This window comes from Vigna radiata, chromosome 8, assembly GCF_000741045.1.
Source record: "Vigna radiata var. radiata cultivar VC1973A chromosome 8, Vradiata_ver6, whole genome shotgun sequence".
In the NCBI taxonomy this organism is placed as follows: domain Eukaryota; kingdom Viridiplantae; phylum Streptophyta; class Magnoliopsida; order Fabales; family Fabaceae; genus Vigna; species Vigna radiata.
This window is the reverse complement of record NC_028358.1, coordinates 20,964,094-21,036,182: the sequence shown is the minus strand read 5'-3', so window position 1 is coordinate 21,036,182 and position 72,089 is coordinate 20,964,094. Positions and strand designations below refer to the sequence as shown.

At 33.2% G+C, this 72,089-nt stretch overlaps 3 protein-coding genes and 1 long non-coding RNA gene across 5 annotated transcripts; 3 read left to right on the top strand and 1 right to left on the bottom strand.

Annotated features, from left to right (window-relative positions):
- The first annotated feature begins 13,429 nt into the window (after positions 1-13,429).
- LOC106769846 (pentatricopeptide repeat-containing protein At2g37310-like) lies at positions 13,430-16,170 on the top strand. The gene is given in 2 exon segments (XM_014655624.2): positions 13,430-15,501; positions 15,504-16,170. Coding segments are annotated over 2 exon segments (2,010 nt in total). The 5' UTR covers positions 13,430-13,586; the 3' UTR covers positions 15,599-16,170.
- Positions 16,171-17,487: 1,317 nt separating this feature from the next.
- Positions 17,488-18,999, top strand: LOC106771068 (E3 ubiquitin-protein ligase SGR9, amyloplastic). Its single transcript, XM_014656963.2, has one exon. It carries the CDS (start codon positions 17,769-17,771, stop codon positions 18,576-18,578), a length of 810 nt encoding a protein of 269 aa, XP_014512449.1. The 5' UTR covers positions 17,488-17,768; the 3' UTR covers positions 18,579-18,999.
- Positions 19,000-26,085: 7,086 nt separating this feature from the next.
- Positions 26,086-27,739, top strand: LOC106769801. Its single transcript, XR_001376372.2, has 2 exons — positions 26,086-26,869; positions 26,982-27,739. It is a non-coding gene; the product is annotated as an uncharacterized LOC106769801 (long non-coding RNA).
- Positions 27,740-55,233: 27,494 nt separating this feature from the next.
- LOC106770802 (probable protein phosphatase 2C 38) lies at positions 55,234-57,463 on the bottom strand. 2 transcript variants are annotated; one of them, XM_014656609.2, is made up of 5 exons: positions 57,077-57,463; positions 56,573-56,993; positions 56,026-56,393; positions 55,580-55,816; positions 55,234-55,477 (listed from the first exon to the last, which is right to left on the bottom strand). In XM_014656609.2, exons 2-5 carry the CDS (start codon positions 56,862-56,864, stop codon positions 55,262-55,264), a joined length of 1,113 nt encoding a protein of 370 aa, XP_014512095.1. In that variant the 5' UTR covers positions 56,865-56,993; positions 57,077-57,463; the 3' UTR covers positions 55,234-55,261. The 2 variants fall into 2 exon arrangements, with proteins under 2 accessions (XP_014512095.1, XP_014512096.1); XM_014656610.2 differs by having other exon boundaries at positions 57,146-57,463.
- Positions 57,464-72,089: the final 14,626 nt, after the last annotated feature.

The following is a 72,089-nucleotide window of genomic DNA, read 5'->3' as shown; positions in this document are numbered from 1 at the left end:
TCTAGCAACCTTAGCTTCTTCATCTACCACTAACCCTGCAAAGATTACATAAACAAACCATAGTAACAACAATACACTCCTATGGATCCTCACCTAAGTTGAGCTTTTTGTTCTTTCTCCTCTTCCAACGCGAGCTTTTAATTCTTTCTCCTCTTCCGCACTCAACGCATGCACACAACACAATGTTCTCCTTCTTCTAGCTCAATGAACACAACAACCGAATACCAAGCACATATTAATGCTTGTTCTACGGTCAAAAAGCTTGATGGCTATGTCTCACTGTATTGTCAATGGTGCAGGAATCTTTTCTGTGTGCATTGCTATCTGTGAAGGAACGAATCTTCACTGTTCAATGGCTGTAAGAAGCAATGTTCAGAAGCTCAGATGAATCTCTGCTTTATCACAAAGGTCGTAGCTCCTCACAGTGATACTCGTGAATGCACAATGAACGTTCTATGTTAATATGCAGTGCAAATGGCTTATATTTTATGTTTTATCAGTTGGGAATTATTTATAACAACAGGAGCATTTCAGACAAAGCATCATTCATCCCTCCAAATCTCTGCACATTAGCAAATCTCTGCACATTAGCCTCTACATCAATCCTGCATTTCCCTTCAATTCATTCCTCACAATTCAGCACAAGTGAACACGTAAATTTTTAAATTCATCGCTCGCTAACTATCGTGAATAGGAAATTCATCGCAAGTGAACACAGTATGAGAGATGCAGAGCCTCAAAGTTCTGCAATTATACAGTAATAAGGGAATTTTAACATAAAGCTTTGTGGAAAGCAGGCTAGTCGATAGCTCCCTAAAGAACAGGATGTAGAGGCTAAGACTATTGTATCACATCATTACATACAGATGTTATAATGAGTTTTCCAACCCTTTAAAATATTATGTGAATCTTCCCATTTTAGGAAGCTGAAATTATTTGAGTTCTGTTTCAAATTTATCTGTGACCTACTCTCCAGCTTATTTCCATCTAAGCGTGGCGTCCTGCACAAGTATTACTAATGTGCGCATCCAATGAGGGTCTGTTTACATTCTCTGTTACATAAAAAAGTCTCTATTCAATATTGGTTTCTGTAGCATTTTACATACTAATGTTATGTGTTCTGTTTGACATACTTGCAAATTGTATTACCTGATTACTGAATATCTTTAAATCTAACATAACCTCAATACTAATTTATAAGATGAAGTTCACATTTATTTATATATTATAATTTGGTCATATTCTTATTGGTGTATAATCTCTCACACACCCCCTCCCATGGGCATCTCAAGCCATAATACAAAACATCCAAATAGGATATTTCCAATTGAACTCCAGGTTGAAATCAAGGAGACCCACCTGTGACAAAGTTACAACATATCCTACTCAAGCTCAAAAAATGGTATGATAATACCTGCTGTGCAACCTAAGTTTCAAAATTTTGTTTATGCTGCCAAATAAGTCATACCATGGCATGAAAATAATGGAAAAGATATGGTGCATTATTCAAGTTTATAAATTCATAATAGATAATACATTAAATACTTTGCAATTGTCTGGATTAGAAAACCTAGAAGGTTAAACTAATGTCATAATTTGTTTGAAAGAATATATTATGTATGTTTATCAGTAGGAGTTTGAAAAATAACACTGAATGAAGATAGCATACATCTTCAATTTATCAAGCATACATCTTCAATTTATTGAACAAAACACAACAAAATTAATTACTTTTGAAGCACCACATTGAGAAAAAAAAAATCAAAAAGATTGATAGGACTGAGGATATAACACAATTAAAAGTCCAACCATTTCTGATAATATTGACAATTTGTTGGGGATATAATACCATTGGGTGTACAAAATTTAATCCTAGGACAAACCCCACAAGGAATAGAAGCCATGGCACCAACTTTAACATTGGTACCTACCTTTTTCGCCAACCTAAAACAAACTTCACAAGCAGGAACAGATGAAAAATCCCCAAAGCCAGTGTTGTTCACCTCTTGTAACTTATTTTCCATAACCAAAACTTTCAAAATTTATTCCACCTGTCCTGGACTGACTCCCCCAGGAAAAACCTCACTTCCTAAGGTTCTAGTCCACTCGAGGATTGCACCAGGGGTAGCGATCTTTTCTGGGAAATAAGCTTCAAGCATACATCGGACAGAGCATCAATGAGTTGTGTGCCAGCCTGCCTTCGGTATACCACTCTCCACCAGTGATCTCCTTAGAGGGCTTGAATTCCATGGCCATCAACACCTTCTTGGACTTGTTTTGGATGTTCACAACTTCCTTGATAAGATTCTTGGAGATTAGCAACTTGATGGATTTCTTCAAAATGTTGTCAGGGATGTTGATTTCTCTTTTGATGTCCCCTTGCCATATCCCCATCTCCTTCTTCCCGTGAATGATATTGTAAATCATCCGCTCCTCATTCGTTATCGACACATAGAGTGCAGAAGCCAGGTCTTGGCGCTTGCGTTTCCCTTGCAAGATGTTCATCGTTCTTGATGACACTAAGGCCTTGTTTACTTTAATGAATTTAGGAGAGAGTGATTGAGAGGATTTGAAAGTAATTCTTTTTTTGTTGTTTATTTGAATAGATTTGGAGGTAAATGAGAGTAGATTTGAAAGTAAAATTTGTGAGCATTAGTGTAGAATTTTATTTATGTGACAGATTAAAAAAATTTACTTCCAAATTCACTTTCACTTACCTTCAAATCTATTCAAATAAACAATAAAAAAAATTATCATCAAATCCTCTCAATTACTCTCCTCCAAATCCACTCAAGTGAACAAAACATAAGTTGTATACAAAACATTCAAATATACCATTGTAACTATGGAATGATTGTCTTTTGAGTAAAAAATCTCAAAGATCAAGGAATATAACCTAAACATGATAGCACTAAAAAAAATATAAGAAACTAAATTTCCGGAATTTGTTTCATCTACAATAATTCAAAACATAAGTTGTATACAAAACATTCAAATATACCATTGTAATTATGGAATGATTGTGTTTTGAGTAAAAAATCTCAAAGATCAAGGAATATAACCTAAACATGTTAGCACTAAAAAAAAATAAGAAACTAAATTTCCGGAATTTGTTTCATTTACAATAATTCAACACATGTTACACAGAGTTTAAACAAATAAAAAATTTAAACAAATAAAGATTTAACGAAATAAAGAAGAAAACATAAACTAACAAACTAAAAAAAAAACTGGATCAAGATGAATCCTTTGACGAGAGAGCGTTCTTAGAGAGACAGTGATCAGAACGAGAGAATGAATGCTGAGAGAGATTTCATTGAGCTAAAGAAAGAAGTAAGTGACACAACCATTGAGATCCACAAATCAAAGCACAAAACAAAAAATGGGAAAGCTAATTTCAAGAAAAAGTCACCGGCTCACACTAAGATTAAAAGGATTTATACAGAAATCGAAAACCTAGGGTTTGGGAGGTACCGAATATATATACGTTATTAGGATTAGAGTGTGAAAAGCGGATCCCAAGCAGTAAGTGAGCCTGAGCCTCACCAGAGTGAGGGTTTAGGATGAGCAATCAATAGTTTGGCTTTCTGGAGAGCTTCAACTATGCTTAAGTATGAAAGGATCGAACGAGGGGCGACGCGTGGTGAGGTATTAGTGCGGTGATGCGCATGAATCTAGGTGTGGCACCCGCGTTGAGCTCAAGGTAGGGCCGGACAAGGTCCAGATGAGTGGGGATGAGGTTTGTGGTGGCGACGGTAAGGTGCAATGGTGGTGAGGGGTTATGCATTGGCTGCGGTGAGGTATGAGGAGTGAGTGTGGTGGTATTATTGGGAGAAAATTTGGGTTTAAAGAATGAGAGGAGGGAGAAAGCGAGAAACGAGGGAAATAAAAATAAAATATTTTTTAAATCATATGTTTTTTTAATTTTTCGTTTATAAAAAAAAGTTCAAAAATTAATATGTGATCATTTTAGTGATGTAGATACTGAAAATTCAGTCATAAGATCACTAAAAAAATAAAAAAAATGATCACTAATTAAATCCTTATTAAAAACTACTAAAATGGATCATTAAATTGAATTACTATTTATTATTTGGGTTAAATATGTTTTTAGTCCCTATATTTTGGAGTGATTTTGGTTTTAGTCTCTCTTTCAAACTAAGGTACAATTTAGTCCTTCAACTTTAGAAAACTCTGGTTTTAGTCCTTTTTACCAAATTATTTTAACTTTATTTGTTATTTCAAACGCGTTTCTCAGTTAACATTGAAGCAAAAATGTGTCAAACAGTGTAAACAATCCAAATCCTATAATGAAACGTGCTTGAAACAACAAATAAAGTTAAAAAAATTTGGTAAAAAGGACTAAAACCAGAGTTTTCTAAAGTTGGAGGACTAAATTGTACCTTAGTTTGAAAGAGAGACTAAAGCCAAAATCGCCCCAAAGTATAGGGACTAAAAATATATTTAACCCTTATTATTTCTCTAATAGAAATTAGGAATTACTTTTTATTATACATTAAAAAAAAGTATGTTAATTAAGGTAATTTGATAATAGATCCGCTATTAATTTTTTCTCAATTTAAATAGTAGTTGTGCATCTAAAATAATTGAATAATTGGCACCAGTTGATTTAAATTTAAAAACAAAAAAAAAATATAATTTTGTTCTTTGAGTTTATGTAGCTGACAGAACCTTGCAGCAACAAAAAAAAACCGACAGCTTCTTCCTACACCACCATACTATCAACCGACACCTCGATAAACTTTTAAATCCCAAATTTACCCTTTAGTTTGTGATTTTCATTTTTAGCTTCAGATTGATGAATCTGGAAACTTTTCCGAATTAATATTTCTAAACACAAAATTTGCATTTAGGAATGAAAAAAAAATGCATTATCGATAATCCATAATATATTTTTCGATAAACGTAATGAAGATGAAGAACGAGCGCGAGAGGTGAAGAACTAGTGTGAAGAAGAAGATGAATAGATGGAAAGTGTACAGTATGATATAAGGACCGAGTGGTTACAATATATCTTATTAAAGATATAAAATAATCAAGAATATTTTATTAAAGATATTGACAAGTAGAAGATAAAATAATCAAGGGATAATCAAGAATATCTATTTAAAGATATTTTGCAACTAGCCAGATTTTCAAGTAAGTCTGTTTATATTATATTTTGTTTATATTCTGTTGGACTTATATCAGTTTCGGCTCCATGAGACAAATTATAAATGAAGAGCTAGGGCCACAAGCCAGGTACTTCCAATGACCTTAGAATCATCTTCCAATCACACTTCATTCACATTATACTCACACTCAACTACTACGTTTGATCCAACTCAAATATACCATTGTGATACACAATTCCCAAAACCGCTCCTAACTTGAGCGTCAGAGTGCCTTTTGTAGGTACCTCCCCCTCTTAGTAAAGAAGTCTACCGAGCGACTCAGATTCAAGGCAACCGAGCGGTCAAAGTTGAAGGAAGGTGAGCGACTCAAACTACCCAAGCGTTCGCAAGCAAGGAAGACACGTCAGAAAAGGTTAGTGTCTCGATCCCATAAAATATCTACCGAAACATTTTGGCGCCCACCGTGGGGCCGGGGGGCATCCCATCGAAAACCGGAAGGAACCAAGACAAGCGCTAAGTCTCGAAATTACTACTTCAAATCAAGAAACAGGAATATTCATCAAAACAAAAGTTATACTACATGAGTCATCATATCTACGTGAAACGTGATCAACAAGATAAGTATTTTTTTAAATATGAATATTTCATAAAATATCTAATTGATAATAGATATTACCACAACTATTTTATATAGATATCATAAATATATATGGTATAATATATAACTTTCGGTTCCATTATGGTTATAACCATAATATTTATTCATCATATATATTACATTACATGATTATAACCGAAAGTGCACGAAGACTAACTTCAACCACTCTCGTCCTAAACCGAGCGGTGTGGTTCTACACGGACCCACTCTCGTCCTAAACCGAGCGGTGAGGTTCTATACGGATCCACTCTCGTCCTAAACCGAGCGGTGAGGTTCTATATGGACTCACTCTCGTCCTAAGCCGAGCGGTGAGGTTCTATACGGACTCACTCTCGTCCTAAACGGAGCGCTGAGGTTCTATACGGACTCACTCTCGTCCTAAACCGAGTGGTGAGGTTCTACATAGACTCACTCTCGTCCAATTGATAAGCAAAAGATAAAATAATCAAGGGTAATCAAGAATATATATTTAAAGATATTTAGCAACTAACCAGATTTTCAGGTAAGTCTGTTTGTATTATATTTTGTTTATATTCTGTTGGACTTATATCAGTTTAAGATCCATGAAACAAATTATAAATAGAGAGTCAGGGCCACAAGCCAGGTACTTCCAATGACCTTCGAATCATCTTCCAATCACACTTCATTCACATTCTACTCACACTCAACTATTACGTTTGATCCAACTCAAACATACAATTGTGGTACATAATTCCCAAAACCGCTCCTAACTTGAGCGTTAGAGTGCCTTTTGCAGGTACCTCCCCTCTCTTGGTCAAGAAGTCTATCGAGCGACTCAGATTAAAGGCAACCAAGCGGTCAAAGTTGAAAGAAGGTGAGCGACTCAGACTACCCAGGCGTTCGCAAGCAAGGAGGACACGTCAGAAAAGGTTAGTATCTCGTTCCCATAAAATATTTGTAGAAACAGAAAGAGATATAACATTGATGTTGGAAGAGGATGATGAATAGGGGAGAGGACAGTGAGACTGTTGCAAGAAGAAGATAAGTGTGGGAGAGAAGGGTGCGAGTGGAGGAAGAAGAAAAAGAAGACCAAGCAAAGAAGATAAGAACAAATATATCATTTTCCAACTTCATGGGGCTGCATGGTGAAATGTATTGAGGTGTTGCTCCCTCTACCTCCCTGTTTTCTCCTCCCACCTCCCCAATTTTTTTCAATTTTCTTTTATTACAAAAATAACTTTTTTCTTTATCTTTTTTACCCTTTTTAATACTTTGCATCTCCCCTCCCCCAACCGCACCTCCTCACTTTACTTTTACTTTCTTCTTCCACCTCCCCCTCCCCCTCCTTCAACTCCACCTCCCCAAACTTTTGAATATAGATACATAAGCTTAGTAGATTATTTATCTTCTCCTCACACTGTAGAGTGGGACACTCCTCCGCCACGCTTTTTGAAATCTACTGTCTCCATTATTTAAGAAAATCATGAGGACAAGGGTAGTTGCAATGAGATTAATTGTCTCCTTGCGTTTTGATAAGGAATTCAAGAAGAAACTGTATGTTACATTTCAAGTCCTTGTTTTTGTTCTTATTTAAGAATTTTTGTTCAAACTGTCATCATTATTAATTTGACTCACGAAGATGAAAAGATGTTTTAAGTTAAAAATACTTTAAGTAAGGAATTCCTCTATCATGTCCATTTTGCATTTAATTGCATTTAACTGTCATTGTAACACCACAACTTATGAAATTAACTCTTGTTTGTCAGCAGTTTAATTAGAAATGAGAGAAAGAACTACCTCCTGCTGTCTTTTCTATTTAAGTATCGATGGAATTCCTAAAAATTGGTTTGTGTTATTCCAACAGCTGTAAATTCATGCCAAAACAATTTGCATATATATTTTATAATGTAAAAGACGGTGTGAAAAAATGTACTAGAATCACCTTCCTAGAAATTTCACTTTTTTCACCGTATGTACAGAACACTAAATTCACGGGGGTGGTGCTGGAATATAGAGATACTCTGCTACAGGTTATGGGGTCCAACTCACTCGGGTGTCTTGCAGTAACAATTAGATTCCTTTCACTTCCATTTGCCAATTATATGTAAAGAAATTTGTTTTTCATATATTTCTTTTTTGAAACTTGACAGAGAGCAGGCAAGCAGTCCCATATAACTCACTTTTATTATATTTTCTTCAATTTGGTTTAGTTCACTTCATCTTTATCAACTGCACAAAGCAGAAGAATTATCTTTTCTCACTTTCTCTCTATAACTCAACCCAATTCCTCCTTGCGTTTCTTTTCTCAGTACCCTCATTTAATCATTTTCCGTCCTCTCACTTACAACCTTACAACCTGTTTGTCTGCCACACTCTAACACACATCCTAGCTACTCCCCAAACTTCTTCCACCGTTACTCCAACCCCCAAAAGCACCAAACTGATCAAAAGATTTGGTGAACAAAACAAACAAGTTGTAGTTGGTAACACTATCCTTTCACTGTTTGTCTCTGCCCTTCTTTCCTACCTCGTTTTCTACTCTCCATGAACTTGTAGTTCCCAATATGTTACATCACACAAGGGAATCATGAGCCCTAATTCTCAAAATCTCCATTTGTTGTGGAGGATCTAATCCTTTCTTCTTCTACTTCTTCAATCCGCTACATCTCAGTTAGTTACATCTCTTAACTCTGATACCAGAGTCTTTGGCTTTGCTCAACGAGAAGATAGAGTTCCTATCAGGAAATGTTGATCTCTGTGGTAAGGCTTTGAAGATTATGTGCACAATTCCCTCTACTGAGTCCACTGCTCCGCCCAACGTCACCACCTCTTCACCAACCATTGCTGCCATACCGAAAATTGACTCAAACCCTTCAACAAACACAACAGAACCCTCACCAATTCTCAGAATATATCACCAAGTGGCCTAAAACCTGCCACGATAGCAGCAATTGTGGTGGGAGACTTGGCTGGCATGGCCCTTTTGGACCTCGTCATTCTCTTGGTCTACCAACAGAGAAAGAAAAGATATTCGGATCCAAATCCAAATTGAAAACGAGACTTTTCGGGCTTGCATATGCCGCTAGATTGTCCATACGACACTGTAGAAACGACAGCTTGCATGGAAACCTTCCTCGGATAGGAAGATCTGCGGATGGATGTTAACATCCGTTTTAACCTTAGACGAATGTTGACGAATTCTCATATTTGTTTAAGAAAGATACCTTATTCACACACTTATGTATTTTTTTTGTTAAAGTTTCTATACACCAACAATGACAGAAAGAGAAGAGAAAAAAATTCCCATCATAGACGAATGACTAAAATTGAAAGAATGAACTAAGAATGAAAGGATAAGATAGAAATAGAAAAATAGAGGGAAGGGTAAAAGAGGAAGGGGGAGGTGGAGGGAGCAAATGGGACGGTGGAGGGAACAACACCCATTCATTTTTAAGGGCCTTTAACTTCCACAATACATTGGGGGCGTTAATGCCTCCACCTCCCTAAACCCATCCTCCACCCCCCCCCCTTTTTTAACTTTTCGTTAATTACAAAACTAACCTTTTTTTTTTATTTTTCTTTTTTACTTTTTTAACCCTCCTAATAAAGTAACCCTAATTCTACTTTACTTTCTTCAGTTTTACTTTCTTCAGCTTTCACTTTCACAGACTCGAAGCAGCCCACCTCCCCTTCCCTTTGCATTCTCAACCCCACGCTCCACCTTTTCTGAAAGTTTTCAACTTTTGCAGTCAACTCTTCTTCTGCGGTGGTGTGGCACGGTGGTGCGGCGCGGTGGTGCGGCACTGTGGTGCGGCACGGTTGCTTCGTTTCATTTCTGCCGTCTACGAGGTTGGTTTTCGTTGCGCATCTTTGTTGATTTCTTGCTTTGTAAATGTATGTGATTTAGTGTTTAAGATTGCATTGATTTATGCTCTGGTTGTGCGCCATTGTTAGTTTTGTTTGGTTTCATTTTGGTGCTGTGATGTTTCTGGTAGAGGTGTGTATGTAGGAGGAAGAAGACAGACTTTAACAGATGTCGGACATCCGTCGACGGATGTCGACATCCGTTTAGGGCCCAATTTTTTATTTTTATGTATTTAGTTTATTTTATAAGTAATTAATTTTTAACTTTTTATTTTCTTACGTAATTATTTTGTTTTAATTTTTTTTTGTTTTATTAGTTTATTGTATTTTTAATTAATTTATACAGTATTTAAATTTANTATTATTTTATAATATGTTATTTAATTATATGTAAATTAAAATTATTTTAGTTAATAAAATAATTATTATTAAAATCATTTTAGTTAATAAAATAATTATTATTAAATTATTGAAAAAATATAAGAAATAATTATTAATTTAATTAAAAATATTTTTTTTTTCAGAAATGGTAAGAACACGAGGTGCATCTTTTAGTTCTCGTGGGGAGAGTTATCGAGGAGAGAGTTCTCAAAGAGAGAGTTCTCGAGGAGAGAGTTATGCACAAGGTTTAGCTAGGAGATGACCTACAGCTTCGGCACGGAGAGGGTGGGCAGCTCTTATTCAGGATGACTCTATCGCTGAGGATCGAGCATTTGAGGAGGAGGCATATCAGGCCTACGAGGGTCCTGTTCAGGAGGAGGCATTTGAGGCCTCTGATGATGATTATGAAGAGGAGGAACATGATGTTCCTAACTTACAGGAGGAGGATGTCGGTGGATTTCCTGGAGGTCCACGTGATGCTTCTTTGCTGACGCACTATGTTCAGCATGTTGCTTATGGTATTTCACAGGGCCGGGTGAGTGCATAACTTAAATCTTAATTAATAATTTTTTTAAGGCAATTTATATTAAATATTGTTGTGTAGGATCGAGGAGAGATGTTGAAATTGATCTCCCATGGTATAAAAGTTAATAAATTAGGACCGTGCGCCGAGGGAATTCAACACATTGTGTTGAATTCCTCTTTGATGCCTCTCACACAGATCTGCTACGATTACATTGATAAGGGCTTGTTGCTTGGATTCATAGAGAGGTGGCACTTTGAGACGAGTAGTTTCCATCTCCCTGTAGGGGAGATGACGATCACGCTTGACGATGCATCCACTTTACTTCATCTCTCGGTGCTAGGACAATTATGTGATTTGGAGGAGTTGGAGTTTGAGGAGGCTCGTACAGCCCTCGTAGACCTGCTCGGCGTTGATGGTGGCACAGCTGGTGCTGAGATGGAGGATGCACGTGGTACTAAAGTCAGACTCAGCTGGCTGAGAGACATATATGTTCAGAGGTGTCGGTCACAGGATTGGGACTATGCTGCCAGAGCATATCTGTTGCATCTAGTAGGATGCACCATTTTTGCAAATAAAAGTGCCAGTTTTATACGCGTGTCTTACCTACTATTATTTAGAGACGTACACGCGTGTGGCAGATATGCTTGGGGCGTTGCTGCACTCGCCCATTTGTACGAGCAGCTTGGGGATGCCAGTCTGGCTTCAACGAAGCAGATGGCTGGATATTTGACTCTTTTTCAGGTACAAACATACATCTTGCACATTTATTTGATATACATATCTCCATGTTCAAAGAGAAAATATTTAATTGAATAATTGCCTTATTAAAGTTGGATATACGAGCATTTCCCTAGAATGGGAAGGAGGCGGTTGGTGTCTTCTTATGATGACACCACACCACGTGCGACTAGGTGGNAGAGCCCTCGGCAGAGTTCGACTCTTGCAGAGATTCGGGAGTAGTTGGATGGCCTGACATACAGTGGAGTTGTATGGCATCCATATGAGGCACATCGGGGCATTTGTCCATTATTCGGAGTTTGTATGTATTCTGGATGGATTCGGATTGGTGACACCCTTTCCCGACATTTGCATGAGCGTGTGATGAGGCAGTTTGGGTTTTACCAGGAGATTCCACGACCACCCACTGTCGTTGCAGATGTAGATGTAGTCGCTGTTGATTTTGCGTGGTTGCACTTCACAGACCACGTTATTAGGAATGTGAGACAAGCATCATACCCTTCTGAATGTGTCGATGGATACATACAGTGGTTTACGAGGGTTTCACATCCCTATATTATTGCTGCTCCAACCGACGCGAGACCGCCTCTTACACCTACACAATGTCCTGATGTTCCACAGGAGGCACGACCTCATCGTAGATCCTCTCCGCCTTCACCATCTGGCGCCTTGGTATGTTATTTTTCATTGCTTATGTTATTAAATTTTGATTAACCATGTCTATTTATTTGTTTGATATAATTATTATGCAGGCTAGAATGGCTAGAAAGTTACAGTCGTTGATATCATGTCGTCATGTGACCGAGGGTACTGTTGCACATCAGGTGGCGGTGGAACTGCTTCAGGATGCTAATGATGGAATCGACGAATATTCTCCAACTAGGAGAGGACAGAGGCATGTTCGTGGTAGACGCTTGACGTCTAATTGATAGTACTTTGTAGTAATGATTATACTTTGGTCTGTTTTGACATGAGTCATAGTAGAATCTTTTCTTGCTGTTTATAATTATTTTAGTTTCCAGGCATATATAAACAAATCTTTTGTCTGCTCTGTATATTTCTTTTCTTGCGAGATTCTTTTATGTTTTCAGCACTGGTTCTTACCATTTTACATCATGAGATTGCATTTTGCTTTACATGTTCATGGCCGATGTGTTCTTTTTGTATTCTTGATTTGTCCCTGCTGTTTGATTAGACGAGGATTAGGATTCTTTTACTTTTGATGCATGCCCTGGTACGTATTAATCTGGTAGTTCAGTCACTGTGTATTGAGCATTTTAGTTGTTTTAAAGTAGGTATAATACAGACTTGAGAACTTGAATCTGTTTCTGAATCTGAAGGAGAACATGCACCTTTTCGTGTATGAATTACATTGCTACAGTTCTCCAAAGTGAGTGTGGAGTTGAAGTTTGGCAGTGTACTGGTGATCAATATTTTTGGTAGCTTGGTAAAAGTATAAAACTTGTTTTATTGGTTTACGAAGAACATTTATTTGGTGCAGGAAACAATTCCAGTAACCAGTATTGTCTGGGTGATTCTTTCCCATAGTAAAATGAAGAAAATTGAAGTATTATTGTAGGACCCGCCTTTGGCACCGAAAAACAATTTTAAACTAATCTAGAACTTTAATCAAGTTTATAGATGACATTAATATATATATATATATATATATATATATATATATATATATATACACACACACACGTAAACATAATATATAATATAAATATAATATATATATTATACGTAAACGGATGTTGACATCCGACGACAGATAACCAGATTCGTTTAAGGGTTTAGGCTATTTTTAACAGTGAATTACATAGTGCTCACGTATCTCTTCCCACTGTTACGTCTTCAACCACCACGCTACAAACACGATTACGAAGAAGAGAAGAAGAATTCTGTACAGTTGCAACTTTCCTTCCACCATGTCAAAGATTCTCACACCAACAATTCTTAGAGTGAAAGAAAAGAGAGCACAAAAAGAATTCGAAAAACCAACAATCAAACAGAAACTAGAGAGAACAGAATGCGAGAAAAAAATTAGGTTTTTTTACTATAGGAGATTAGAATTAAAATTATTTTATAAATTAAATTTTACATAAGAGTATAATAGGAATATAAATAAAAAATAAAAATATAAATTAAAAAAACAAGGGATAAAAATGGGATGGGGAGGTGGAGATTCAAGAAGGTGGAGGTGGAGGGATCAACGCCCAAAATGAATTGGGCCTAAGACACAGCCCATGCTTTATTGTTGTTAAATACGGAGCAACGGGTGAAAAATTCGAATTTTGCAAGTGCCTCGATGAATCAATGAATGGGGATCCGTAGCCTGTTGGCTCCGACCCTTCAATTTCAAATCGGCAACCTCAGACAACGGCTCTCCTGCCCCGGCGTCGACTTCTCCGCCTATGGCTCCGCCATTCAGTACTGCTCTGACCACCGCCTCATCCGCCAGGGGAGGCAGCTCCACGCTCGCCTCATCCTTTTCTCCGTCAAACCCGATAACTTCCTCGCCTCGAAACTCATCCTCTTATACTCCAAGTCCGACCGCGCGCGCGAAGCGCGCAAGGTGTTCGACGCGACTCCCCGCAGAAACACCTTCACATGGAACGCCATGCTCCTTGGCTACTCCTTCAACGCAATGTTCCGCGACGCGCTTAATCTATTTGTGTCGTTCACCTCCTCCTCAAACGCCAACGCCTCCCCCGATAACTTCACCATATCCTGCATTTTGAAGACTATTCCGTCGTCGTTTTGTAGCCCCAATTTGGCGAAAGAGGTTCACTGTTTCGTTCTTCGTCGCAGGTTTGACTCGGATATTTTTATTCTCAACGCGTTGATAACGTGTTACTGCAGGTGCGACGAGGTTTGGCTTGCGCGGAAGGTGTTCGACGGAATGTCCAACAGAGACACCGTGACGTGGAACGCGATGATTGGTGGGTATTCTCAGAGGAGGTATTACGACGAGTGTAAGAGGTTGTACATGGAGATGTTGACTGCTTCCGGGGTCGCACCCAATGTGGTTACAGCGATGAGCATGATGCAGGCATGTGGACAGTCCATGGACCTTGCGTTTGGAATTGAGGTACACCGTTTCGTGAAGGAGAATGGAATTGAGATGGATATTTCGCTTTCAAATGCTGTGGTCGCTATGTATGCCAAGTGTGGTCGTTTGGAGTATGCGCGGCAGTTGTTTGAAGAAATGCGGGAGAAGGATGAGGTTACTTATGGGGCAATTATTTCAGGGTACATGGATTACGGGTTTGTGGAAGAAGCCATGAATATTTTTCGAGGGGTGGAGAACCCTGGATTGAATATGTCGAATGCTGTGATTTCTGGTATGGTTCAGAATGAAGAGTTTGAAGGGTTATTTGATTTGTTACGGGATTTACAGGGTTCTGGTTTGTGTCCCAATGCTGTTACACTTGCTAGTGTTCTTCCTTCATTTTCGTATTTCTCAAACCTGCGAGGAGGAAAAGAGGTTCATGGTTATGCTATAAGGAGAGGTTATGAGCAAAATGTATATGTGGCAACCTCCATTATTGATGCTTATGCGAAGCTCGGGTATATTCATGGGGCAAAAAGGGTTTTTGATCTTTCACCGAATAAGAGTTTGGTTATTTGGACATCCATTATATCCGCTTACGCTGCTCATGGTGATGCTGGTTTGGCACTTGGTCTGTATACTCAAATGCTAGATAAAGGAATTCAACCTGATCCGGTGACTTTAACTTCTGTATTGACAGCTTGTGCTCATTCCGGATTGGTCGATGAAGCATGGGATATCTTTAATTCGATGCCTTCACAGTGTGGCTTTCAACCCTTGGTAGAGCACTATGCTTGCATGGTGGGTGTTCTTAGTCGAGCTGGAAAACTCTCAGAAGCTACACTATTCATTTCTGAAATGCCAATTAAACCAAGTGCTAAAGTTTGGGGTGCTCTGCTGCACGGGGCTTCGGTTTATGGTGACGTTGAAGTGGGAAAGTTTGCTTGTGATCATTTGTTTGAGATCGAGCCTGAAAATACTGGGAATTACATGATTATGGCCAATTTATTATCAAATGCTGGGAAATGGGAACAAGCTAGGGAGGTTAGGGAAAGAATGAAAGAAATTGGGTTACAGAAGGTCCGTGGAAGTAGCTGGATTGAAACGAGTGGAGGGTTACCGAGTTTCATTGCCAAGGATGTGTCTAATGGTAGATCTGATGAAATTTAGGCGTTGCTGGAAGGTTGCTTGGTTTGATGAGGGGAGAAGGATATGTTTTACAGGAAGAGTTAGACTACGGGAATGTTCAGTTAATAACTGCATTTGGTAGCGTGTACTGAAATATGGTCATTCACCTCTAGTATAGCCAGAAGCGGTCACTCAACTTCTGAGATGCTGAAACTAAATAACACATTTATCAAAATACTCAGCCAAAATATCAAGCTTTATTGGGTGCACTAGGTTTGGAATCAACTCCCCTTTTTATCAAGCCTTACTGAATACTAAATTTATCCTTGCTGATTAATAATTTTTCACCCAAGATAGTGCTTGAACACTTTTCTTTTAGGAACTGAGATTCTACCCTTGCTTGCTTCGTGGGTTCAGTTAAAACTGCTTTGTTTGATAAAGCTACTCTGATTTGTCCGGATAGGTTGTGACTTATGACACAATTCTGTGATTAAGCAAAAAAGTTAGTCTGGCTGGCAGCAATAACTTTTGTCCTAGTTCCAGAGATTATTTTTTGGGCAAAGGAGCTTCCTTGCCGTTAAATACTTTGTTTAGGCTAAAGGAAACATTACTGAAATGGGTCTTGGGGAGCTTACCAGTTTCCCTTGTATCAGTAGTTTGATTTATTGTAAAAGAAACCCACATTGTGGTCATGTTATGCGAGTTAGGATCCCAAATTTCAGGACGAATACTTTTTATTCTCTTTAAAATTTATGATATTTAAGTAGACACGGAGATGGGGACCTAATATTTTTTGTAAAGCTACAACAAAGGGACACTTTCTGTTGAAAATGGCTTGAAAATTTTTGGGAGATCGCCAAATTGGTGAGATGAGAATTGGGGGAATTCATTCAACATTGATTTTGACGCTGCCAGTTGGAATTTAACACAGGAAGCATAATTGTTTAATTTGTATAGTCTTATTTTGTGGGGCTTGTCTTGCATCCACCTGTTCCTTTTCACATCTTTACCCCATTTGTGTCTCTTTTCTTGCTATTAAAGCATCCAAGATCTGTTAAATATCCTTTCCTTTAATCATAGCCTGAGTTGCCAACATTGTGCCCTCTTTCTCAATAATAGGCAATGGGCTAATGGCTACGAGGCATTATATTTTAATATTTTCTCCAGAATGCCCACAATCCCAGTAAATAATACTTTATCGCTTCCACATTCGCGCCACGGAAGCAATTTGCAAGGTTTCCACGATATTAGGTAGATACACTGGAGCTTTGAGAAATTAGATGTGTGCATGTAAACAAAGGATGAGATAATGAAGATGCCTAATTCTTCTACAGCGGAAATGCATTATTGTATTCCTTTTGTAAATTGGGTTTAGTGACAAGAGGAACGAGCCATGAGCATGGGCCATGAAGGAACTTCCTCTTCTGCTTGTTTTGTTGACCCTAGCAAAATCGGTCGGGAGAAAACATCTGAAAGAGAAAATGAAAAGCACTAGAGTAAGAAACGTGCTTGCTCTGGACATTTAACGTGTGGACAAACGTTGCCACCTTTAGGTCACCATAACCCATCTTTATTTCTTCCACATTCAACATAATTGTCGTGGATTTTCTACTGCCTTCAATAACTAAATAAAATCCACCTGTTACTGCCTGCATTCAGGACTGATCGATTTGAAGTTTAGAAATTTTTTTTTTTGAACTATTGAACATATTTTAATGTGTTTAAATTGTTTTTAATTGCATATTTTACATTAATCTAGAATTTAGAGGTCAGGATTGTTAATATTTTTCTCTCCGTTCACTACGTATTTGATTATGATTGCGATATGCAACAGATTATTAATGTTCAGACTAAGTCAATGAGTATTAGATGGTATGTATTGTTACTAATGAAAATCTCATTCTACTGATCCGTGTATTTATTACTTTAATTTAATATACAACCTGACAATAATACAATTAAACTATTTAGAACTAGAATCATTATTACCTCCTGTGAAGTTAGAGAAATGGTTGTCAGAATTATACATACGGAATAATGAAGTAAAATGTCAGGTAGTGACGTTTTCAATCATATCTTCCTAAAAATATAACGGACAACCGACCTAGAAGATAATAGTCTTATGACGGTAGAAGTTAGAAAAGGAAACAGAAACGGAGGACACATTGGTCAATACAATCAAAGAGAGCAAGACCTAGTTGTCTATTTATTTTAGTAATAATCGGTAATTCCCCAACACACTCACCCACGTACATAAAAAGCCACATTCTTCTTCCTCCTCCATGGTCTGAAAAGCAAAGTCCAAAAGCACATGATCCCACAATGGAAGAAACATCAACATCTGTCATCATGGCTGCACTCTCCACCCTCACCCCTTCCCAATTCTCAGATCTCACCCACTCCATTCTATCCACTACCCTTCATCACCATCGCCGTCTCGCCTTTCTCCTTTCTTCCCCGACGCTCTTCTCTCTAACCCTCCACCACCTCCACAACCTCTCTCTCCCCCAGAAGACGCTTCTCATCGCCCGCCACCTCCTCTCCTTTCTCCACCTCCTCACTGCCACCTCCCCGCCGCTGTCCACTGCCACGAGGCAGCGCGACCTCGACGCTGCACTTCTCCTCCTCCTCCTTTGCGAAACGCACAACCACAATTCACATGCCCTCGAGGCACCCTTTTCCCAATGGAGGGTCAACCTTAGCACCATCTTCTCCGATTCATTGTTGGCTCTTTCCTTTGCACCCTTTGGGTCATGCACGGGCTCGACGGTGCTGATTCCCTTCGTTGAGACCGTGACGCGGTGCTGGAGACTCGTCGGTGCACTGGAATGCGGCGGAGTAAAGGAATCGGGGGAGGTGGCTGCGTCGGCTACGGCGGTGGTGGCGCTGCCATCGGTGGAGGTGAGGGCGGGTGGGATAGAGTGTGCGATATGCAGAGAGGAGATGACAATAGGGAGGGACGTGTGCGAGTTGCCATGTCAGCACTTGTTTCATTGGGTGTGTATCTTACCGTGGCTTGGGAAGAGGAACACGTGTCCTTGCTGCAGGTTTCGGTTACCGTCCGATGATGTCGTAGGAGAGATCGAACGGCTGTGGGAAATCTTGGTTAAAACGGCTGCAAAAGATTCGTAGCTACTAATTCCTTAAGCGGTCATTTCTACAAGAAAAACACCAAATGGTTACAGAATCTGGACAAAGAGGGGTTGAAGGGGATAGAAACATCTTACTTAACGTTGATTAATGTTGCATTGTTATTTTTTAGTTTCTTACCTAAGGGGAGGTGGGTCCACAGTTTGGGATTGTTATTTGGGGATTTTATTGTTAGGACTGGTTGGGTTTGTTTTGATTCTGATGTTTTTGAATGTAGAGAGGGACTCTTGTGGTGGAGGCGAAGGGTCTGATTGTGTGGCCAAATGAATAGATGCATAGATAGATAAAACGTACAAGTGTGAGGTTCTGAATGTTGTAACATCGTCAATGTATAGAACTCGGATAGATCTATGTCTATAGAATTAGTAATAGATGATAAACAGACACCATATTTTTATGTCTACATCTATTTAATACTTCTAAAAGAATATTTTTATTTTAAAATATTAAACATTTGTAGGTTAATCAAGTAAGAGAATTACAATATTAATATGTTCCTCTTTGTTTATTACAGGTGCAACTTGATTTGCATTAATTGCTACAAGCCTCATAATTCTCACTCATTTTGAAGTGGCAAACATTCTATCTATAGCCACATTAATAGAATGTAGAATCACTGGTATTTATTCCATTTAATGCATGATTATTATTTTATAATAGAACTCAATATATAATAATAAAAATAAATTTTATATATACAAAATTATTAATCTTATATATTATATTTTAATTAAAATAAATAAAAAATATTTATTAAAAAATTACATATATAGTAATCTAAATTATTATTAATTTTTTAAAATGACTTGAAACAGTTTAGAAGTGATTGAAAAACAAATGATTTATGTAAACAAAATTATAATATATTAGTTGCAATAAGTAATTGAATTTTTTTTCATAATAAATCATTTAACTTTTCGTAAGATTCTGAAAAAGTATAATAATTAGAAAATATATATTTAAAGTGATTTATTATTCTTTTATTTAAAAAATTATGGTTTACTAATTATTTAAAAGATTTATTTTATTTAAAGGATTTATAAAGTGATTATTGTAATGTAAGTTTATGAAAAGATATATATACTACTTATTATAATATAAGGTTATTTCTTAAAAAAATCATTAAAAAATATAAAATTTATTATGTATGTGATTTTTCTTATATGTAAGAAATTTTCTAAATATATTATAGTTATTAGAAAGATCATAAAATCTTTTAAGAGTATCTAAGATTTTAAGAGTAAGAGTGAAATTCATAAATAAATAAATATATATATATATATATATATATATATATATATATATATATATACTAAAAGAGTGATTTAATTTTACACTTGAATTAAAAAAAATGCGACTAAGTATATTTGAAGGAAAAATAAGAATAAATTCAAATTAGGAAGAAGGATAAATGTGAGTTTTGATGAGGAAGAAGGAATAAGTGAACATAGGAGTTTACCAACTTGTTTTCTTGTATGTATGTGTTGTGAATTTAAGAATAATGATGTTTCAAAGTTTGATAAGTATTTTTAATTTATTGTTTAAAGTAGAGCTGTCAAAATGGATTACAACCTGTGAGCCAAATCCAGTCCATCATAGGTTCAGGTTGGGTTGAATTTGAAAAAGTTGTATTTTTTTTATGCGGGTCAGGTTTCAATCCGGCTCATTCGGGTTGAACCCGTGGTGGGCTGGGTTGGTCTACCAATCCACCTACCGTATTTTATTTTATTAAAATTTAATTTTAATTTTATAAAAAAATATTTATTATTTTGTTTTGCTTGAAAAAATTATTTAAGTTCTCTATTTTCAAACTAATTAAACATCCCATGTTGGGAGCTGAAATTTGTGTAGATTTGAATTATAGAAAGTTTGTAATTTTTTTATTTAAAAAAATTGTAATTAAGTGAGCTAGTGAGCCAACCCGTTTACCCATCAACCTGTGATGGATCGAACCGAGTTCAAATTTTTTTAGCTTGTTAATAAATGAGTTGAGTTAGGTTGAGTTTGTTCACTAAGTGATCAACTCATGGTGGGCAGGACTAGGTCGGGCAAGGTGGCCTGTTTTGAAAACTTTAGTTTAAAGTTATGAAAATAAGACTTTATGAAATTGCATGAGTATTTTGGTGCATGGGTTCAAGGGATGGGATTTGTGAATGTGAGTATGTTTTTGTTATTTGTGAATGTATGTGACGACGATGTGTTCTTCTTTTGGATAGGGAGGATACCAAGTGAGGACGATGTGTTCCATTTTTGGTCAAGAAGGGTGGTGTGTTCCACTTTTGATTAAGGAGATTGTTGTGTGAGGGTGATGTGTTCCACTTTTGGCTCGAGAGGTTGTCGTGTGAGGGTGATGTGTTCCACTTTTGGTAGGGAATGTTGTCGTGTGAAGGTGACATGTTTCTTTTCTAATTGAAAAGGTTGTCTGTTGGACGATTGTTTCACTTTTAGTTAGGAAGGTTACTCAAGGGCATTGTGTGAAAACAATTTATTTATTTTATATTTGTTTTATTGGCTTATTAAAGAAAAAGATTAAAGAAAATGTTTTGTTTTATGTTTATTTATCTGATTTATTTGGTCGTTTTCTAGTATACTTGCTTTTATATGGAAGAAGATAATAGTATATGTGTTGAAGAAGATACACAACATTATGAAAGGTCAATATCAAGAAAGTTTCAGATAATGTTTTAATTTTATATTTTACTTTTTCAATATTGAAATAGAGATTTTCAATAAAATAGAAATAATTTTTTATTCTAAATTATGTAATTTTTTATTAATTATAGATTTTAGCAAGAAAAAAAAAACTGGAGTGTTACACTTTCCAATAAAATTTCATAGTTAGAAATAATATACAAAATCATATATAAAATTTATTGTAAAGAGTGATGAGTTTTAAATATTTGATTTAAAGTTACTGTTTGAGACTGAAAACAATTATAAATAACTTGTAAGAATTCTTAAAGTTCATCCAACTGCATTTTATTTAATAATCAATTATGAACTTATGTTTGAGAAAAGATATCTAATAAATAAATATATTATAAACAGACAAACAATTATACATAATATGTATTATCAAATGTTATAAGTTTTTGTTCTATTGTTTTTTAATATTTCATCGTATACTATGTTTTTAATTGTATTAGTTATATTTTTATCATCATTCAAGATAAGTATTTTTAATCCTTTCTGTGTGTTTTACTCTATAAGCAATAGTTAATCATGTTTAAAAAACTAGACATGAAAGATACAATCCAACTTTTGAGAACGATTCACCATGACTCTTACTGATTTTCATGACAAAATAATATTGAAAATTAACTTTTTTAATTTGAAGAACAGTACTAAATAAAAAGGAATCAAATATAATGGGATAAATATCTTGTAATTAATATTTGTATAATTTTTACATAAAACATAATAGTTTATTGTTGACTTCACAGCATCAATCCTTTTCTTACAATAGGTAAAATTTGTCTAAAATCACCACCCAAAACAATAATTTTACCATGAAATATTTTTAACTATTTTTGTCATTTTTATTTTTTAAATATCTCTCTCAAATGCTTCAAAACATGAACTATTCTTCATTGATATTTGATCTCATAATTAATTTTGTTTCAATTAAAAGTTTGACACAAATTGAACTATGTTGCAAGTTGATTCCTTAATTATTAAAAATGGTATGCAAATTATAGAATTTGTTGTCTTTCCTTGACGAAGTAACAAAGAAACAATTGTACTTGAAATTACATTCAAAAGAATCATTCCCTTAAATTGAATAACAACTTACAATGTTCTACATAAATGTCTTTTATATACCACTAAAATCATATAAAAATTAAATAAAACTTTGTTATATTTTATTTTTTCTAGCAAACATACCTCTTTTATTTATATATATATATATATATATATATATATATGTTTGTTTTTTTAATTTATATAAAAATGATTATTTGTTCTTATAATATCCTATTTTAATAGCATAATACTATTAAAATAAAAAACATTTCATTATGAATATTAGAAAAAATAGATAATCCAATGTATACACTCTTATAAGATAGGACTAAATAATATCTCATTTTCAAACTACTTTACTATAATTTTATTACAAGACTATGTCTGACATGATTTAATATCACGCATGACATTGACAATTGGCTCCTCATTCACAAGAGGTGTCTCTACAACTGTATCTTCTATTTGCTCATGCTAATAAGGTAATTATTGCAAAGAGAAGAAAATAACACAACAATCACAAAACACAAAACAAAGTAATCTAACTAAAAAAGAGATAACATAAATCTAAAGAGTCATTCAATTTCCATATAGAAGCAAACATACAACCTAACTTTTCTAGACTCAATCATCCGAATACAAACAATGACATAGAATCTCGAGAGATTTTGCATTAATAGTGGCATCTACTACATTGTAGAGGATATGTCACTTTACTCTTCACAAGGTTAATCCTTTGTCATAAGAACTAAATTTTTCTTTATACTAGAACTTCCTATAACTTTCACCACATACCTCATTTTAATATACTTGAGTTTGAATAGTTATTGGAGTGTCAAGATAACCTCCAACCCTGGATTCCCACATCAATGTGTATACTAAAGAAACATCTTCAACGAGATTTCCTCCCTGGTTATACCCTATAAGACAACCACTCATACCTTTGTTTTACTTTACAAACCAAATACAATATTAATATCATAAATGTTATCATAAACATTAGAGAACACAATCGTTCAAACATGTAGAACAAATGGTGCACAACGGTTATCAACAAGAAAACTTAGTGCATAACAACAAAATCCACTAGAACACCTCTAATGAGTTATCAAAAATGACATCCAACAACACAAGGTGGCTGCTAGCGACACAAAGCCAGTGAGCTCACTTACTTTGGTTTCGCCTAACAAAGCATAAACTCGCTCAATGAGAACCAAGCTAGGGAGCCACTATCAAAGTGATGCTCGACAACACTATCATGCATCTAGAGTAAAAATGCTTTAGACCTTGAAATTTTAACCAGTGCCTAACACCTTCTTCTATCATCCAACGCCATGATAGAAAACAAAAACTAAATGTAGAATTCTCTCACTAATTGATATTTAATGTATAATTCTCTTGTTAATGTAGAATGGTAGCTCTACCCTTTTCTTTAGGCATGTAAATCAATCTTTAATTGATACCAATAGAGCCAATTGTTCAATTTAGAATTCTCTCATTCAATTATGGTATCAAACAACAATTTACAATAGGGGGTTTAACTTGTTCAATTACTCAATTTGGTACTGAAGGTGATCTGGTTTTGATCAAAAGAAGATTTTACAATCTTTGATTTGTTGTTTCCCTCGACGTATGCGTCAGGAAGAAGAATGAGGAGCTTTTGACTTTAAGAGGGAATTCTCAAAGGGTTTCTACAACAAGATTGTAGGGTGCTATATGTATGTAGGTGTATTCTGTTTCTATATTTGATTGAGAGTTTAGGAGGTGTTTATATTTGAGTGTGCTTTGTAAAGCCTTGGATATAATATTCTGATCATTATAGTGAACTACTCTTCAATCTAAGGTTAATTGGGATTGTAACTGGATGTAGGCATTGAGGTCAAACTAGTATAAAAACTGTGTTTGATTTTCTATTCTTATCTCTTTACATTTTGATTGCCTACATTCTTTGCTTACTGTGCAAGAAAAATATTAAGATCATTCAATTTCTTCAAAAAGATTTTAAAAGTGCATGTTTTTATTAAACACCAATTCAACCCCCTCTTGGTGTGGAGAAACAAGTTTTACTATTTCTATCAATGATTCAATTCACCTACTTTATGCAACAAATTGTTTGATATGGATTTGTAATGTACTTTGAAATGTAAAAGAAAATCATATTTATTGGTAATACGCTTATAAAAACTTACTAAATTAGATTTCATGTGATTTTAAATATCAAGGATGATCTAGTTCATGAACAAAATAAGGATCATATTCAAGTCAAAATGTATCACATCAAGCAACAACAACCATGGAGTTTTATGTGTCTTGGTTGTTTCAAATCAAATTCGAAATAAATTTTTATAATGTTAGTATGTCGTAATTGAATATTCCATAATTGAGAATTTTTTTTGGGAAATGAGAGATTGATTGAGGAAAAAAAACAAAATAATGATAAATAGTGGAAGATATATAACATTAAAATTCTAAAACTCTGTTGAACCAACTAAATTTCATTAACATTAGTTGGTTGCGAACAATTCCTATTATCAAGTTTGTTGAACCACCTTGCATTCAATCATTTCCATATTCTTCAAAGCAATTACTTTCATTATAGTCTCTGAAAGTTTTCCTTGGGATTTAAGCTCTGGATCATTGTTAGAAAACAAAAAGGTGTTGTTTATGTTATTTGATTGTAAACATATTTGAGCAGTAACATTGAAATTGACATTCCCAATTTATTTTCTTCAAAGGTAGGGTTTATAAGAGGTTATTTGTTGGAAAGAAATGGGATAAATACCTACTTACGTACAAGAAAGAATCTCATAGTGGCAAATTGATTATAATATGTTTGTTGTATTGGGGTTTTAGGGTTTGAACGTGGAGGTTTGATGTGTCACTGTGGTTTATTGGTGGCGATGGAAGATTTCGTGTTCGTAGTTTTGTGATTCACAGTGGCTGTGATTTGGGGTTTCGAGGAAGATGAAGACACGATGAAAATGGTCTGGCCATGGATTGGTTTTCACGATACACATGAACTCGAGTTTATGGTGGTGAACTATTATGCCTTGCGGTAGTGGTGCAATAAAAGAGAAGGTCATGGCCAAGATGAAGATAATGAGGTGGACAACCACGTCAGATAAAATGGGTCACGTCATTCACTGATTGCTGACTTTGACACTGTGTCGTTAAGTATTTAAACATCGTCAGGAAAAATGACCAAATTGAATAAAAATTACAAAAGTTAGGACCACTTTGAATGTCGAAAAAAAATTGATGGTCACTTTGAATAAAATTGACAAAAATAAGGATCAAAATAGGTATTAAGCATTTTTTTTTCATATTTTTTTTTAAAAATTCTTTTAATTAGTAATTTCTTAGAATGAGATTAAATTTTATTTTGTTTTTTTTTTTATAAAAAAATAGAGTTTTGCAAATTTGGTTGTCACAATCTTGTTTTTACATAATAATTGTGCCTAGAAATAAAATGTCTCCTCTTTCCTTAAAAAGTTTAAATAAAAAATATGGAGTTAACTTGTTTTTTCTTAAGTGGGCTTTTTGGAAAATTTGATCTTCAATCCTTGTGCAAACTTTTGAGTATTGCAGAATTGCTCCTAGTAAAAAAAGGCTGACTTGGCATAATCAAGGGAGATGCTCCCTCTACCACCCCAAGTACTATCTATACCTCTACACGATTTTTTTATTCCAAAAATAACCTATCATAATTTAATTTTATTTATCTTTTTTAAAATTGTAAATCTCTCTACACCCCTCACCTACTACGTCAACTTTTCCTTCTACGCAGAAATCATAATTCCATCACCACCAACCTTGCTGCCGCTGCCACCAACCTTGCTCTCGCCAAACCCTATCTCCATCACCATTAACCTCGCCGTCAACCTCGAGCCTCCATGGCCACCACCATCAGAATCGCAAATCATCCATTGACGCTGCCAAACCCTAGCGTTGCCACCATCCAATCCACTAGTCCTTAGCGAGCCGCCTCCTCCATTAACACACCAGCTCCTCTCCATGAGCTACTCGCACCAGGTTGTACCACGAGAACCACTTTGCCTCGTTGTCGCACCATCTACAGCGACGAGATCATCTTCTTCACCAAAAACCTCCATTGTGAAACCTTCACCAACCCTACACTCAGAAAAACCAGCCCAAGAATCCCAAATCAAACCCATAACAGAACCCTAAAAACCCAATGTCGTTGCTGTGACTCGCGAGACCTATAAGAAGAAACCAGAGCAAACCCAAAACCTAATCGCTCCCATGACTGTCAGGATTGACTAGAGGAAGGCCGAGGTCGGGACGTCGTTTTTGCCGTTGAGGAATGTCCCTGACGCGGGAAAGTCGCCGAAATTAAGAGGGTCGCAAGAGAAAGAGGAGTGACCATTGAAGTTTTCTTTGACGCTGATGAAGAAAGAGATTGAGGAGGATTTCATGAATTTGAGGAGGAGACCCTTTTCCCTTGTTAGTGGTTGTCAGAGGTTAGTGCTGATTGCTACAAGGTTCCTGATGAAGTTGAGACTGGCAAGGTATGCACAATTCTTTTACAAAGTTTTCTGTTTTCTGTTTGCTTTAATAACTTTGCTCGTTCCATTGATTAGATTGTGATTTGTATTTTGTGTGTGGGGTTTGATTTGGCAGCGGTAGCATTGAAGTTGACGAAAGGCATTTGGATCGGCTACGGAGGATGCATATGAGGCTGATGAGGGATTTTGGATCGAATTGGTGGTATTTCTAGGAGTTAGAGTTGGTGGAGTATCTTTAATTTTCCTGCTGCACCCTCCATTCATAAACGGATGTTGAGATCCATTTTTCCTTCAACGGATGTTGATATACATGGGAGGTGCGGAAACCGTGTGTGGTGGTGGAGGGAGTAACTCTCCCTAATCAAAGAGGTTTTGACCGAGTTGTGAAGCCCAACGAGCACAGTTTTGGAAGGGGAGAAGGCACGGACTAATTGAATCAAAATTTCCCTTTTGAAGGGTGACATAGCTGCTGAACCAGAGGTGAAGGCACACGAGCTGAACTAGTGCGTGCATGTGAAGCTTCCTTAAGGGCCTGCGACGTTTGAAGCAAGACCAAACTGGGACCAAGCAGAAGCCCAATTGAAGAACGCTGGTTCGAGAGGAACACATTTGGAAACTACGTTGGCATTTCTGCAAATCAGAGTTAGGTTAGGTCTTAGTTTGTTTTCTTCTTCTTCCCTTATATAAGGAACAAAGAGCAACCCCTTTCATAGCTTCAATCTTCACTTTCTTTTATATCCTTTCTATGATTGTCTGTTCTCTAGTGTAAACCTGTCTTAAGTGTCTTGTGTTTGTGCATATGTGTTTTACTTTACAGAAATTGTTAATCTTGTTTCAATTAATTTTTTCTATTGCTATGTTCTTTGCTTTCAATCTTCGCTATGAATTTAAAATGAAGTCTGTTGGATTGTTTGGAGGATTGAATGCTGCACTTTTGTCTCTTCATTTGAAGAACTCCAAAGTGGGTCTTGTTTTCCAAGAAGTCTTATTGAGCAAGGTCTTAACTCAATTAATCAAATAGTTCAAGAGTCTAATTTTTGGTTTTGCGCGCTTTGTCTGTTTCTTGCAATTTCTTTCTGTTAACTGATTTTAAGTTGAGTATATCTCTTTAATTGCGATTGTTAGATTCTTTGCAATTGGTTCTCACTTGATAAGTTCTTCATCTGCATTATATTCATGATTTTGACTTCCCTTCATTGCATAGCATCTTGAATTCCCATTTTAGTTTCATGCATAATTTTTCTTAGGATCTGTGTTCTATGTTTTCATGCATATCTGTGATTAATTCATGATGTTATCACACGTATTTCTCCACCCATTTATTACCTCCAATTGCATACTGCATTCAATCAAGCAGAATGAGTAGGCCCTGCATTCATTTTTTCTTTTCTGCACTGCATATGAACTTAAATTTCTAATTTTCTGCATAATAGTTGATACCCAAATTGCCATTTTAGGTTTTACATATATTCATTTGTTCTCTTTGCATTGGCCATCCATCAACATCAATTCAAACCTGTTTCCACCTTTGCATATGCAATATAACTATAGGTACCCGGAATCTGATTTCAAACCTGAAAATGTGTATAAAAACTACTGTCATTTTATGCTTGCTGTCATTTAGTTTCTGTTAGGCAATTTTCAATTTTTGCATTTATTCACTTGTTCATCTAGCCTCATCCATTTATACATAGCCCTTTTCACTTGTTTAGAGCATCACATTTTCATTTTAGCATCTTTGGAATCCCATATTTGTCATTAAACCAGAAACAGGTGCAATAGAAGTTTCCTAATTTTAGGTTTTAAACCTAAATTTCAGTTATGTAATTGGTAAAACAAGGTTAACTTCACACTTACCTGGTTTGCACTTTTTTTCTCTCTCCTCTACTCTTCTTGTCACCTCTTTTTCTCTCTCTTTTCTATTTTTCTCACCATTAACTACCTGTCACCTTTTTCTTTCTCTTTCACCGTTAACTTCTGCTCCTGCCACCATTAAGTACCATAAATTGCACTTTCTCTTCTCAGTTTAAAGTACCATACTTCCATTTCCCTCTCCTTTTTCATTTAATTTCTTTTTCCATGAAAGTTCAGTAAGAAACCTCTTCTCCTGATATCTTCTTTTTAAAATCAGTCAACACAGAATAAAGAACACCGATAGCAACACCTATTTGACCAGAGACCTTCACACTTTCTGCAAGATGTTGCTGACCTTTCAACTCATGTAAGCATTTGCAAAAACACATAAATTCTTGTATACATAGAGAGTTTCTCAATACCATAACGGAAGATCAAAATGTAAAAACAAACAAAATGATTAATTAAAATAAGAAAAACAGCCACCTTAATATGAAATTGTTCATCAACAAAAATATTTGGATACAGTATCTGAGATAGGTTATGCTTGACAAGTAACATTACTATTTCACTCCTACATATTCAATCTTCTTCTTTGTCACCATTACAAGAATATCAAGGTTCACTAGTTACATTCCCCTTTTATTTTTTCTGACCTGAGTAAGGATAAGGGGAAAAAAGAGTTTAAAATGAATTCAAGATAAAGGGAAAACAGACAACATGTAAGCAATTACACATACTGCATCCTGTTATTTTGACATAGTTAAAGATACTAGGTCTGTTTGGATACAAGTGAGAACCTCTCAAAAGATCTTTTAGATTGCTCTCAAACATACTCTAGGTCAGAATTTGCATCAACTGATGAGATAAAAAGGAACGCAATAAGCTTAGGGTAGCTTTGCATACCAGTAAGTGCAGTGAAATGTCTTTGTATTGTGTGACAACGGTGTGAAAAATGCCAATAGCTTCTTCAAGAAAAAGTGTGACACCATGATGCAACTTTGCCAAGAGACTTGACGAAGTACCTTTCTCTTCAGCCTTCCTTGTAGTTACTGCCTATACAGTTGGTACACATTAGTTATTTAAAACCAAAGAACTTAATGAACTTCAAGCTAAGAAACTGGGATATGCAATATGATTTGTTAGAAATAATGCAGCTAAGTTTTATGATATGACAGTATGCAACTTGAGACAAAAATGAAACGACACAGAAAACTACATAACACCAACTTGGGCCTCAACTAAGCAAAGGAGACTCATAATGGTGGATACTTCAGCAAGAGCTTCCGGGGGCTTTTGCGGTGGCAATTCAGGCTGTAAGGAGGGGAGAACTTCTTGCGCTAGATGATGATAAATGCCAGCAGCTTCTCTGAAAATGGTGATGGATCGAACCAAATTTGCAGAACAAAAATGATGGCATACCAGTTGATAGAACTTCTAAGGCCCTTTCGCGCAGGATACCACCACAAAGAAAAAGGGTCATACCAAGCTCAAATTGCAGATTATCAATTGAAGAAAGAAGATGTGCTGAGGGAACTACTCCAGCGTATCTTAAGAGCCATTGAGCCATTTGGATTCCACCATAGGTGCTTATTACACCAGCACAGGAAATCAAATTTTCCAGTAATGGAAGATACTGCTCTATTTTTTGAATATCCTGATGCAGACAAAAAAAAAGATAAAATTAAATATTGACAGAAAAAGAGAACAATTTGTCAATATTAATTGAAATTTGATGATTTAGGAAATACTAAGTATAATCCTTAATTACTCACAAACAAAAATAACACTTCACAATTAATTTCACAGTGGGCCCATTTCTGAATTTAAGGTTGAAAAAGTGGGTGAAGGCATTGATTAATATAGAAAGATAAAAAATATGAAAGTTGCAGAAAAAAAAGTGAGAAAGAAGAAAAAAAATCAGATTTCATATCAGGATACGGAAGTTTAAGCCAATTTAACGAAGGAGGTTTCATTTATACAATTATTATAATTTTGAGATTCATTTTTAAAACCAGATAGTAAAGAGTTCTACTCATGAAAACCTTTCACGAATCTGAAAAGATGAACATCCAACCTCTCAAAATTAAACTCTTGTACCTACGCTACGACAATCACATAGTCTGCGATTTACAGCACCAGTAACAAACTAACGTTATCGTGAGCACTAAATGAAAATAATTGATAATAAATAATTAAAACACGTATCAGCATCCAAATGCTCATAGAGAATAGCCATGCGACGTCCAGAACAAAATCCAGTACTATACCGAAACTAATACACATATTTATGAATTTTAACTGTAGGTCAAGATTGTGGTTTGGTTGGGTCTATCAGCAAAATATCTAAAACAAATACGGTTGATTTTACTAGAATTACAGTCTTGAAATCCCAAATTCTTGTCCATTTACTTTTTGTGTACATAAAAAAAATAAGACACAAAATTATAAGATAAGGTTGATTTAGTCCCCATGAGGATTCTCAATTGCGGTTTATATATACATCGAGATCTCAAAATAAGCAACATTGTCTTGGATCAAAACATGTATAGTAAGATATTTAGGAGCTTCATCTCTTCACAATTCATATTCGAAGTCTGAGAGCCTAATTTTGAATTTGGACAGGTAATTCTTTATTCTTTTATATATTTTGTTTATTGTTTGGCTTAGATTTTTTTTATGCTTTTATAATTTTCCATTGATTTTCAAGCTAAAGAAAGAAGCAGACATTTTTAAAATTTTTAAAAAAGGTGACTTCAAAACATGCTTATCAATTTTTTCTATAACATGAAACATAAAAAATGCAAGTTTAAGAATCTGTGCAATAAATACAATAGTATATTGTGCAAGAAATGCTAGGCTTAAACTGCATTTAAGCTTGAATGCACACGTATATTCAGGAAGAGAGTGGGTCTTTGTATATATTAATTAATGTGTTAAATATTTTCTTTGTAATTGTATTATTAATGTGCTATGTGAGAATAATTATAAATTTTTTTAAAACTTTTAAAGATGTAAAATTAATTAATTAACAATTTCAATTTCAATTTCTTTTTTCTAAAATTAGCATTAATATTGTCAACTTTTTGAAATTCTAAACACACGGTAACAAAGTTTTAAATTTGAAATTTAGAAATAAAATATAAAAATATAATATACAAAATTTGAATTTAAAATTCAAAATTCAAAAAAACTGTACAAAATATAGTTTTTTAATGGACAATTTTAATGTCTCTGAATAACTTTCTTATATTTATAAGAGTTCGTATATTTAAGATGGGAACAAAGTCTAGAATACGGAAAACTCCAAAAATTTATTAAAATGTGTAAGTAATGACAAATAATAATAATAATAATTAAAATGATATAAAATAATAAATAAATAATTAATAATAACATTATTAATAAACTAAATAATAAAATATTTAAGATAATAATTCATTAAAAATTGCAAAAGACTTATGTTATGTAAGACTAAAAAATAAGGTATTAAAGTTGATATGTTTTAAAATAATGAGACCAAGTTTTTTAAAGTTAAAATCATTCATAAAATAAATAAAATTTTTTAAACCCATCTCATTACTTAAAATACAAGTCATTTCTCTACAACTCTTTCTCTTACCTTTCTTTCACTTCTTTTTAAAATTTTTAACTCCTCGATGTTTGACGATCAGAAAGTTCCTAGAAGATCACTCGAAGCAATCTTCACTTCTATACGTTTTGACTCCTTTTTCCTTTCGTTTTTAATTTGAGATCACATTAAATGATTCTTTGTCACATGTGTTTTGTGACTTCTTCTCATAGTTCTTTGGTAATCTGAGGTTCTAAGGATTCAATCTGTTTCCAATTCTGTGTTTTGTAGGTCTTGTTAAAGTTCTTTGTGTTTCAAGCAATCTTTTAGGTGTTTTTAGAGTTGTGGTAGCTTTCTCTTAAGGTAAGGGAAGCTAGTCTTTTCTTTATATTATGTTTGTTGTGTATGTTTAATATTTTCATGAGTGATAAGATTATTTAAATGTAATTGTGATATTTGCTCTAATGTTCATTGTGTTTAGATGAAGATTATTGATAATATGATGCTTGAATGTTTGGTAAAGTGTGATTTTGATATTATTGTTGTCAAGATGGTATGTAATTAAGTTGTAAGTCCAAATTCGAGGTTTGAGTTATGAAATTTTGAAGTAAGGGGTTGGGACTGATTTAGGGAGTTTGGAAAAGGAAAAATTATAGCTTTGAGATTGTATATGTAGATAACATGATTGTTACAAGAAATGACTAAGATGAGATTTCTAATTACAACAATACCTTGCATAAAACATTAGGCTTAGTGTTTGGGCTTACTTGTTGGGCTTGTTTCAGAAATAGGAGTGTATATTTGTAAAAACAGGGATGCATTCAACCCTTTTTCTTGAATAAACTAATTCCCTTTTGAGAATTATGATTTTGGGCCTTGATTTGCAATTTGGGCCACTTATTTCCATGCTTAAACTCTAATTTCAGCTGCATCAAAAAACATTATGACATCCAAGAATAATTTATGCGCTAAAAATAACTTTTTAGGTCTTTTTAATTCCCAAACCCAATAATTCCAATTGTCAAAAATTCACTTTAAATCAATCACTTAAGCACATGAATGTCATTAAAATTTTGAAATTTAAAGCATAAATGTGGGCATAAATATGCACTCATCACCCTTACTTTGGCTGTCTATGAAGTATAAAAATTATTTGCAAAGTGAATTGCGATAGATCTTTAAACGACAATAACTTTTGCTCTGATTTTCCGATTTGCTATCTTTATATATGGATTTGGGGTAGAAAAAAATTTTTGATACTGTGGTAGCTCACTTAGCTAGCTAGTCCTTCTAGATTTTCCAGAAAATGTTGTTTTCTATTTTTTTGGATTTTTTTTTCAAACTTTGCAAAAATATTTAAAATAGTTAGGCTTTGAATTTTGATCTAAAAGTTTTTGTGAGGTCTTCTCATGTTGTTTTGGTGCTTTGAAGAAATTTTCAAGTGATTTGGAGTTATTTTGAATATACTCTTAGTTTTACCCTAAAGCTTGGATGTATAACGTGTAGTGTCATATAAACAACAAACAAGGAGTATGAACAAGAAACAAGGGGTATGAACAAAAAGTTTAACAATATAACAAACAAGTTCTTAAAAGGAAAATGAAAACGAAAACTAACCTTCTTGAAGGCGAGTTCATGGGAATAAAGTTTTCCTACCAGCAAAAGGGAAAACAGAATGCACATATGAAGAAGAACACCAAAGAAATCGATCAAAACAAATAAAAATGATACCTAAAGAAGTTAACCAACATGCATTTGTATAAAATGAAAGAAAGATTACAAGTTTTAGTCGCCAAGCTTCGCTCGAGAAAAGTTTAAGCAGAGAAGAGGGTATCACACTAAGATAATGTGAATTAATTTTCAACCTGCCGCCCAAATTTTTATTGAATTTACTAACATATAATGTCTGACTCTAGGGCCTTCGATGTCTTATAACCTTTTGACATCTAACTCTAGTGCATTCGACGTCATACGTAAGTACATTTTCACCTTCTCATTAATGATTTTCACGAAATTTACCCAATATGACGTCAGACTTCTCAATATCCGATGTCTTATAACCAATTAACTCGGAAAAGTTTATATCGACGTCTAAATTGAAATTTTATTTACAAAAAGGCCACCGGTCATTTTTAACGTTGGCTATTTAGTGGTTGGACATTCAATGTGTGACATTATATGCTGTTTTTGTACTAGTGGGTGGACTTCATAAGGGAAGCTCTTTAGAAAGGGGGGAGGGAGCTCTTGAGAAATGGGTGGGAAGTGGCTTTTGTTTACTTCACCCGTAAGGCTTTAAGAGAGTAGGGGAAGTGGACCCTATCCATAAGGCTTATGAGAAGCAAGAAGGGTGATTTCTCTAGTGATGAACATTTGTCGGTAACTATTTTTGAGAGTTATAGTGGAAACCTGGTTCCTGACGCTGAGTTCACTAATTACTATTTGCATTGTTGATGATGTTATGAATTATTGGGTGGGACAACCGGTATGTTGAGTTGTGTTCTGAAACATTGTGATTATGTATCGTTTGGGGTGAGTAGTTGTGTTTTATTGTTAAGGTATACTTATGGTTATTATGTTTGTTATCTTATTCGCTCACCTTACATTATTGTGTGTGATTGCGATGATTGTATTTTTATACAAGAGTAGATGTTAATACTGTCAGAGCGACTGCAGTAGAATGATTAACGTGGAACAATAAACCAAGAGGGGGACTGAATTGGTTCCTAATTAAAATGTGTGCCTTTTTAAAGTTTCCTCTCAATTTTACTTACTTAGAAAATAATAAATATAAATAACAGAGTAAGGTAGAGAGAAATTTACATAGATGAATTTTATACTGGTAAGGATCTTACCAATCCTACATCCAGTTGCTAATCTAAAACCAGATTAACTTTCCATTACCACAAAAACAATTACAAATAATAATCACAAAGAAAAACAATTTGTAAGAGTTTCGAAACCACCTCTCTTGAAACCACAAGAGATGAACCTGTACCTCCTTTGAATATTCACAAAGGGTGAATCACCTCCTCCGAATACTTCACAAGGATGAACCTCTTCCAGACACTTCCTTAGAAACACAAAGGATGAACCAGTTATTTCTCTGTCACCGCAACCCAGACAAGAGTTTCTTTAGTTGAGTAAGAGTACACAATTCTCAATGATTTCAGATATCTAGATCACACGGGAATAGTTGTTGTTGATGGATAAAGAGAGCCTATTTATAGACTCAAGCAAATACTTTTCCATTCTTTGTAACTGGCCATTTAACGCTTTTAATCGATTAATACAAGTGTTAATCGATTAAAATGAGTAAAAAAACTAGAAAACTCCAACGGCTAGCTTTAATCAATTATTCTTAGGATTAATCAATTAACTAATCGATTAAAATAGGTATTAATTGATTATTTCAGGGTCAGTTTGGGTTTTCAGCACCTTCAACATTTTAATCGATTAAAATCATGCGTTTTTTATTCTGAACAGCAAATATACACTATGGAAGTACATTAATCAAAACCTAATAAAAACCTAAGTTCTAAACATCAAACTACAATTATTACAAAAGCTTTTAATCACAAAACAAGTCTTCAAAGGATCTTCTTGAATCTTGATATATCTTGACTTGAATTGGGCATCATCAAAACTTCATCTTCATCATTTTGCTAACATTCTCCCCCTTTTTCATGATGATCAAAACTCCTTAAAATTAAAGCTTTTAGTAATAATATGAGAAATACAACTCATGAAAGAAGAGAACATTAGTGAGTAATAGTAAGCTTTAAAATACTTTCTCCCCCTTTTTTATCAGAGTTAAAAAGTTTTGTTAACATAAACTCCCCTTTAAAAAATAACATGTATGCATAGGATAAAACCTACATAAGTCATTTTATTTCTGTTGAGATTGTTGATAGGGGAGCATTGGTTTAGCTGAACCTACAATCTCATAGCTTCTGGTTTTTTATGATGACAACACATAATTAAACATGTGTATATGTGTTACATGTTATTGCTTTCATGATTATGATTATATGAGAACATGTTTATGTTGTTTTTCTGATTGATCATTGCAATTCACTATGTTATACATGAGATTTTATCTGTGAATGCATGACAAATGTTTTTGAAAAGAAAAACCACATGCACTTTTGTTGAACTTTAATTGTGTGGCAAAACAAATGCTTTAAGTCGACTTCATTATTGAGTAAGTCGATTAAAATTTGTGTCTTTGCACAAACTTTATCAAAATGTGTTGTGAGAATTTTTGAAGAGAAAGTTTTTCAAGATTGCATTGTACTGTTACAAAGTCGACTATGTGCGTAAGTCATTTAACTAAGTTTGTTATGTTTTGAAATTCTGTTAATGTTTGACATGTCTAACAGTCATATTTTTAATTGTCTTGACCAAGAATTTAATGAGAATCAACTGCATTAATTGTGTAATCAAAGAAGTTGCTTTGACTGCTACTATCTGTTATAACTGTCATAGTACATTCGACTGCATTAGTAGCTAAGTCGACTTGAGAGTGTCAAAATTGTGAAAATTTATAAATAGACGTGAATTTGAATTCTGTAAGAAGGTTTAGTGATTCTAACGATTTTTGTGATTTCTTTCAGATTATTGATCTCTTATAGAATGCTGAAAAGCTCCAAGAATAAAAAAGAAGACCGTGATGTTTATCTTTGGTGATTACTTGAAGAGCAAGAATTGTGTGCTTTGATAGTCTTATCAACCTGCACTTTGAGGTGTTACCTTTGTGATTATGATCTCAATCTTTTGAAGACTGGTGTGTTGCCCTGTTGTGATTACAGGAAGAGGACGTGCTGCATTCTGGATTTTAAGAGGTTGCTCAAAGGGTTGAAGACAACAGGAGAGGGGATTCTTGTTGCTGGTCTTTGTTGTTATATGCCTATATTTTGATTAAAGGGTTAGAGAAGTGTTTTATATTTTTGACGTGTTGTCGCTATAAAAACCTTGCTGTAAAAACCTTGATCATTATAGTGCATTTGGTTCTTGGGATTGGAAGGACACTGGATGTAGTCTGGTTGTCCGAACCAGTATAAAAATCAGCGTTTGATTTCTCTTATCCCTACACTTTTACATTCAAAGTCGACTTTATTTTGTGCTTAGTCAAATTTATTCCGCTGCACTTAAAAATCTTTTTCCTTGCATTTCAAGAAAGTTTTCAAAGGCATCAACTTTGCGAAAAAGATTAAAAAAAGACTCTGATTTTGTGTTTCACCAATTCACCCCCCTCTTGGTGTGAGAAACTAAGCCATACTATTTTTAACAATTTCAATTTCAATAATCAAATGTATACAAAAATAAAAAATTTAATAAGCAAAAACATACAATAGATAAGGCATACAAGAATTTAAAATTCATCACTATCATTAAAATGCCTCTCTAAACCAAAAATTCTCTCGTAAAGGTTCTTGAGATGAGTGTAAATCTCCTTATGGCAAGTGTTCTGAATAGACATCATCTCATGTTGTAACCTTGCCATCTTAGTCATTTGTTAGACAGACTTTCTAGACTAAACTCTTCCTGCACATGAGATGGTCACGCAACTTGAGTTGAGTCAGGCATGTGAAAATCTTCATCGTCTTCATTAGCTTGAACACCAACATCGTCAGAGTGAATATAGGAATTCCCTTGCTTAATAAAGCCCATTTGCCTGAGGGAATTATCTCCAATCTTGTGACTAGGAAGAACATTCTCAACATGTTCATTGGAGACGTTTACAACTTTATACTCATAAATATGGGAAACCAAGAGCGGATAAGGGAGCAGAGCAACATCCAATCTTTTAGCTTTATACATGATTCTCTGAAGAAGGTGAGGCCAATTAAGAGGAATACTCTACAGTATCCCATACATGATCATAAGATCAGTTTCAGATAACTGTGCATGATTGGACCCGCTGGGACATAAGAGCCACACAAGAAGATAATGTAGAAGTCGTTCTTCCATCTTCAAGCTACCAACAAGGAAAAGAAGAGTGTTCTGGTGTTGACGAGGATTCCTTAAAAATGACTGATACACCATAATTTTGTTGAATTGGACAAAGTCGCTAGGAACTATCTGATAATTTTCCAAGATAGGAACTTTAGCCACATTTGTCCAAATATCATTCACAAGGACAATATCCACTCCATTGACCCTTGTGTGGAATACTCCATCATGAACTTTTAGGTTGTAATAAAACACCCAAACAAGACCTGGATAATAACGTCTACGGAGCTCCATCAAGTTTTGAACATCTTGTTCAATAATGAGTTGAGGAAAGTTGAAGCCATATGAAGTGTACCATTGAAGATCAATAAACTTTTGCTTGAGCACTTTCCTCTCCTTCCAAAATTACAAGAACTCATGTTGTTCTTGCTCATAAGAAACCATCCTTCAAGATTTATGTCACGTTGTGGAGTGCGGCTTTCAGATGCCATGTTTCTTCTTCTCCTCCTTCTTGAAGGTTCAACCATATGGAAAAGAAAAAAAAGGATATGCAACAGATTTTGGATGAAGAAAATAGAAGAAAGCAAGTGTATATAAGTATGGAAGGTTCAAGTATGGGAATCCAGCATCATTTGGGGTATATATAAGGCAACATTAGCTTCCAAACGGTCGAAAAATGGATAAACTAGCCGTTTATAGTTGTTAAGAGACGTTGCCAATGACTAGTTCATTAAGGACAACACTGAAAATTAAAAAAAAAAGAGTTAAAATGGCGTAATCGATTAACAATCAATTAAAACTTGGATTAATCGATTAGTCTAGTCGCAAAAACATAACACAAAAGGGGTTACGTTTTTAATGATTTACAAGTCGATTAAACACGCTGAAAAACGAAAAAACGCGAAATTAAGCGTGAAAAGACATATTAAGAGATTTATAATATACCCAAGTCCCTTCTAAGCTAAAAAAAAATCTATCCCTAGGCAATGCTTTGGTAAAAATATCAATTAATTGGTGTTTTAAGTCCATGCATTCTATCTCACAAACTCCTTTCTGCACATAATCTCTAAGGAAATGGTGCCTAATCTCTATATGCTTGGTTCTAAAATGCATTATGGGATTCCTTGTAAGATTTATTGGACTTGTATTCTCGCACTTAAGTGGTATATGATATAAGTGAATATCATAATCTTCTAATTGTTGTTTCATCCATGAGATTTGTGCACAATAATTTCCAGCAACAATATGCTCGGCCTTGATAAGGCTATACAGGATTGTTTCTTAGAATGCCAGGAAACTAAGGAACTACCTAGAAGATGACAAGTTCCATTAGTCCTTTTTCTATCTATCTTACAACCTCCATAATCTGCATATGAAAAACGTACAAGACTAGGTTCAGCTCCTGAAGGATACCATAAACCAAAGGATGTTCTTCCCTTAAGATATTTCAATATGCACTTAACTGTAGTAAGTTGAGACTCTCTAGGACTAGACTGATAGCTAGCACACACATAGACACTTTGCATAATATCTGGTCTACTAGCGGTTAAGTATAGCAAAGATCCTATCATGCCTCTAAACATGGTTTCATTCACTCCTTTTCCAGTTTCATCTTTATCTAAATAACATGAGGTTCCCATGGGAGTAGATGCTTCTTTAGTGTTGTCCATTTCAAACTTTTTAAGAATTTCCCTGTAATATTTAGTTTGAGAAATGAACGTACCTTCCTCCATTTGCTTAATTTGAAGACAGAGGAAGAATGTAAGTTCTCCCATCATTGACATCTCAAATTCACCCTGCATAATCTTAGCAAAATTCTCGCAAAGAGATTTATTAGATGAAGCAAATATAATATCATCAACGTATACTTGAATAATCAGAAAATGTTTTCCAACTCTTTTAATAAATAAAGTTGAATCAACTTTTTGCTCTATTAAAATCATTTTCTAAAAGAAAATTGTTAAGCCTTTCATAACAAGATCTAGGTGCTTGTTTTAAACCATACAGTGCTTTCTTCAATTTATAGATGTGATTAAGATATTTAAAATCTTCAAAAGTGGTGGTTGTTCAACATACACATCTTCTTTGATAAAACCATTTAGAAAATCACTTTTAAGATCCATCTGAAATAATTTAAATTTCATTATAGATGCGTAAGCAAGAAGTAGGCGTATTGCCTTTAACCTGGCAAATGGAGCATATGTCTCATCATAATCTATACCTTCTTCTTGACTGTATCCTTGTGCTACAAGCCTAGCTTTATTCTTGGTGATATTTCCATCTTCATCTAGTTTGTTTCTGAACACCCATTTTGTTCTAATTACTTGATGAGTGTCTTTCCTAGGAATCAATTCCTAAACTTGATTTCTTTCAAACTGGTTGAGTTCTTCTTGCATTGTTATACACCACTTTTCATCTTGAAGAGTTTCTTTAATATTTTTCGGTTCTATCTGTGAAACAAAAGCAACATTCATTCAATAATTAACTATATTTCTTCTAGTGTTTACCCCTTTATATATATCGCCAATAATGTTGTCCAATGATAATCCTCTAGGTTGTTGCCATATCTTGTTTAGGTCTTCACCTTGAGGATTGTCATCATTCTTTGCTTCATTTGTTGTCTTCGATAAGTCTTCAACATTACCTGCATCAGATTCATCTAACTCAAGAGGTTTTGCGTCAAGGTCCACAATATCATCAAAAACAACATGCACAAATTCTTCTATTGTAAAAGTCTGTCGATTAAATACTCTATAAGCTTTGCTCATTAGAGAATAACCAAGAAAAATACCTTCATCAGCTTTGGAATCAAATTTTCCTAAACTTTGTTTTCAATTATTTAAGACAAAACATTTGCATCCAAAAATTCTCAAATGTGGAACATTTGGTTTTCTACTCTCAAAAAGTTCATAAGGAGTATTTTTCAAAAGAGTCCTGATAAGCATTCTATTCAAACCATAACATGCAGTACTCACAGTATCAACCCAAAATTGTTTAGGAACATTATATTCATTTAACATAGTCCGTGAAAGTTCCTTTAAGGATCTATGCTTTATGTCTACTACTCTGTTTTGTTGAGGAGTTCTAGGTGCAGAAAAATTATGTGAAATGCCATGTTCTTCACAAGCATTTTCAAACAGTTCATTTTGAAATTCACCTTCATGGTCACTTCTAATAGCTTTTATTTTCAAATCCTTTTTATTTTGAACTAAATTCATAAACTTTTTAAATTCTTTGAAAGCTTCATTTTTAAGAGTAAGAAAGAAAGTCCAAGTATATTTTGAATAATCATCCACAATAACTAAAGCATAATAATTACCACCAAAAATTTTCATCATGGAAGGACCAAATAAATCCATGTGCAACAATTTTTAAGGTTTTAAACTATAAACAACATTTTTAGAATGAAAAAATCATTTCACTTGTTTACCCTTTTAACATGCATCACACAACTTGTCTTTCACAAATTTTAGTTTTGGTAGACCAATTACTAATGTTGGAAAACAAGTAGGCTTCTTTATACACCAAGAGAGAGGGTGAATTGGTGATTTTTCAAAAATATGTTCTTTTCGCAATCTTGAAAACAAAGTATAAAGCTTTTTAAACTTTATTGAAATGCAAGCAATCAAAAAATGTATGCAGCGGAAAAAACGTAGTAGATTGCATTAGAAATAGAGGCGACTGGAATGTAAAAGATAAGGGATAGAGAAAATCAAACACAGGTTTTTATACTGGTTCAGCCAACAACGCCTACATCCAGTTTCCTTCCACTCAGAAGCAAATGCACTATAATGGTTGCACTTTTTACAACAAGGAATTTATAGAAGACCTCCACGTCAAAAATATAAATCTCCTCTCTAACCCAAAACCAAAATATAGCTACACAACAAAACTAGAGTTGCAGCAAGAATCCCCTTTTCTGCAATCTGCAACACCACTTTGAACAATCCTCAAAGTGCACTATCCCCCTGTATCACAACAGGTACAATTCCAACAGTCTTCACAGGATGCCAAGCCTTGATCATAATTCAGCAGTCTTTACAGGATGCCAAGCCTTCAACACGATTAAACAGAAGCACCTTTCTTGTGCAGGTAATGATCAACAAGTATAAGCGCACAATGTCTCCTCAATGAATCTCGTTCAAGAAAGATCACAACCGTCTTCTTGGAGAATTTTTGGAGCTAAGAGAAATCTGAAACAAAAATGAAATTTGTCAGTTCACCAAAAGTCTCTGAACAAACCTGCGTTTAGTCTATTTATAGATTTCTGTTATATAGTCAGATTCTCAGTTGAATGTGCTACTAGTTCAGTCGACTGTATTATAACAATTATAACAGTTCAGTCAACATAGTAGCTCACGGTCAACAAATAATACAACACATTCAATACAGTTGACCAATTCATCAATGCTCAACTAACTTTTAAAAATATAGCCGTTAGAGTACAAGAGCATAACAGAATTCCAAATCAGACAACAGATATAGTCGAGTACGTAAACCACATAGTCGACATCAACCATGTAAAACATTTTGAAATTCTTTTCTTCTAAAAAATACACATAGCACTGATCCTCAAAATCTGCACAAAGACTTTAGCATAGTCGAATCCATTTACAATGTAATCGACTGTACTAGAACTTTGTCACACAGTTAAAAGTTCATAAAAGTGCTTGTGTTTTTTAGCTTTAAAACATGTGCAATAAAACATATAAAATGATGCAAAACACATAGCACATAAAACACGTAAACACGTTCCAGATATATATCAACCAATCAGCATAGGAACATGTAACACATTACACAAACATGTAATAACAGCAAACAACATATGCATGTTATTAAGCAATGTGTTGTCATCATAAAAAACTAGATTGATATAGAAATTGTGTTGTCAATAATCTCAACAACTAAATCTCTAGAAATGAATTTATTCAATTGTTGCATATGAATATGAGTTGCACGCTTATGCCACAACCATGGATTTTCTTCTTTTACATCAAAACATGCAATATTTCTATTTGATACATTTTCTAAATCATTTTTATAAATAGTGCAAGAATTTTGTTCAAAGGTTACCTTGAGTCCTTTATTGCACAGTTGACTAATGCTAATTAGTTTTTGCCTTAATCCTTCCACATAAAGCACATCTTTGATCATCAAGGTATCTTTGCTTCTGATATCTCCTTTTCCAAGAATTCTTCCTTTGTTGTTGTCACCATAGGTGACAAAGCCTTGTTCCTTTTTCCGAAAGTCTGTAAATTTTATCTTGTCTCCGGTCATGTGTTTTGAACATCCACTATCAAGACACTACATGAACTTCCTCGATTTTGATAATTCCTGCAAAATAAAAAGAACAAGCTACTTAGGTACCCAACTATTCTATATGGGTCCTTTGGGTTAGATTTAAAACTATTTTACCACTAGAAACACCATAATGTTTAATTTTACATTTGTTTGAAGTATGACCCTTTTTCATACAATAAAAACATGATACAATATTTGTGTTTCTATAAGTTGTTCCCTTTTCTACCCAAGTTCTACGGGTCTATAATTAAGTTTTTAACAACCTTATTTTTATTATTTTTGCTACATTCTCCTAAGGTTGTGTTGTCTAGTAATTTCTTATGATTCGTACAAGATGCATATTCATTACTACTAACATATTTACCTTTTTCATAAAATAAAATTTTGTTTTTCAAATTTTTATTCTCTTCAAAAGTATTTTCAAAATCTGTTTATTAATTTTTATTTTCTTTAGAAAGATTTTCAACATCTAATTGTAAATTTTTATTTTCTTCAAGAATGTTTTCAAATTTAAATTTTGATTCTTTAATGTCCTTTTTCAATTTCTTATGAGCTTTATCTAATTTTTCAAATTCTATTAGTAAAGCAGCATATGTTTCATGCAATTCATCTTCACCATATGGACTATAATTATCTGAATAGCTATAATTACTTACTTGGCTAGTAGTGTCATCGTCTGCCATTAAACAAATGTTAGCTTCTTCACTAAACTCGCTAAAATCAGAAATTGTCTCATTGTCATCCTCTAATGCAATGTAGGTCTTCTTTTTCTTGAAGTTTTTATTTTCTTTCTTTTCTTCCCCCTTCTTTTGATTTGGGCAGTCAACTTTTAGATGCCCCTTCTCTCCACAACCGTAGCATCGGTAATTTGAGGAAGATCCTTGATTTTCTCTCTTTTCATATCTAAATCTTCCTTTACCTTTTGATTTCATGAACCTATTAAACCTTTTGATCACAAGACTCAAATTTTCTTCATCCTTCGAGTCTTCATCTTCTATCTTGTTTTTACTCCTATCGACCTTGGATTTGAAAGCTAGTGTCTTTTTCTTAGTTTTGGCTTCTTCTTCTTCATCAAGTCTTCCAAGATCAAGCTCATGCTCCCTCAACTTTCCGAATAGTGTTGCCATAGTCATTGTGTTGAGGTTTTGTGACTCAGAGATTGCAATCACTTTTGGTTGCCATAACCTGTCTAAAGATTTCAAGATTTTTATATTAAGTTCGTCATTTTCAAAAGACTTACCTAGTCCAATGAGATGATTAACAATGTTGGTGAAGCATTTTTGAACGTTTGATATTGTTACTCCTTGCTTCATCCTAAACATTTCATATTCCTGGATTAAGGTATTCTTTCTTGCTCTCTTCATGTCATCTGTACCTTCGTGGGTTACTCTCAACACTTCCCACATCTCTTGAGCAGTTTTACAAACGGAGATCCTTTGAAACTCGTCAACGGTTAAAGCAGATGAAATGATGTTTTGAGCTTTCACATAATTTTGAAAAATTTTCTTCTCTTCAGTAGTCCGCTAAATACAGAGCTTTGATTCCTGCATATTGTCAGTAGGAATAGATGGACCAAATGCAATAACTTTCCAAATATCACAATCAATAGACTCAATAAATATTTGCATTCTAACCTTTCAGAATGCATAATTTTCACCTGTGAATAGGGGTAGTCTATTGATAGAAGCACCCTCTGCAAAGGTTTGATATGATCCTGCAATTTGAATAACTATCAAATCAAGCTCTAATACCAATTATCAAAGCGGCTGTAGCGGAATTATTAGCGTGAAATAATAAACCAAGAGGGGGGGGGGGATGAATTGATTCTTAATTAAAATGTGTGCCTTTTTAAAATTTCTTCTCAATTTTACTTAGCAAATAATAAATATAAATAAAAGAGTAAGGTAGAGAGAAATTTGCACAGATGAATTTTATACTGGTTCAGATCTTACCAATCCTATGTCCAGTTGCTCATCTAAAACCATATTAACTTTCTACTATCACAAAAAAATTACAAATGATAATCACAAAAAAAAACAATTTGAAAGAGTTTCGAAACTACCTCTCTTGAAACCACAAGAGATGAACCTGCACCTCCTTTGAATATTCACAAAGGATGAATCACCTCCTCCGAATACTTCACGAAGGATGAACCTATTCCAGACACTTCCTTAGAAACACCAAGGATGAACCAACTATTTCTCTGTCACCGTAGTAGCACTTTAACAACTCCACAGACAATAGTTTCTTTAGCTAAGCAAGAGTACACAATTCTCAATGATTTTAGATATCTAGAGCATAAGGGAAGAGTTATTGTTGATGGATAAAGATAGCCTATTTATAGACTCAAGTAAATACTCTTCCATTCTTCGTTTCTGGCCATTTAACGTTTTTAATCGATTAATACAAGTGTTAATCGATTAAAATGAGTACAATAGCTAGTTTTAACAGCTAGAAAACTCCAACGACTAGCTTTAGTCGATTATTCTTAGGATTAATTGATTAACTAATCGATTAAAATAGTTCTTAATCGATTCTTCTAAAGCCAGTTTGGGTTTTCAGCACCTACAACGTTTTAATCGATTAATACTTAGTTTAGTCGATTAAAACTGTGCGTTTTTTTATTATGAACAGGAAATATACACTATGGAAGTACATGAATCAAAACCTAATAAAAATCTAAGTTCTAAACATCAAACTACAATTATTACAAAAGCTTTTAATCACAAAACAAGTCTTCAATTGATCTTATTGAATCTTGATATATCTTGACTTGAATTGGGCATAATCAAAACTTCATCTTCATCATTTTGCTAACAAATACATATGTTGATGAAGATGTACAACGACGAGTAGATGTTAAGAATAGATTTGATATATAGTGTTTCAATACTTCTTCTTTTTCTCTCTTGTCTCATATATATTTTTCATCTAGGTGTTGATATATATAGTTTCAATTGTATCACTTGACCATTCATGTAAAATATCTTCATATCTTTAGATATATTCAAATATTCTTTGTTATTCTTCACTTTGGAAGTTCTCGATAATAAATTAAAGTGTATTGCTTCTTGTAAATTATCGGTTCTTTCCTTTTTAGTATTTAACAATTTGGATATCAAACATTGCAATGTTGAGGCTTTAATCATCTAAAGGTTCTCTTATAGTCTTCAATCCGTAGAGTCCTTAGCCTATCTCGTGATTAATTAATATTCATATGGCAATATTTAGAATAATCAAGTGGAGAGGAATTCAAAACACTTCTTTATTTGGATAATTTGATATATGTTCAGTGTTTTGGATATTCTTCAAATGTATCTTTAGTAATATCTTCAACTATCCTTTGTTTCCATATTCATTTCTTCAATCAGAATATCTTCAAAATATGTTGAAGATCCCTATGTAATCTTGCTCTTGTGATATTTTCCTTGTTGACTTGATCATCTTGCCCATCAATTTCAACATTAAGATTTTTTGATCAATTTGCAATTGATCTTGATCCCTTTATGATTGAATGTATTTCTTTTGCAACTTTCTGAACATCTTTTTCTTGATCAATTTGATACTTGTTAAGTGTCTTAACTTTTTACTCGTCTAGCCATCCTTCCAATCAAGTCATCTAATAAAAGTACTCGTCTAATAGGTGTTTAAATGTTATGCTTCAAGAGTTGACTTTGACTCATCTAATAAATACTCACATGGTATCTTTTATGTGCCTTTTGGATTGACTTGTATAATATATCATATTGACTTCTTTGAATGCCTTTGACTCGTCTAATTGCTCTTTTCTTTCCTTTTTTACTTGCATGATTTGACTTGTTTGACATAGGTACTTTGTCTAATGCCTTCGTGTGTTTACGTTGACTCATCTAACATTTGCATGAGTCTAATGCCTTATTGCATCATATTTACTTCTTCTGATCAATAGTTGAGTTTGATGTTCTTATTGGACTTGTCTAATGCATTATCTCTTTGCTTGTCTAATGCTTACTTTAACTGATCTACTCCTCTGTAGAAATCTAGTGCTTTACCACTTTAGGTTGATTTGTCTGATCCTATTATTTTGACCTGTTGTCTTAAGTCGTCTAACGTGTTCAAATTACCTATAGTTGTCTGACATTTGTGTAAAACCTAAGTAGTTTGACACTCTTGTAGAACCTAAGAAAAGGAAAGTTAAAAACAAAGCTAAAAAAAGTGAAACTTCCAAAATAGTGAATTTGTATTATGACAGTAGAAAAGAAAGGGAAAGAAGAAAGAAAACATTCTTAAGAAGGAAACCTTTTGCTAAAACAATAAGAGAGAAGATAAATTTGAAGTCTTAGAACAATAACAACATATACCTTATGAGAGAGAAAAACCCTATTTTCTAGATGCATGAAATTTGAAGTTTAAATTTGAACTTTGAATTGTGTTCAGAAACAACAAAGCCTCGTTGAGGGATAACAAAGCAAGCTAGATGTGCGAACATGGTAAACCATGTTTTGGTCATGCAGACCACGTATTACAATGTTGAGAAGCCATATATTTTCCAAAATTTACCCAATTTTTGTTATCCTATATTGTTTTTGTTTTTTGATTTTTGATTTTTTTTCTCATTTGTGTATATTTGATTGATTCCATTTATTTTAATTTTCTAATAAAATGGCAAGCAAAGTATGGAGGAAATCGTCATACAATCTGGCTGGTAAATTCTTGACTATGTTAGATGCCAAACTGAGACAAAGGAAAAAGTTAAGCACACCTATTGTGTTTGGGCATTACACTTTTCCGTATTTCTTTGAACGTCACTTTTCTACCCAGGGAAAAAAGTAGGATAGGAAATGGAAAGATATTTCTTTTTTGTTTTTTATGTTAATCCGCCGAGTGCGGGAAAATAGTGGGCCATTGCTACCAGCACCGGATATTTTCTTATTGCACTTTATAAGCATGACGAAATGACAATTTTATTTTCTTCTTTTTCTTCTTCACCTCCATTATTACCTAAGAGCCATTGTCGCAGGCACCACCCTATGTCTTACCCTCCGTTCTCATTCTTCCCTCATACCCAACCCTTGTAGCAATGCGCTCTTACAACAAATTTGTGATGAATTGATAGAGCACCAGGAGCTGGAGAAAGAGCAATGGTGGATAAAAATATAGATTTATGAAAAGGGATGTAATGTAAAATTTGTTCCTTATGATACATTTCCTCTTATCTAAATTTTATAATAATTCAGAATTTAAAGTTTTACATTTTGTATTATATAATTAAAAATACTAATTTTACATCTAAAATATTAAAGTATAGTATTTTTTAATCTGAAAGATCTACAGATTGTAAAATATGAAATTTATTTAAGTTAGAAATCGAAAAACATTATTTTTATTCATTGCATTCGGTGTATAACTACATTTCAAAAGTTATGGGATGAAAAAATATATGGAGGTGCAGGAAGCAATGGCCGAAATAGTATGCCGAAGAAGCCCAATATAGTAATCGTATTCAGGATTAAGGTTTTTGCTTTTTCAAAGGTTTGATGTTATCATTTAGGAAATGCTCTCCTTTAGATTTTAGGTAAAAGGGGAATTTGGGCTAGAAAGAAATAGAGGTAGGAGAGAGAAATAGATGTTATTTTTTCGTGAGATGCTTCGTGTTTCGAATGAAAACAGGGTTTGATTTCATTTAGAAAAAAAAAGAAGGAGAAATCATGGAAAAGTTATAAAAGGCTTATTATGGATAGGCTTATCCATGTTTACAAACACAAAACTTCTAATTAAACAAAATATCACAAAAATTTAAAATAATAATAATAATTTAAATACATATTAATATCTATATCTATTTTATCTTATATAAATAAATATTTTTCCTAGATACTAGATTATGTATTATTAAAAATAATTACATAAATTGTATTAAATTAAGTTTTCTAGAGCTTAATTCTATATGGATATTTAGAATTGAGGTAATACTATACTATAAGAAGAAACATTTAAAAAAAATTGCAACATGTTGACAAAAGAAGATGTTGGATATTCTTCTTCCTAAAGTTCATTTTGATGATGATTCTAAGCCCAAAGATGGAATAAAAGTCAAGGAATAGTCCAAAGACTTGTATTTTGTTTGTTGTAATGTTTTGTCTTTGTAATGTCTTTATAATACTCTTGTAATAGTTGTTACTATTTTAGGCTATGTCTAAAGAGTCACAAAGTAGTAACATTCAAACACTTGAAGGACAAAACATTTTTTTTTTAAATATACATGGTGATAATCGATTATTAAATTATTTTTGAAAAACAGAGATGTTGTTATAAATGGTTTTCTTATTCTTGTTGTTATAGTTAATAATGTGCCAGAAGTTAAGTTCTTTTCACAATGGATTGCGAATGAAAATAGAAGAGCTCAATGTGATGCTAAAGTTATAAATATTATTTCATATGCTTTAACCTTTTGATGAGTTTTACATGATCTCTATATTCAAGAGTGCTTAGGAGTTGTCGGAAACTTTAAGAATAACTCATAAAGGAAGAAATGATGTTAAACACTTAAGAAATAGCTCAATGATTCAAGAATACAAGATGTTACGGATGCAACAAGGGGAAAACTGTTAAGACAAGATCACTTATAAGACTGAACTATGTAAATGTCCTCATATGTTTAGAAGTTTAACAAACAATAATAAACGAAATGAGCATATGATAATGTTATCATTAGCAAATCAATAAAATTCAAATATAAATGGTTTGTGAAATTGATTTATACCTTAAGAAAAGCCTTAGTAAAAACACCAATGTTTGAATAGGCGCACCATTATATTGTTTCCCTATTTAATGTGTTAATGAGAGTCTTGTAGAATGGATTAGTGCTATACATTGCTAGGTGATGATCAAACAAGCTCTCAATATATCTTGTTAGATGAAAGTGTTAAAAGATGTTTTTGGAAAGAAAGCCAAAAGTCCTAAACGATGATCCAAAAACTTCTATTGAAATACACCTTGCTAAACGTGTTGTTGAACAAAACAAAAACAACTCAAAGAAGCGTTTACATAGGCTATACGATACCATATGCCAAAAGATCTACTTCATGCAACGATAAAGCCTTCATCAACTACTTGGTATCTTAGTGAAAAGCTTAAACGATCAAATCCTACCTAAATAGTAGAAAACGTAAAAAGAACTATGTTGTTATGAACAAGCATTAAATGTCATTAAATGTTGAACGTTTAAAAACAACAAAAGTAATAAGAGAAAGGACATATCTACTCTACTCTGTGTAGATTGTCTATTACATGAATCCACATGCTTCATCCTATACAAATAAAAAGTGGATGTTAGAAACAAAGAAGACATTCACGAAATGTTTTCCTCATCAAAAGTTGTACCAGAAAAATCATGCTACTGACTTTTGTCAAAGTACTAAAAAAGTAAGTTTTCTTTGACATGTTGACTTTAACCAACGACTGCTACATACGACAAGACTGAGACACTAGTGCAAAAACAACGTATAACGTCATGCGTTCAACGTCGAACCACTAAATAGCCCACGTTTAAAATGACCGGTGACATTTTTGTAAATAAATGCAATTATTAAACACCGTTTATAATTGTAATTCGACGTAAAATGATATAAAACGTTGAATGCCCCAACATTAGACGCTAAAAGGTTAATGAATTCAATAAAAACTTGAGCGGGAGATTGAAAATTCATTCACTTTATCTTAGCGTGCAAGACCATTTTCTCTTCTCAAATAAAAACTTAATCTTTCTTTCATTTGATACAAATGCATGTTAATTAACTACTTTATGTATGATTTTAGTTTTTCTTGACCGATTATTTTCGTGTTCTTGTCCTTCATAGACGCATTCTGCTTTCTCTCTCATGGGTGACGATACTTTATTCCAATGAACCCACCTTTTGAAGGTTAGTTTTCGTTTTGAAAAACTTATTTGTTGAACTTGTTTGTTGTTTTTTTTTAACTTTTTTATAGTTGTTGTTTGATTGAACTTGTTTGTCGTTGTTGTTTGGTTGAACTTGTTTGTTGTTGTTTGATTGAACTTGTTTGTTGTTGGTTATTGTTGTTTGTTGTTGATCAAAGTTCACGCTTTATAAAATACCAAAAACTGAAATTTGTTATTTTTCTGCTTTTCAGATCTTGTAGAGTTGTTAAAAAGGATCACAATTAATTTTAAAAAAGAAATTATTAACGTCGAATATTGACAAAATTCGACGTTAAGTTAACGTCATATATTGATAAAATTCGACATTAATTTAACGTCGAATTTTTTAAAATTTGACGTCAATTTGACATCTCCTGATATGACATCGTTCGCGAATTCGTTGTTATAAGCCCAAAATATTCGATGTTGTATGTGATTTTTGTACTAGTGAGATTACTCGAAGATCAAAGCAAAGCTCTATCTAATAGATATATTTTTGAGAAATCTTTAAATAGAAGATCATTCAAAAAGAGATTCAAGATAATAGAATATAGAGAAAAGGCTCAAGAGAACAACATCAAGAAAAAGCTTAAAGTACATAAACTCAAAAGAGAATATCTTAGAAAGAAAAGAAAATATCAAGCAAGAAAACTCTTTCAAGCTTCATTCACATATAAGCTTATTGTTGGAAAAAGAGAGAAGAGAGAAAAATTCTTTGAGTCTATTAGATTGAATTGTGTTGCACACATATCCTCTTTACAAGAGTTATCGTCTAGAGACATGTAATCAATCTTTTGATTGTAAATTCTAAAGAGAATTCAAAAACTTTACACTTAACTCAGTGGAGTTAAATGGTAGCTAGATAGGTTTGTCAAGTGGAAACCAAGAGTGGGTTAAACTCAACTAGACAACATATTTGGATTGTCTAGGGATACCAGGTGTGGTGAAGAATATTGAGGAACTAGGAGTCGGTGATACTCAGTTCTAGTCAGAATAACGAGGGTTACTTGGCGTGACTAGGTGATATTAAGAGTGGTGAGAATACTCAGTAAAATATTGTTGATGATTATAATGAAATCCTCTAAGGTCTTAAAGAAGATTGGACGTAGCTCGGCGGAACGAACCAATATAAAAATAATTGTGCATTTATTGCTCTATTTTTTACTAAACGCTTTTCTTATATATCCTATAGTTACGTATTACATTAACAACTACAAAAACTATTGTTACCAAACACCTTTTTTTTTTTATTAAGAGATAGTTTTATCAAAACACTACAATAAACTCATTTAAAGGATTGAAAAATATTTGTTTAAAGAACTTGTAGTTTGAATTGAATTTTCAAGTCGAGAATTTAACAACTTACATAAAACTTTTTAATGCTCGACATAGTTGTTAAACTATATCCTTTGCAAAAGTTTTCTTATAACACTACTCAACCTCCCTTCTAGAGTTTATCCAACTATTTCAGTTGGTGTCAGAGCTAACCTCACGAGGTTAGTTCTTGACAAGACTCGATGAAATGATCCTGAGACATGGAATACGAAGGCTACACCGTCAAACGCCCTCCTTTATTCAAAGGAGAGAAGTGTGATTACTAGAAACAAAGAATGATTGCATTCTTTGAATTATGCCAGATTGATATGTGAGACGTTGTTGACCTAATTTTCTAATTATTTAAATGGGATTTACTAACTTATGTAACTTTTAAAGTGTATCAAGTTTTAGTTGATAAAAAATTTCAATTTGTAAAAAAATGACATACTTTAAACACAAATATTTTAATAATTTTTATTTTTAATTTAAAATAAAAAATAACAAAAAATCATAAATTATTCAAATACTCTTAACTTTACAACTTACAATTCATGTAAGAGTGTTTTTGTAAACTAAAATTTAATACACTTACATAAGTTAACAAATCCTTGTTTAAATATATATAATTATTAAAAAGAAACAATCGAAATTTTCTTTCGTGTAATAGAAAAATGTATATCTTATATAGTTTAAATTATTTTAAATTTTTTCTAATTTTCGCCTTTGTTCCATTTTAAAAACTGTATTTATCGTCTCATTTGAATTATTATTTTTTATGTGTTTTTCTTTTACTATTTATTTCTTGGATAATCTATTTCTTACCTCGAACACTTTACGGCTTTTTCTGTTTTCTAAGTAAAGTTTCAGGACTAAACTAAAGATGCTCTGCTCTTAGTACAATAAATTTAAGATTAGAAGTTGACAATTGAAAAGGGATTTTGAGGTCGACAATTGAGACAGAGAAGCATTATAATTCATATCAATTTTCGAAATGATAAAAAAGAATAGACGTTGACATAGCATAGCATGTTCTCTCAAATGTACTTTTTATTATTTGAGTGAAATTAATGGATTTTATTGAATTGATAGTGAAGCTTATTAAATGGAAAATGAAACACATACTATCATTCACTATGTACATCTATTAACTCAAATCATAAATAATGCGTAGAAATATGTATCAAATGTGTTCTTATTATTGAAGGGTCAAATAAATAAATTTTCCATAACAAACTAAAAAGTAATAAATATTTCATCACAAAAGTCCATATTTAAAAGTGACTTTTAGGGCAAAAATCAGTATATCAATTAAAAGGATCAGAATTACTTTTTTTTTTCCTAACAAAAGTGATTAATTATGAGAAAACCTAGCTATCAGTTTACAACTTGGAGGAATCTGCCTATATTTTTTTATTGAACTTCTGTGTCATACGCGGTTTTAATTTTTCCCTGTTTCTTTTGTTCCATGATATATTCATTTTCTTATCATAGTTCACTCATGTATATAGTACCCTGACCCACCAAAAAGAATAGAACAATCACAGAAATATATATATATATATATATATATATATATATATATATATATATATATATATATATATATATATATATTGTCTAAGAAAAAGTTACATACGAAACAAGCTTGTAAAGAAACATCTCAGTTGTAAAAAGTAGAGGTAAACATACTAAGATAAAAATTAAAATGCAGAGTACCATATGCACTTGCGTAACCACCATAGATTTGTTGTCTTGAGAGACACGAGCAGTTATTACAATTAACATATAAATATACGTTCATGTTAACCAGATTATAAACTGGAGATATGATCATCCTGATACATCTAAATTACAGTGATAATTATTGCATCATATTAATATACACATACACGTATATATAATATATATATATATATATATATATATATATATATATATATATATATATATATATATATATATATATATATATATATATATATATATATTATATATACGTGTATGTGTATATTAATATGATGCAATAATTATCACTGTAATTTAGATGTATCAGGATGATCATATCTCCAGTTTATAATCTGGTTAACATGAACGTATATTTATATGTTAATTGTAATAACTGCTCGTGTCTCTCAAGACAACAAATCTATGGTGGTTACGCAAGTGCATATGGTACTCTGCATTTTAATTTTTATCTTAGTATGTTTACCTCTACTTTTTACAACTGAGATGTTTCTTTACAAGCTTGTTTCGTATGTAACTTTTTCTTAGACAATATATATATATATATATATATATATATATATATATATATATATATATATATATATATATATATATATTTCTGTGATTGTTCTATTCTTTTTGGTNATATATATATATATATATATATATATATATATATATATATATATATATATATATATATATATATATATATTATAAAATTGTTGTTACTTGTGTATGATGAGGTAGCAATCTAGGAATTGGCAGAGGCACCTCCCTTGATTGAAAGAGGAGAACCACAGAGAGAGGTATTCTCACTTCTGGAGTTAAGAAATACCACAATAACTGTAATGTCATCATGGATGTGCCTCCTCATCCCTTGCTCAATCTTTTGGAGGTCAGAAAGCCTCATTTCACACTTCTTAGCAGCTTCTCTAAGTGCAGCTTTCACAAGTCTTCTGGCAATTCCCTGTTACATGAAACAAGTGCATTGAAATCACCATAGTTAGAAACAGAAAGGAAAGAGAACAATGTAATCTTGTTTGGATATGAAGAACTAATGGAAGCTTACGTTTGGTGGGTTGTTGTTGACTATGTTAACAGCCTCTTGGTTTGTAATATGCTCCCATAAACCATCAGAAGCAAATATGAGAAATTGATCATCTGGATGGAGTGTGTGGGATGATGTTGATGGCTCACAACTAAGAATTGGCCTGAAGAATGTTTCTGCGAGCCTATATTTTGCTGGTAGAGGATCCCTGTTGAATTCTGCTTTCTTCAGATATGCGTCCCCGATGGATCGTGAAACCTGCCATAACCAGTTATTTTAACATCATATTCTATGTGTAAATTAAATGGTTCTGAGTAATTAGCAGTCATATCTTGTGTAGTGGAAGCAATAACTCCTAAGAAATCATGTATAGTTGTCTTTGTTTTCTTTGCTGAAAAACATTTGAGCATGGAACTTAAAATCTTCCAGTGACATAAAGAAATATACTAGATCTACCAAATGTATACCTGTATGAGGCCTTTCACACGCCAAACGTTTTGTCTCAATACCACGATTTGTGAATCAAAAGGGTGCTTTGAGCGAAGTTCATCTCTCACTGTTTCTTGGTTAACATTGTGTTCTGTAGATAATTGAATAGCTTCTGTTTCCCTTGTTGCTCTTTCTACTCTTCCTAACACCACCCGGGAGTCTCCAGAATTTGCAATATATATCATTCCATTGCAAATTACCCCCACCAAGCAACAAGTTCCCGTAGATGCAATCTGAGGCTTACTCAGCCACTGTTTCTTCACAAGAGACAGAAAACTCTCCTCTGTTGCTGAATATGCCCTTTTGATAACATGTTCTGACACACCTTGATGTTCAGCTGCAAGCCCTGGATCACACATAAAATGGATTCAGTGAAGTGACAAACTGAAATACATGATAAAATGATGGTAACAGACAAAGTGGCTTGGCTTCCTTATTTTTGAATCTGCATAAAACAAGATCTAGAGAAACAATATTATGAATGAATTTGAATCCATATGTTAAGAATAAAGAATTGAAGCATACTTTTGAGATTGCAGAAGAGATTGTCACTGACAAACTGTGAGGCCTCGTTTCCACCATGGCCATCGTAGACACCTATAAACGTCCCTTGAGGGCCCGAGGGGTTGGAACTCAAAGGTCCAGATTCAAGTTCACTTCGATCCTCTAATGAACTATTTGCCTGAACTACAGCCATTGAGAATTCCCCATAAAGATGGCTTCCCAAATCCTTGTACCATAGAAGTCCATCAACTCTCCCACTCCCATCTCCTTCATCACCATCAGCAATTGGTTTCCAACAGGATCTAACCATCATTTGGCTACCCCTTTGTTTTACAAAACCTTATGTTTCACATACACACCCAAGTGATCCAGAAATTGAACAAACACCAAGTTCTTCTTGATTTTGCTTGTAGCACACGACCTCAGTTTTATATATACGCGTCTGCAGAAGCGGATAAAATTGGATAAGAACAAAATTGAGATAAAGGCAAAAAAGGTATGGGAAGAACTTGCTGAGAAATGTACCTTGGAAAGTGAAAACAAATAGTTTCTCATGCAAGAAGAAAAATACGGAGGCGTATAGGTACTTTGTACCTTGAATCCTAGTTGAATGCGTTTGGAGTTCAAAAGTGTGGCATGATTCAGAAACAAATTTAGCTGTAAAAGCACATAAAGATTTAATGACAGAGTTGGTTTGTGATCTCAGTGGGCAAAGAGAGGAATAGATATGAGAAGGATTTGGAGGTTTATGGCAGAAGATCGTAAGAGAAGTAGGTGTCAGACGAGATCTAAGATCAGGAGGGGAAGAGAGATTTAATAAACAGCATAGTCTGACATTGCTGTTCTTGTCCTTTTATTTGTCCCTTGTAATTAATGTTTATGTGGCCTAGTGGGTTTCTAAACTTCTTTATTTCATGGCTGAGATTTTGAGTTCCATCATCTTTTTCAGCAATAATCCTAAGTTTATAGACAACTATGTTCGTATAACACTTCCACTTTCCAATCTTTTGGGTTAACGTTAACGTCATCCTTTTCCCCTGGTTTAATTTTCGTGATAATCAAACACTTTATTACATTTTCAGTTTATGACCGACAAGGTTCTGTGATCCTCTTGCATTCTTGTAATTTCCTTTTAATCAATATTTTTTGGACATTAAGTTTTTTAAAAAATTAAGCAATTGTTTTATAATGTTCGAATTTGGAGGAAAACTTAAAACCGATTCGTGTAAATAAGTGTTTTAAAATGAAGAAAGTGAAAACTAATTAGTCTCTAACACTGTTCTTTGATTTAAATTTTAGGCTCAAATGTCTACTGTGTTATGGTCAAACGCATTTTTAAGTTCTTAAAACATTATTCACGATTGTTTTTTACATGACAAATTTAAATAGAAATGGAAAACAAAGTAATTACCACTTATCCTATGAATTTCTTTCACAACAAAAAGTGAAATGTCATCCTTATTCTAGTTGTGTAAGGATAAATAAAACTACTACATACAATTTGTGTCATTAATCACCAGACCTTGTAGATATTTCATTACTGAAACGTCAAAACAAACTAACATATTTATTACGGGTTAAATGTCTGTTTAAAATAATATCTTTGTTATTTACTTTTTAATTATCCTCTATTTGTTCGAATAATTTGTTCTTTAATTCATTGTGTATTTGTTAAATATATTTCGATGTTTAAATCAGCTTATATTTGATTGTTTAAGTAGTTAAAGTTATAATAAATACATAGTAAAAGTTTTTACAACTATACTTTTTACCTGTATTTATAGTTTTTTCATAAGCTTTTGATTAGGGTCCACCTAATCACAATCCAATTCTGTTTAAACTTGATTATTGACCTGTTTAGATTAACTAGATAATTAGTAAATTTTAATCACAATCGATCAGTCTCTTCCAAGCTTGGACAATCGATCATGTTATTTTGATCAATATGCACTAATGTTACATATATCACATAGACTCCCGAAGCCTTAAGTTTGAGTCAAGACCATAAGCAAAAAGAGTTTACTACTGCTCAATTTAACCTTGAGAATATGACCGTTGGTGACAAATGGTTATGTCACCCCATGAATTGTGCCTATGCTTCGCAAACTACGACATCCATTCGACTCGTCCTTGAATATATGATCGTTGGCAACGAATGGGTATGTTCCCTTGTGAACTATGTTGTTAAATCTAACAATGGATGTGAAACGTCACATGCCCCTTTTCATTGGATGGTGCAAGATTTTACAGTTGTGACAACGCCAGGTGTTCCCAAAGTTTCCTATAAATAGGGACCAGGTGGCCTTGTGATTTTCATTACTTTTGCTCATGAACTTATCTTTGTGCTACTTAGTTTTCATATTATTTTCATTCTTAAGGTAATAATGCCTGCCATTGAGACCTATTTGGAAGGATCCTATGGTCTAGAGGGTCATGACGCCTTTGCATCATTGTTATAGCTCGGGTCATCATCCAGGAATTGGGGACCAAGGTCAAGCTACTAATAAAGGTTCGATTGGGGACCAAGGTCAGGACGAGGTCTGTAGGGAAAAACAGCGGCCATACAATTAGGGAATTTGTGTCAACAACACTATTAAAGGGGATGAGCAAAACCTTTTGAACGTCCTTGGGTATGATTGGGTCGTACACAAGGTTTGTGAATACATTACTCACTTCACGTGGTGAAATGATTTAGTGGACCTCGTTGGTCGGACCTTTACTCTAAGGGACGATGTTGAGGATGATTTCGTACATCTTTGCAAGGCTTTAGGTCTCACTCCTACCCTAACCTTATTTCTTCATCATTATCGTACCTATTTGATCATTTGCAAAGGATGGGTGTCTTTAATAAACGAAACTGAACAAAATATCTTCTAGCTCTTCGATACTTCCTACAAGGATTGCAAGGAAGGGTTCTTCAAGATCGTCATTCCCTTCAAGGGCTACAAGCTGTTTTCCGATGGGAACGGTCAACCTAAGTTCCCTTTGATTGGACCTGGAACCCCTATAGAGTGCTTTGCTTTCAAATTTGGAGTAATTGTCTACCAAGCTCCTGACTAGAGAGCTTTTAAAATGTTTCCGCTCCTTGTAACCTCAATTGGGATGTTTATGATAAATTGTCTTTCCTTGTTTGGTTTATTTTCGATCGATTTTTAACTTAGTAAATTTTGTTTTGTGTTACATCTATAATGGCCCGCACCAAACCACACAACATCAATTTCTATAAAAAATTGTTTGATAAACATCACATCAACATAAGAAGTTCTGAGGCCGTATAGGGTGAAGGGCCTTCGAATAAGGATATATATATATATATATATATATATATATATATATATATATATATATATATATATATATAACTTTGGTTTTGTTTAACTAGTTACTTTGTTTTGCTCCTATAAAGAATTAAAAGATCTAATATTTTGTAGGTTTTAATTTTCAAAATAATTGTGGTTGTGTATTTTAATTGTAACATGATTCATTTTATTATTTTGTTTTGTGTAGAAAACATATAGCTTGCAATTAAGATTTGATGATGGTAATACTTTGCAGGTTTTGATTACTAAACTTTGTTCCGTAATTACGTAATTAAATTTTTGAGTGATACTCATAGTGAATTAGTTTTTATTTGGTTTAGTAATTTTAATATAATTAGTTTCGAAATATTAAGGAATATTTTAGAAAGAAAATGGATTAAAAAAAAGGTGGTTTGAGGATATGCGTACATTAGACATATGTTATACTAATGATTTTCGGTTGATTTAAGTGAACCTTTGGAAATTTGAATGGTGACATAAGTGATGAATTTGGTGATTAATTGTTGTGTGAGAATAAATGGTTTATGATAAATAAAGTTTTGAAGGACACATAATATTTGTATGCCTATGTTAAATATATATGTTATACATGATTATTCAAATTATATTTGCATAATAATGTTGTTAATACAGTTGTATGCTAAGTAAGAAGTGTTGGACATCGTATTAATTATATATTGCATGTAGTAGTAATATGAGTTTAAGTTATGTGGTTGTTTGATAATATGAAATAGAATAGGTGTTATTGTAAAGTGATGCCAACATATGTGATGTGATGGTGTAGATGAGAAGCGTATGCATTAATAATAGGCGAGGGGGCTCTAAGACCTAACCTTAGGAGGCTCTAGGAGTTGACCCTGAGGATCGCAATTGGTCTCTAGGAGAGAAACAAGAAGTAATGAACTCAATGTAGTTGTATTAGAGGTGAACTTCGTCGCAAAAGTTCTCTAAGAGAGTGGTGGGAAGTGAAACCTATGTACTTTGCCCATGAAGGCTCAAGGAGGAGCATGGGAAGTAGGCTCTGTCCAGAGACTCGTGATGAATAGGAAGGAAAAGTGGTTTTAGCTAAAAAGGGAACTGGTTTTGGATGGTAAGCTACGTGTGAGGGTTATGTTGATGATTGAACCTCTTGGGTTGAGTCTATACATGGATTCATTGTAGTTGGATTATACAATAGTAATTTATATTTGATTATTTGTTAATGTGTGAAATATAAAAATATTAAATGAGGGCTTTTATGACATGTTATTATTATATATTTGTAAGTTTAATTAATATGTTTTCTTTTAAGTTAACTCACTCTTACATATTCATGGTTATGGTTTCCACCTGTGATGATCGTATGACTTGTGTTATACATGAACAAATAATGTTGTAGATGGTGGTTTGGATGCACAACAATGAGGGGCTTAGAGATTGCTTTTGGAATGCATTTTCTTTTATTTTGGATGTATTTTGGATATATTTTAATTATTGAAGTTTTTTAAATGTTTTCTTATTACTTGAAATAAATGTTATTTCCTAGAAGATTATTTGATGAAATAAATAAATGTTTTAATTTTATTTTATGATGAAAAAGAAATACGTTTATAATATGCGTAAAAATTTTCTAAGTTCTTAGTAGCATTCTAAAGGGGTGTCATAATGGCTCCATCCTGTTAATGACGTTTGTTGTGGGATATAGGTTTGACATTGCCACTTCTTATCGACAGACCTTTCGAGGGGGTTGGTAAGGTGTCACCTATAATCTAGTGGCAAGACACTTCTGGACTATCTTTTGATTTGCATGCACCATACAGATTCAACCCAACTCGGATTGAAAATTCACGCCCAAGTGCAACATGGACATTATGGCTCTAAAAAAGTTCAAACACAGTCGACCTAACAACACATTATAGGAAGTATTTGTTAGCAAAAAATTAAAGACAGAGTTTTGATGATGTACATAATTGCACAACACATGATCCAAGAAGACAAATTGAAGATCTCTTATTATTGAAAGCTTTTGTAATAATCATAGTTGATGTATTAGTGCTCAAATATGTAATAGGGTTTGATTCTTGTACTCTCTATATGATAAATTGCTGTTTAGAATCAAACACAAGCGGTTTTAATCGATTAAACCTAGTTTTAATCGATTAAAACGAGGCTAGCACTGAAAACCCAAATGGCTCTGGAATAATCAATTAACACTAGCTTTAATCGATTAATTAATCGATTAAAATCTGGATTAATCGATTAACACTAGCCGTTGGAGGTTTCAGGTTTGAAAAACTAGCTGTTGTACTCATTTTAATCGATTAATACTAATATTAATCGATTAAATGCGTTAAATGGCCAGTTTTCGTAAAATGGAAGAGTATTGGTCTGAGTCTATAAATTGGCTCACTGTTTCTTTCGAAAACAACTCTTCCCTTGTGCTTGAAACATCTGATATCATTGAGAACATAGTGTTTGTACTGAAGCTAAAGAAACTCTTGTCTGCAAAGCTGAGAAGTGCTACTACGGTGACAGAGGAATAGCTTGCTCATCCTTGGTGCGTCTGAGGAAGTGCTTGGAAGAGAATCATCCTTCGTGAAGTATTCGAAGGAGGTGGTCATCCTTTGTGAAGACTCAAAGGAGGTGTAAGTTCATCTCTTGTGGTTTCAAGAGAGGTGGTATTCTAAACTTTTACAAGTTAATTTTCTGCGTGATTATTAATTGTAATTGTTTTGTGTTTAGTGGAAAAAGGTTTATCTTGGTTTTGAGATAAGCGACTGGACGTAGGATCTTTGTGACCTGAACCAGGATAAAATCACTTGTGCAATTTTTCTCTTCCTTACTCTATTTAATTCAGTTTAATTATCTGCTTTGTAAGTGAATTTGAGAAAAATATTAAAAGGCACGAAAAAGGCATATAACCAATTCACCCCCCCTCTTGGTTTGTTATCCCACGCTAATAATTTCGTTGCAGCAATTCTAACAGTATTAGCTTCCACCAACAGATACCACAATCATACCTCTCACATATCACTTCCTAAGTCAATTCTTGTTCTCAAATCCAAGAAGCCTTGTCGGGTCTTGACTCATTCTTTGACAAATCCAAAAATATGCTCGTTATAAGGAATGATCAAATCTTCAGATATGTCTATTTTTTGAAAGGCCTTGCTGATATGGAACAACATGCCCAGATAGAAATAACCAAAGAACTAAACTAAAAACAATTAAGAAATGGAATTAAAAAGACTAAAAATGTAAGATAGAAATTAGAGAAAACTTATGAATTAGTAGACATGCCACTTGAAAGGACCCAAGATAAATGTCAAGAAGGATCGTCACCTGTTCTTCGCAAGAGAAGATCCAAATTTAGACCAAGAGACAAAATTTTATCTCAAAGAAGTAATGCAATTGAATGCAAAACAGTCTTTATATTCAAATTTGAAGGTGTTCAAGGTGTTGTTAAAGACAAAATTGTCTATGCGCCCAAAAGCTCTCATGTTTTGAAGCTTAATCATATAAAATTGAAATAGGATAACAATCAGAAAATAACTTGGGGTGAAAACACAAGACTTAGAGCCTGAACCCCAAACATACACAACCTAGAACCAGAATCCCGACACATAGAAAAAATTAGGTAAACACTTAGGTCTTAAGAAATAGAAAAACATCTAGGTTAAAACATCCAGACACATTGCTAAATGCTATGGTGCCTAAAGCGTCTAAGAGAAATTGAGTTAAACACTTAGTACTTATAATACTTGGAATAGGTATTCAGCTTCTCTTGAAAACAAAAAAGGTTGAGACAATGTCTTTGACAAAACATATTAAAAGACATAATTATTAAAATATGAAAGAAAGCTTAAGCAAGCTAAACGCTATCTATCTAAAAAGAGACAAAAGCTACAAAAGCGCTTACTTGACTAAACGATGCCATGAGCTTAACAAGTACCTCATCTTATGATGAAGTGTATATATACACTTGATATCCTTAGAGAAAAGAACTTAATTGTAAAATACTACCTAACGGTAGAAAATCAAAAAGCACTTTGTTGTTCTGAGCAAACATTAAATGACATTAAATGCTCAATATTCAAGAACAACAAAAGTGATAAGAAAAGACATATATGTTGCATGTCCAATTTACTCTAATCTTGCATATAATCTATTCTACACGCATCTACAGTGTTATGCATCAAATATCAAAAAATGGATGTTAGATATAAAGGAGATATTCACAGAATGTTCCTTACTTGAAGCAAAGTTTAAAAAGATCGTACAACCTACTTCAAACAAAGGACTGAAAAAGTATGTCTGCTCTAACAAGTTGACTTATCCAACAACTATTGTGCAAAGAAGAAGGAGAAAGCACGAGTATCAAGGCTACAAGCTCAGTCTAACATACAAATATCCATGAAGCCTATAAATAGAAGATCTCTCAAGAAGAAAATCAAGAAGATAGCTTAAGAAAAGCAAAGCTTACAACGATATATTCATCCTGAAAAGAAGAAGAGAAAGAACTCAAGAAAAAGAATACATCTGAGCTGAAGAAAAAAGAAGATAAGAGAAAAAGAGAAAGAGATACTCTTAAGCAAAATTGTCATATTGCTTACTATTGTAAGAAGGAAGAGAGAAATACCTACGAGTGTTTAGATTGCTTTGTATTGTTGTTAAGATGTCGGTAAGTGTACCAAATCATATCAAGTAATAATATTGGTAAGGTCAAGTATCGTTTCCCAAGAGACTCATGGCCTAACCAATCATGTGATTACTTAACTAATTAAGACTTTGATTAACAATTTTTGGGTTTTTAATGCGATTACAAAAAAAGTAAATATGAATGCAATTTGATCAATTGAGGCTAAACACTAGAATGAATGGATGAAATTGATAATATGAGATGAGTATGTTGTTGGGTTTTAGATTTCACCTAATCACTCTGATGCATATAAGAATTCATCTTCTTCATTAAATTGTAAATGTCACTCTCTAAATTACTTAAAACCCAATGCCTCGGCGAAGAAAGCCTACCCTTAATTACTAGACCACAATCCCTTACATCCCTAACAATTAATTCTGCATTACGAATACAAGCTTAAGACAACTAAAACTCATATCCCCATCCCCGAGCAATACTACTTTTTGGAGAAATTCTCCACATCCTGGTTTCTAGGTATTTCCCAATAACAAAGAAGACCATAAAATATAAAAATTTAGCAAAGGAGAAAATCCCTAACAATTAATGTAAGAAGCATATAATAATTCAAAAGAAATTCAAATACATGAGAGTTTAGAGGTTACATCTTCCCCAACAACAAATAAGATTAGTTCTACATCATCATGAAGAAACTAGGTGTACAATAGAAGAATGAAGATAAAAACCCTAGAAAGAGAAGAGAAGATCTCTCACATCCCCAAATTTGCCTCCAAAGGGGCAAAACGTGTGTTTCTGTGCTTATGTCATCAAGAGATACCAACCCTAGGGCGAGCAAGTCCTTAAATAGAGCAAAAATAAAGTCCAAGCCCAATACTGTTGGTGTTCAGCCCCCCAACTTAGGGTAGCCGGGCGGTGGTGCGAGAAGATGGTGCTGAGGGCCCCAAAAAAGGCAAGCACACGCTTTGCGGCACAGGAGACTGGCGCTCAGCATCCGAGGAAGAGGGCCCACGCGTGATGCGGTGCAACTTTTGGCGCTCAGGACCCCTAAAGGGGCGCTCAACATTGATTGGCTGGCGCTCAAGGCCCCTAAAAGGGGCACTCAGCTTGGGCGGATTTTTCTGCACTGCGTTTTTTTTTTCTCTTTTTCTACAATTGTGCTCGCTCCTTATGGTTGGTTAAGCTCTAGCCATTGTTGGAGATTCTTCCAAACACATTATTAGCTACAAAATAAAGGGAATTTAGAGATAAAATCATTAAGCATAACCTCAATTATCTTATTCAAAAAACTAAAGAAAAAACATGAGTTAAAGAAAATTTCTAAGTAAAAAAGGGTGCATTTAGTATCAAAATTGAATCACAGATACCAGTAATTTCAATCGTTATCAATTGTAACCAAATCCTCTCTACGAGATATATAGTCTAAACTACTTGTAAGCAATCATTGATTGCAGTTCTAAAGAGAATCAAAAACACTTACAACTAAACTTTGTTGAGTTGAGGAATCTTGACAAGGTCGCTAAGTACCAAGAGTGGTTCAAATACTCAAAGGTAATCTCGGCGAGGTAGCTGAGTATTAGAAGTGATGTGAATACTCAAAGGAAATCTCGGTGGGGTTACTGAGTACCAAGAGTGGTGCTAATACTCATTTGTAATCGTGTTAAGATTATAGTGGAACCCTCTGCGGAGGAGCCTTGTATTCTTACCACACTCAATAGTCTCACATAGTTTAAGAGTCGAGGTTTAAGACAATTTAAATACTTCTTCCACCTTTTAAGGTAATATTTAAGAACAAAACTGTGACAGGCTAAAAAGCAAACAATACCTTGGATGAAGGGTAATTAAATCTAATGGGTATACCCATACACAATGAAAATGATGATTATTAACATGTCTTTAGAAAACATTTTGGGATGCTAAAATGAATGTACAAAATTTTTAAAAGTGTAAATGTATAGTAACATTAGAAAATAATTTACATTTATATTTAAATGTTGAAAGTTTTTTGTATAGAACTAATTTTTGATATTTTTTCTTGAAGAATTTTTGCTCAGGTAAAAACAGAACAACAATCCAAGCCTACTCTTTACCTTATTTGTGCTCAAGCAATAATAATATTACCATAAAACTCTTGTTTTGTCCCTAATTTTGTTCAAGCAAATGATTTTTCACTCAATAAAAACTAGTACTACAACTCAATTTTCTCTCTACTAGATTTTCACTCAAGCCATGAATTTTGCGTTCAGTTGAGAAAATTTTCCCTCAAGTGAATATTTTTCTCCAGCTAAAAAACAATAAACTTTTTCTTTATTTCTTTTTTTTTTGTTTATTTCTTGATTTTTATTTTATTTGTTTGTTGCTTTATTTAATTTAAATATGAATGTTAGTTATTCATGTAATGAAATATTGGTTTTATTTATTTATGTGATAAGTTTCCTTTGATGAATTCTAAATATAATTATTTTCAAGGAGAGAGAATACTATGACGAGATATTTAGATTATGTATCGAATTAGGGATTCATGAGATATCCTAAAAATAATGATATTGGAATTACACTAAACAAAAAATTAGATAGTGAGAAACCAAGGAGATTTTTATAACTTAACTTTTTGTGTGAAAGTATGTATTTAATAGATTCTAAGAATTTACACTGTCACTAGTGAAAATATACTCCTAATACATAGTTTTATTATAGTGATAATTTAGTAAAAATAATACAATAAATGCAAATCTTTGATTTCAATTCAACTCATACGTCTTTTCAAATTATAATTAAGTGTTCTTATTTTGGTGATGTAATATTTTGACATAAAATATAATGAGATGTATTGAATAAGCTAATAGCTACACTTAATTATGATATTTATTAAATGAATGAATTAAAAAATCTTGATTAAGATAAAATGAGAAGATAAAAATTATTATAAATGTTTACTTATTGTTTACATTCTTTTCTTTTTTGAAAGTTTTATATAAAGAGAGAAAATATTCAAAATAATTTAAAGGAAATATTATGTAATACTGGTTTAACTTATCTTTAAATGTATTACTACATTTATTTTTGTTTAGTCTTAAGAATAAGATACAAAGAGCCACATTCTTTTAATAAAGTAGTAGAAGTTTGGTGATTGATGATTTGTTCACTATTTTTAAAGGTCTAAGAAATCATATATTGAATACTAAAAAATTAAAATTAATTACTTTAACTAAAAAACAATCATACTTAAATTAAAATACTAGAAAAATAAAAATAGAATATTTTTTTTTAAAATGTAGTTTTACAATTTTTCTGAAAGTTATTTTTTATTTTAAAACTTCAATTTAATACTTAAACATTTTTCTTTTTATTTTTAATCGTCTGTATTTTTGTTAAAATATTATTCTAAATAGACTTATATTAGAAATAATTATTATTATATAAAAATTTTATTAAAAAAATAAAAGAAAACCACACTAAATCTATAATAAACTTGCATTACAAACATTTCAAAAAAATATTTATTAAAAAAAATTGAATAATTAAAACATTGATAAAAAAAACACAACTCAATAATCAAATTCAAATATATGTAAGTATATATTAACGGCTTTCATTTGTTATATGTATAATAAGGTGAATAAATTAATTATCAACTTAAGTTAGTTTGATTAACCTATAGTGTTTACGTTATATTATGAATTTATATATTTTATGACTTATTTTAGTTTGTAATTTTTAGCTCATAATGTATCTCATTTTATTACATTATTATTTATTATTTTTTCAACACATTTTCTTAATAATATTAGTTTCGTTTTATTAATTATTATAAATTTTAATTTTAAGAAATAATTAATTATTACACTACTTTTAGTATTTATTAAAATAACTTTTAGTTTTTTATGAATTTTAAACTAAAAGAATCATCATTATAATTTGAACTAACAAATATATGTCACATTTTATGTGAAAATAAAAAGCAATAAAATTATTAAAAAATTAAATATAAAAATAATTTAATTTAAAATATAAATTATAAATTTATGAAAAATAAATAAAAACCGTATGTAATAAAACTTACTTATTAAAGTATATAACGACATAAAATCTAAAATTTAAGTTGAAAAAGAAAACTTTAAAACTATATTATATGATGATGTATTTTTATTTAAAAACATATATTTGATAATTATACTTATATATGTAATTTTATGTTTAGCAACTAGAAAACATTGATTTAATACAGACACAGTAAAGAATAAAGTCTGAAAAGTGACAGGAAAATATCACGAGGTGCCTTCCATCCTTTCAGTCTTTTCACACAAAAATATATGCTACACGCACGCCTAACAATGCATGCATTCTTTATTATTTTATTCACGGTTTGTATCATTGTATGCATGTGTGGTTTAAATATGTCAAAAATGTTCATATCTGAATTGTTCCTTTTTCAAATTGTGCTATTGCGTTTCGAAAATAATACTACATTGTTACTTTTATGAAATACATGCATTTTATTATAAAGTAAAATTTTCGTGATTTAATACATTAATGACGTGCTTTCTTATTTATTCAATTAGATTCATATAAATTCAAATATGATGAATAATGCATTCTAAAAGTGAATTATCAACGAAGCCTTAAAAAAATAATTCAGGCATTGAAATGATTGATTGTGACCGAATGGCTACTGATTGTGTTGAATTATTTATGTTATGAGCATTTTTAAATTTCTTTTAATTTATAAAATATTAAAAATCATCAAGTTATGTGGTATGATTTTCAATGATTTTATATAAACAATAAATTTAACCTATCCAATTGTTGAAATATAATTTTATATCATTATTATTATTTATATCAAAGTTTCATTATAACTAAATAATCATAACCAAAAATATTATATGATTAAGATTTTAGCATAAAAATATATATTATATGGATATTTATAAAGAGAAATGAATCACTAAAATAATATATATATATATATATATATATATATATATATATATATAATCTCAGGATTTTACTTAAAAGGAAAATTTAAATATAATTTTTTAAACTTTTCGAGACACTTAAGAGAGTTTTAGACTCCAAAGCAAACAACATATTATATGCACTGATTGATTCTAGTGATGTTATCTCATCAAACATGAAATTGAAAAATTGACATTGTATGTGGAGATGAAAACCTTGATAGCCCTCGACTAAGGAACTTGTTTCAATACATTTCAATATTCCTACATTGTTTAGAGTTGAGACCAAGAACAATTTTAATACTCCTTCTTTCAACTCTTTGTGACGTTTTTTAAGGACAAAATCGTGATGGGGGTTTCAATTCTAAATCATACAATACCTTAAATGTGATGATTGACCTTAACGATGACACTTGAAAGACTTGGGATTAGAATATTGACTTTGTCTATGGGTAACGAAAACAATCCCTTAGCCCTCGCCCTAGACATCGACTAGGAGGTTTATGTTCCATTACACCTAATAATCCCACATCACTTAAGAGTCAAGGCCAAAGGGAAGATTAAATACCTTGTTAGTATTATGGAGCTTAATTTAGTTTCATATTGCTTAATATTGTGAGATGTTGTTCTCTATTTAGCTATATAAGCAATCCTCTATAAAACTTGAAAGATAGAACAATCATCAATTAATGTACTTCCTAGTGTATTCCTAGACGTAGGCATTTGTACGTTGGACCATGTTAAACTCTTTTATTATTTATTTCTCTCTTTCCTCTTTTATTGTTTTGTTCCTAACAACTAGTATCAAAAGTCAATTTCTTAGTATGCTCTGTGGTTGCAACTTTGTCAGATCTTCCACATCAGAAAGGGTTTGTTTTTTTCATTTTTCTTGGGAATATCGGTTTAGAGAAGTTTTAAGAGCTTTCTTTAAAAGTAGTGGAGCAATGGAAATGGAAGAAAGGAAGGTGAAGATTGAGAAATTCGATGACAGTGACTTCGGGTTCTGGAAGATGCATATAGACGACTACTTGCATCAAAAGCATTTTTATCTATCCTTAAGAAGGAAGAAGCCAAATAAATGGAGCAGTCAGATTGGGAGTTTTTAGATCGACAAACACTTGGTGGGATTCGGTTGACATTAGCGGAGAATGTTGCGTTCAACATCATGAACGAGAAAACAACCGTAGATTTGATGCAAGCGTTGTCAAATATGTATGAGAAGCCATTCGTAACCAACAAAGTGTATTTGATTTGCAGGCTAGTCAACCTCAAAATGGCTGAAGGTAACTCGGTTACTCATCATATTAGCGAATTTAATACAATTATTGTATAGTTAACACTAGTAAAAATAACTTTTGATGATGAGGTGAAAGCATTAATCTTATTATCGTCTCTTCCAGAAAGTTGGGATGCAACTGTTAGTGTAGTTAGTAATTCTTCAAGCAACAACAAGTTGGAGTTTGATAACATCTGTGGCTTGATCTTAAGTGAAGATGTTCGTCGGAGAAGTTTAGTTGAATCTTTCAGTTCTAACTCTAGTTCAGCTTTGAGTGGTAAAAATAAAGGAAGAAATAGCCAAAAAGGACGTAATCAAGGCCAAGGAAGATCAAAGTTTAGAGGGAGACCACAAACAGAAGTACAAAATGATATCACTTGTTGGCATTGTTAGAAAATAAGGACACTTTATAAATCAATGTTGAGCTTAAAGGAAGAACATCAACAAAAGGAAGCAAGATGATGATCAATCAACAAATGCAACAACAGATGAAATTGCAGATGCCTTATTATGTAGTTTAGATAGTTCCATTGAATCATGGATTATGGACTCAGGTGCATCATTTCATACTACACCTTCCTTAGAATTATTATCTAACTATGTTTCTGGAAAGTTTGTGAAGGCTTACCTTACAGATGGAAAATATCTTGATATTGTGGAAATAGGTGATATTAACATTAGAACCTCTAATGGAAGTATGTGAACTATGAATAATGTCACACATATTCCTACCTTAAAGAGAAACTTAATATCTATAAGGCAATTGGATGATGAGGGACATTACACAACTTTTGGAGATGAACATTGGAAGGTAATGAAAGACAATCTTGTTGTGCTCGTTGGAAGAAGAAATGATCTTTTTACATGATTGCAGATAAGGATATGATATTAGGTGCAAAAGTTGGCAACAATTTCTCTTTGTGGCATCAAAGGCTTGGGCATAAGAGTGAGAAAGGAATGAAACTCATGATCTCAAAAGGTAAAATACCTAACTTGAGGCATGTTGATTTTGGGCCTTGTAAAGATTATATCTTTGGATAGCAAAAAAAAGTTAGCTTCTCCAAAACAGGTAAGACGTCTAAAGTTCAAAGACTAGAATTAGTGAATACAGATGTTTGGGGGCCAACTCTACTGAAATCCCTTGGTGGTTCCCAATATTATGTAACCTTCATTGATGATTCTATAAGAAATAGGTCTACTTTCTTAAGAATAAATTTGATGTCTTTTTTGTGTTTAAAAGATGGGAAAAGGAGTTTAAGACTTAAACATGTTTAAAGGTTAATTGTTTGTAGTTTGATAATTGTGGAGAATATGACAATAGTGAATTCAAGAATTTTTGTTAAGATAACGGGAT

What these genes read in the sequence shown, in the direction of transcription:
- LOC106770802 (XM_014656609.2), bottom strand. Translation starts at nt 56,864, where the DNA reads ATGATGGTTAGATCCTGTTGGAAACCAATTGCTGATGGTGATGAAGGA. An exon ending in TCTCTTCTGCAATCTCAAAA is followed by an intron (nt 56,394 to 56,572) that starts GTATGCTTCAAT and finishes TGTGTGATCCAG; the next exon opens with GGCTTGCAGCTGAACATCAA. An exon ending in TCAACAACAACCCACCAAAC is followed by an intron (nt 55,478 to 55,579) that starts GTAAGCTTCCAT and finishes TTCATGTAACAG; the next exon opens with GGAATTGCCAGAAGACTTGT.
- LOC106771068 (XM_014656963.2), top strand. Translation starts at nt 17,769, where the DNA reads ATGGAAGAAACATCAACATCTGTCATCATGGCTGCACTCTCCACCCTC.